General features: G+C 45.3%; 3 protein-coding genes across 3 annotated transcripts; all 3 read left to right on the top strand.

Annotated features, from left to right (window-relative positions):
* The first annotated feature begins 486 nt into the window (after positions 1-486).
* Positions 487-3,560, top strand: LOC115914921 (uncharacterized protein CXorf21-like). The gene is made up of 3 exons (XM_030967786.1): positions 487-680; positions 1,869-1,994; positions 2,184-3,560. Exon 3 carries the CDS (start codon positions 2,229-2,231, stop codon positions 3,150-3,152), a length of 924 nt encoding a protein of 307 aa, XP_030823646.1. The 5' UTR covers positions 487-680; positions 1,869-1,994; positions 2,184-2,228; the 3' UTR covers positions 3,153-3,560.
* Positions 3,561-10,767: 7,207 nt separating this feature from the next.
* Positions 10,768-35,509, top strand: LOC115914978 (sodium/hydrogen exchanger 2-like). Its single transcript, XM_030967885.1, has 12 exons — positions 10,768-11,008; positions 12,423-12,886; positions 13,620-13,870; positions 17,055-17,272; positions 20,822-21,018; positions 24,229-24,318; positions 26,453-26,523; positions 27,572-27,736; positions 28,156-28,270; positions 29,449-29,583; positions 34,409-34,475; positions 35,364-35,509. Exons 1-12 carry the CDS (start codon positions 10,768-10,770, stop codon positions 35,507-35,509), a joined length of 2,160 nt encoding a protein of 719 aa, XP_030823745.1.
* Positions 35,510-43,182: 7,673 nt separating this feature from the next.
* LOC115914973 (transmembrane protein 182-like) lies at positions 43,183-57,793 on the top strand. Its single transcript, XM_030967881.1, has 5 exons — positions 43,183-43,325; positions 45,851-45,978; positions 47,908-48,006; positions 50,663-50,800; positions 57,564-57,793. The coding sequence occupies exons 1-5, from the start codon at positions 43,183-43,185 to the stop codon at positions 57,791-57,793; spliced, it is 738 nt and encodes a 245-aa protein (XP_030823741.1).
* The last annotated feature ends 12,599 nt before the right edge of the window (positions 57,794-70,392 follow it).

Raw genomic sequence — 70,392 nt, 5'->3', positions numbered from 1 at the left:
GCTTGAAGGGGACACCTAAAACCACCATGGGAGCACCTGGGACGTGCCAGAGGTAATTTTTTAACCCCTAAAGAGTGGGTTTGGTCAAGGAGCAACACAATTGTGCAGAACTGTCCCTTGGCTGCTGCCTTCAGGTTGGCACATTGTCCTGTTTGCCAGTAACAGACACAGGGTATTTCATCAAAATCCGGGTGAAAGGAAGTTACCAACTTCCTCCCCATCAGTGGCACATCACCAGACTCTAAATTTAGCTGCTGTTTCCAAAGGGGAAGTGGTGCAAGTCCACAAGTCAGCTGAGCAGCACCGAGCTCCTGCCAGTGGAAGTGTTGGTGGAATTCAGTTCCGATTTCAGCCCTGACTCTCTGCTCCTTCCCCACGCCCCGTTCTGGCCCTCAGCAGCTCCTCAGCATCACAGCGTGGTCAGAAACATCTCAATTCATTTTCAAACATCCTCTTTTAGACGTAGCCCTCTCTTTGTGTTCAAAAACCACGCCCTCTCCCAGCGGGATCACTTCTGTTTTATGAGTTCAAAATGCTGGGGAGTTGCATCATGAGCACATCAGGCTTCTTCTGCACAGGCAGCAGTGAGGAAAGGCTGGGGAACCATCTGCCCCCTCCCAGCAGCTCTGGCAGGACAGCTCTGGGCTCGGGGAAATCTGCTTCGGACCTGGCTGGGCTTGGTGAGTTGGGCTTTTTGTGCCTTTTTCTTTTCCTTATGCTTTGTTCCACAGCAGAGGAACCACTTATTTCATTTGGAGGAGAGTGGTTTTTCTAAGATTACCAAGTTTTAGCTCTTCATGAGCACTTTGAAAGCAATAAATCAAAATTTATCAGCAGGTGAGGAGCCGGGTACCCTGAGGTCCTACAGACCGGGGTAGGGACCTGGTTACCCATGTCCTGCAAGGCACAGTGCATTCCAAATTCCATGGATCTTTAGCAAGATTTAGACTGCCAATTCTTCTTTCTTTGGAAATTGGTTTATCAAGTTCCCATAAGTGCTTAAGAAGGTGCTGCCCTGTTTTATGCATATGTAAATGACTCTGTAGATAACCAGGTCTGCTGCCTTTCTTGCGTCCTTTGGCCTGAAATTCCAGTGTTCCTTTCAGCTTCTGTGTCATAAAAATAAAGAACCCTACAAAAATAAAAAAACAAACAGTTGTGCTGTGCCAGTGTGTAAATTTTAGGGGAAAGTTGAAAATTTCCATGTCTCAAATAACTGAAGTTTTAGAATATCTCCTAGAAGGAGTACTGGGATTGAAAAGTGACCTAGCGTAGAGAGGAATTTCAAATATACCAGGACATAGGGGCATGGTGAAAAGTATTGAGCCACAAGCATCCTTTGGGTCTGTGGATACTTCAATTATGCAGGGATTTAAAGGATATTTGAAGAACTGAATGATTTTCTTATGTTCATGTTTCCCATTCTTCTAGAAGAGCAGTGGTTCAGGTCAGATTCTTAATGTGAAGATTCCCATTGATTTTAACAGTAGGCAAATTGGAAAGGGATGATAAGGAATCATTAAGTGTAGTAAATTATTTTGAGACACTTATCTTTTCACTATTATCACTATTGAGGAAGGCAGATCAACTACTTATATCTTTTAAGTTCAGCATTAAGAGGGACTAAACACATTTGATCCGCATTTTGAATACAGTGTTATTCTATTTGCAGAACTCTCTTTTGAAGCTCCTTGGCACCTCACAGAAGTGCTCAAGTCAGAAATGCCTCTAAATATGAACATAGTCTTTATTTCCTTTCTATGTCACCTCTTTAGCTCTTGGAAATGGTTGTCTTGTAATGGAAAACATTGATTAATTACTGATGGTATTGATACAGACAAGTAAAATGATTCTGCTGATTTTTACAGCTTACAAAGTACAATCTGTCTGAAGTAGCCACGATGAGGAAGAGACCTGGGAGCAGAAGGGATGTTACAGATGAAGCAGCTGATTAAAGCCCTTCCTGCACCTTCAGAATGACTTTTGTGGACATGGTAAAGAGGAAAAGCATGCAGTTTGATGTTTGCTAAAAATAAATGCTTGAGAGGGAAAGAAAAACCACTGTCTGTGTGAGAAGTGCACTGTTCATTAGTAAAAATAACAATAATAATAATATAATTATTCTATAATAGTTGTTGAATAATAGTTGTTGCTGTTGTACTGTGCCTGTCTTTCCATCCCAGGGCTCCATGGAACTCTGGTGATCCCTGCTGCTCACACTTGTCACCATGCTGGCAGAAGGCATCCTAACGAGGCTCATCTACAGAGAAAGCTGTCATCAAGATAAGCCTTGCAAATCTCCTGCATCCCAAAAGGCTAAAGAGGGAATCTGGAGACAGAAACTTGTAGACATCCCAAAAATTAAAGGCTTTGCTGATGGATGTGAGAAGCGGGAGGAGCTCTCTGCCAGAAGCAGCAAAGTGGAAGCCGGGAGCAGCCCCCGATGGGGATCCATAGAGAAGGAGCCTGCAAAGGATCAGGAAGTGCTGGTTAAAGGCACTGCAACCCCAGCTGTACATATCCCCAAGAGAGGAGGGAGCCTAGAGGAGGTGGATTTGTACAGATCCTGGCCATACAACAGCATTTACCAGAACTACCCTGACCTGCAGATCGGGGGGGACCGTGTGGGGGGCCCCACGTGTGACTCGGGCTGTGTCCTGGACCATGTGTGTGACGAGCTCACTGATGGGCCTGTCCTGCTCTCCATAGACATTCCCCTGGGTCAGTCCCCTCTGTGTGAGCATCCCAAAAAGCCCACTGGGATGTCTCTGCCTGGAGATGAAGCTGGAGAAAGGAGCCTCCTGCTCAGTGAGGAGCCCCTGTCCAACTCCACGCTCAATAAGTACATGGAAGCCAAAGTGGCAGAGCTCTACAAACAGTTTTTTGAAGAAAGCTTGGCCAGGTGTGGTTCCATAACAAACCTCCTGACCTGCAGCTGGATAAGGAACAGCCTGGACCAGATAAGTGTTCAGATCTCCCAGGAGCAGAACATAGAAACCTCCAAAGCCAGAGGAGCCCTCTTGCACTCGTTGGCTTTGTTCAGCTCCCGCAACGCCCCCAACAGGAACAGCTCCGAGTTCAGCACCCCAAACCTCCAAATCTCCAACACAGGGGCTGCAAAACGGAGCTGCAGGATGGAATTCACATCCTGACTGAGCTGCTCAGCTCAGGAGAGGGATGGGATTCAGATATGAATGATTCACTCCAAGGATTAGGTTGGGAAATGGAAACATTTGCACACTACACTTCTTCTAATTAATATTTTAAGTCTTAAACCCCTTTGGTAGGAGGACGAGTAAAGGTCATTGTTTTCTGGTTTTAATGGAGAATTTGAAATTAATTTCTCTCCAAAATACTGGTTAATCATGTTTTTATAATATATATATAGAATTATAGAACTGCTGAAGTTGAAAATGACCACTAAGAACATCAAGTCCAACCATCAACCCAGCACCACTAAATCATGTCCTCAAGTGCCACATCCACAGATAAAAGCATTAATTTTCTGCAAAATCAGCAAGCAAAGATGACTGCAGCATTCCTGAAAAATAGTGCAAGATTCCTGCATCTTCATTTGGAAATTTAAATGCAGATTTTCATATGGAAATACTTCTGTTTAGCACTGAAACACATTTTCTCCCTTTGCTCTGGCTTCTCAGCAAATATTTCAGCTGGAAATTATTCATTATGTCACCACTGTAAAATGATAGATGAATTGGACTATTACCTGCTCTGCAGAAGTTTTTGTTGGTGTTTTTGCTTGTGGTTGGGGTTTTTTTGTTTGCTTGTTTTAATCTTTATTTCTTGGGCATTTCTTAAAATCATCTGTGAACTCAAAGAAAATATCAGCAGGACTGAGAAAAAACTGCTCCTGAGGGAAAATTATCTGAGTGGGCAGTGAAAGAACTCTTTCTTTATTAAAATGACAGAGAAAGACAATTCCTGATAAGGAAACAAATTAATAAAATCAGACTCACACATCCAAGACGTGACTGGTCATTGCCTGATCCAAAATTCCCACTGACCTTGGTGCAAGGAGTATGAGCAGTACTGAATCTCATCCTTGCTTTCTAGGAGCATGAGAGGAAAAGGATGATTTGCTTCCCTATGCATTGCCCTAATTCCATGTGTGTCTCATTAATCTCCTTCTCAGCTTTCAAAATCAGGCCAGGAGTCCTTTGGAAGAGGCCAAATGACTTCATTAAATTTCAGAGGAGTGCAGGGTGGGCAGAGCTCTCCAGATTTCCTTGGTGGAGGTGCAGAGAACAATTTAACTGAGGCTGAGATGGGAAATATTCCAGAGGGCAGCAGCAGCAGCCAAAGGCTTTGCAATTACCCGCAGCAAGAAGTGCTCAGTGCCGTTTGTGCTGCCGTGCCCCAGCCCTTGCTTCCCCCTGGGATCTATTTATAGTTCAAGCCAAAGTCTGGAAAGGAGTTAATTGCACGAGGTTCTTCCTCAGGAAATGAGGAAGTCGGAGGTTAAACCTGAGCTCCAGGCTGGGGTGGTTTTCTGTCCTTCCCAGCGCTGAGGAATGCGTTGGAGGAGCCCTCTCTGCTCTGCTGCTCTCCCCAACCCAGGGATTAAAACCGATGGATCAGCAGCAGCTGCACTGGGACAATCCCTGATGGATCTGCTGCTCCATCCCTGGGACAGAAATGGAGTGACACGGGAGAAAACACATAAATAATGAGAGTTCAGCAAAACCTGAGGTTACTGGGAAGTTGTGTTCATCCCATCCCTTCTTAGGACTGGTTTCAGAGCTTGTTTTTAAATTAATTTTATTAAATATGTGGATAATTTCAGCTGGAATGAAAATAAAACCACATAACAGCAGTGTTTTGAGGAAAATAGGTAATTTAGACCACCCCAATGACCTGTGTTTTTACAGCACAAATTGAGGTGCAGGTAAATGCGCATGGTTAATGTAAAGCACATTGTATTTTGTTATTGATTTTATGTAGTTTTGTCCATGGAAAAATATTGTCCATGTGCTTTCCCCCCCAGCATTTGTTAAACTGGTTTAATCCACAGTGTAAGTAACTTCTCACAATTAATTTCTCTATGTAGGAAGAAAGATGTTGCTGCAGAATACATTTTAGGGGCAAAATCTGTTAATTTCTAAAAAGATGAGACAACTATTACTAACTTAAATACTATTTTAATTCAATTTTAATTGACATGTTGCAATCCATGACCTGCTTTGGATTTACTTGTATTTGGAAGACGCTAAGTCCCATTATGACTTTGAGTAAAACTCCATCAACTGCACTGGAGCTGTGCCCGTTTTCACTGGGAGGAAAAATGCCTCAGTGAACTCCAATTCCTTGGGGAAAATCCCTGGAAAGGTGCTTTTCCAGCCTGCTGAAGGGCAGCAGCTGGATTCCATTACAAAGGAAAGCAGTGCCATATTTTACAGGGCAGACATCCATGGCCAGATTCTGCCTGGAGCTGATTTTTATCCCCATGCCAGAAAATCTGATGTTGGAGGAGAAATACTGGCAGGGAATTTTTACCTTCCTATCCAGCTCTCATTCTGTGTTCTCACAGAGGAATGTTCACCAGGTCCTGGGACCCAGACCCTATAGAAAGCTGAACTCTTTCGTTAAATTTCCCCAATTAATCCTGCAATCAGGATGTTCCCAGCCTGCCTCAGCTGTGGGAATTAAGCCCCTCTAGAAGGTGACTTCATCAGCCTGGAGGATAATTTGGATTTTTACACATTACCAATTTTTCTGAGATTTATTAAATAGTCAAATGGTGATATCTAGTGGTGGTTTCCTTTAGTACCTTCCAGGTCAGGATTTCCAGAGCTTTACAACCATTTTGCAATGAAATCTCAAAGTCTGTCTCTCTTGAGGGAGGATTATTTCTCATAAAAAGAATGCCCAGGTATGCAGAACAACAACTTCCATCAATTAATGTTCTATTCCAGGAAGAATCAAGAAGGACTTAAAACCTGCAAGGCCAAACCCTTCACTTTGGGACTAAAAATGCTGACTGACAGTCAGAAAAATGTCAAGCACCAAATATTTGTATTTTTCATTAATTTCTCTTTTAATCAGGAAAAAGCTGTTAAACAAGTGAAGCTAAATCTGAGCGGCTTATTTTTTCACCTGAAATGTAAAATATTAAACTACTTTTAGTGGGCTGAAATCTGCTTTTTAGCAGAGTGTTCTTTCTTGCTCTCCACTAGTTTATACATGGCGTGGCAAAATTGATTTTTTCTCTCTGTTTTGTCCCTGTTTTAAATACAGATTTCAAAAATCCAGATATTTGATTATAATTACCCTAATTTTCTTTACCAGAATATCCTCACCACCTAATCCCTGCCTGCTTTTCCTTTGAGTTCATTTATTTGTGATAATCCCATAAATCTGTTGGGAATATAAATCACTTGTGAGGGTCAGTGGTGGTTTGGTAAATGAGTGCCCAGGTGCTAATGAACATTCCACTTCCACATCCACCATCCTGGGGGAAATAAAAGGGTTTAGTGTGGAGCTGTGAATCTCAGGAGACTGAAGACCTTCCCTTTTCCATCCTGTTCCATGTAGAGGTTGTGGATATTCCCTTTTGCTTGTGAGCTGTGCTCTTGGGAAGGCAAAAAATCTGGAGGAATATTTGATGTACTGGAGCAAAGTGGGAGGAGATTTGTGTGTGGAGCTGAGTTATTGAAACTTGTTGGGAATTCTGTGTGATCTGTGTCCATCAAGGCTTTGTTTTCCTCAGGATGTTTGTTTGGGGCTCTCTTTGGAGCAGAAAATCTGTTGCTATTTTTACAGCCTTTTAAACTACAATGCCTTGGGAACAATGTGGCATCTCACCACTTTTCCTGGGCCTTTCTTTGATGGTGCTTCTGAAAGAAAGGTGAGCAAGGAGCTGAGGAGCTTCCCCTGGAGAAGGGAAACTGCAGGACCCTGAGGAGCTGGGGCTAAAACCAGTTCCAGAGGAAGAGCTGGGACTTCCAGGGGTTTTCTGTGTCCCACCACTGCTGCTCCTCCTTGAGGGTAAGTGGGAACAGCATCTTTCCTAAATGTGGCTCCGGTTGGGTAAAGCTGAAATATGGGCTCTGGGCTCTGTGGAACTGGATGATTTTTGAGCTCCCTTCCAACCCAAACCAGTCTGCCCTCCCGTGATTTTTTTATCTTTCCTCCCTTTCTTCTCATGCTGGTGCAGGAAGGGTTTTCCTCCTTCTCACTCCTGTGTTGGGGCACAGAGGCTTTGCTTTCCTGGGCTCTGGTTTGCTATTTAGGGATCCTTGATCCTCCTCAAAAAAAGTTTCTAATTTTGTGCAATAATACAATTTCCTAATCTGCTGTGGTGCTGTTTCTTGTTCTCATTCCCCATCTGCAGTGATTGCACACTTCTGCTTTCCATTGCCAAATTTCGAAGACCCACAGACCATTTATTCCCTTTTGTTGTAGCTCAACTGTACAAAGTTGATATTTCAATAATTAATAACTAATCTGAGAGGTACAAAAAGTTAATGAAGATGAGTGAGAGAAGGCCCAGACCTGCTGTCACTTTTTTTTTTAATATATATTAAGCTGTGTTGGTTGTTTCAAATGAGTGAGATTTATGAATGTAACAGAATAGGGAACAGAACTGCAAACGAATTTCTTAAAAACCTTGCCTTGAAGTTTTATACTAGCAAATTTTGTTCCTCTTTCTTGGTAGTTGAATTATAAAAACCCCTTTCCTAGAATAGAAAGCAAAAACGTTCATGTTGCCCACGTTAAATTTATACAAATCAGAGTGTGACATGCTGTGTGTGGATATTGGTGCTGGTGTTTGCACAGCTCTGCTCCAGCTCAGCCATCAAACAGCAAGGACAGGTCACTGATCACAGGCAAATGGCTTGGGGACAGTTTTATTGAATATTTTTATATAACAAAAACATCATTGGAAAGAACCACCTGCTTATGTTTATTCCACTAAGAGAAACAAAAGGCTGCATCCAGCAGGTAAAAATTTCAGGGAACGTTTGGATTTCTCCTGACAATGTGTGGGACCAGGCTGTGGTGTCCTGGGGGCAGCCAATAAATGGGAACTGATCTCCACCCTGAGGTGAAATCCATGAATTTAATATCCCAGATCTCATTAGTAAGGAGGCAGAATGTGCTTACAGCTCTGCTGAGGCGTATTCTTTTAACTTGTTCCTTATCAATATTCCAGCTGCTCGATGTAACTCTGTTTGAATCCTCCTTAAACCCAGATTTTTGACTGGAATCACTGATGTTCTGTTGAACCTGAGCCTGCCTGGGCTCTGGGTGCCCACAAGGCTCCCCCCTATCTGCAGCCCCAGGTTATTTCTCAGTGTCCCCGTGGCTTGTGATGTGCTGACAGACCCCACGTGGTGGCTCGGGGTTTTCCAGGGTTTCCTCTTCTTGCTGCCCCCAATAGCTGTGGGTGGGATCCTTCCCAGAAGGGGAAGTGGGAGGAGTGGTTTGGGGGTTTATAGGGTAAGCGGAAAAAAAAAGTTTACTTCTAAAAAGGGCTAAAAAAACCAAACAAAAAAAGAGGTGGTAACACTAAAACATCTCCTGGGTGCTCCCCAATATCTGTCCCAGAGGAGCAGGAGTCTGAATTTTGGTCACTGATATCACATCCCACAATAACTCTGTTCTTCTCCCAGTCTTCCTCATTCCACCAGGAGCAAGGTGCCCATCAGCACAATTGTGGGGATTAAAATCCAACCTGGAGACTAAGAATGTAGGGAAGAGCATTGCATTAGGGAAAAAATGAAAGCCTGTCCATAAACATCAGATCAAATGCTGTTCACATGAAAAAGTGGATCAATAATATCAATAGCCATTACCAGAGGAACAGCATGAATTCTGTTATCACAGAACTTTGGAAAAACGTTTTGTCTTTGGCTTTTGGCTTGTTTGTAGGTAATATATAATGAACTTGGTGGTCTTATAGGTCTTTTCCAGCCTTAATTATTTTATAAGGCAGCTTTCTTTGAAAAATGGAGCATATTTTAAAATTATCCTCCCTGTTGACCTTCCTCAAATTCTGTCCCAGCTCTGCTGGTTTTTTTTATTCCATCATTAAATAAATATAGATTCTACACACAAAACCAGTTTCCAGGATGCTGTTGAACTGCAAGGCTATTTCCCCCTCCAAGATGCAAACATTTTTATTTTGGCTTAAGGAAAGTGTAGGTGAGCATTAATCTTTTTTTTTTTTTTTTTTTTTTGCAAGAATAGCAAAAGACAAAATGGATCATTTGGGGATGGAGGGGAATGGGAGCTTGGCAGAACTCCTTTCCCATGCTGCCAAATGGAACAAGTCCTCAAACCCTTAACTTTAACACCCAATATTTCAACAGAAAGAGGAAAATATGATGGCTTGGGACGTGAGCCCAGGCTCAGAGCTGCTTCCATTGCTCTTCCTCTGGCTAAATAATTCCTTAATTACTTCTTAATTGCTGTCAAGAGCACTGTTCCCCCTTCTTCAGAGTAATGAGTGATTTCTTGTTAGGTATTAGAAGAAATCCCTCCCTGTGAGGGTGGTGTGGCCCTGGCACAGGTTTTCCAGAGAAGCTGCCCTGGAAGTGTCCAAGGGATGGAGCTCAGAGTAACCTGGGATAGTGGGAGGTGTCCCAAGGATGGGGGATTGGAATGAGATGAGCTTTAGGGTCCCTGCCAACCCAAACCATTGTCTGATTCTATGAAATCCAAGTGAACCCTGGTAAAGCAGAAAGAAGTTGCTCCTTGAGGGTGTCACTGCATCCCTCCTGCCTTCCAGAATGTATCCTCCTCTTGCTTCACAAAGGGATGAGGAGCAGGGAGTGGTGCTGAGGCCCACGATGTGTGTTCTGGGCCCCACAGCTCAGAAGTGGGTCACCAGCCTGTCACTGGCACTCCCTTTTGGTGTCACTTAGGTGGCTGAAGGGAGCAAATAGGCCATCGATCCCTCTGGCAGCAGCCCCAGATTTTAATTACCAGTGTTCTTTGGGCTAAATTTGTGCCTCTTGAAACATCATCAGCCTAAATGAAGCTTCACAATGGAGGAATTTGACCCAATACGTTTTTTCTCCACTGTTTTGTTAAACACTGTTGCAACTACCTTTATTTTTCCATTTTTCCAATGATTCTGAGCAACTCAGTTTTTGATGCTGTTTTCAAGAGAGTTGAAAATAACTTTTCCTGTTAATCTCTTTTATAGGGAAGCTTTAAGCAATTGTAGAGCCGTATTTGTCCCACACTGGTGCCCTCTGTTCCTGCAGCTCTGTATTTAGCCCAACAAACTGAGTGGCTTGCTTCTTTCACCAAATGAAAACTGAATTCTGGTAATGTTTGTGTTGTGTTCTTTGTGTGGACATTGCAGAAATCCAGGGAAGCCCCGTGTGTGATGTTTTGGGATGGGGTTTTTTTATGGGACCTGTTCTGTCAAGTCCATCTGTTCTAACAGCAGTGAAGGTTATTTTTTTTCCCTCCAAGAAAGGTTTCTGAGGGCCTGGGAGCCAAAACACATCAAAAGCTGGGACTAAAACGTGAGTTGTGCCATTGGTCTGAGGGCACAAGAGGCATTTCCTCAATGAAGCATCCACAGGAGGAGACCCTATTTGGGTAAATGGCACCAAGAAGCACCACTCTCCAGTGGGATCTCCCAGCTGGAAGCTGATGGAGCAGGGAGGGAAACCAGCCTGAGGTGGAACATTTGCTCCTCCCTTTGCATCCTCCCCCACGAGCTCTGGTGCCTCCAGCAGCGCTTCCAACCACTCACCCACCACAACAGGAGTAGCTGCAGCTTCCAGGGCCATGGAGAGCCAGGGATGCAGAGCTGCAGCTGTCCTGGCTGGCTCCTGGCTCTCCTGCATGCTCCAAGCCCCCCGGGTGGGAGCCCTGGAGGACGCGGGGCTGGAGAACATCAGCTGGGCTGCCGAGGACGCGCCGGGCAACGACTCCTCGGAGCACGCCTTCTTCTCTCTGGATTATCAGCACGTCCAGGTGCCCTTTGAAATCACCCTCTGGATCATGCTGGCGTCCTTGGCCAAAATAGGTGAGGCCTCCTGAGAGGATGAGGAGGGATGGGGAGTCTCTGTGGAGGTGGTGTGGCCTTTGCCCCATCTCCGCTCTGGTTTGGAGCCTGAGGTAACATCCCAAATCCTCGGGATTCACACGCTGTGTGCCAGAGACACTGCACAGGTGGAAAATAAGTTGCGTTTTAGGGAAATGTGGTTTTCCATCTGGAAATGGTGAATTTCCATCTAGAAATTCACACCTGGGAGTGCTGTTGCTGTTAGGGGGAAAAATACCGGGTTTCCAGGAGGAGGAATTTGATTTAACTGCAGGACGCACCAAGGTGTGTGTTCAGCTTGATTTCCTTGCCAGCCACGCTCTGTGTAGGTGGTCCACTGATATCTTCATCTTAAAATGAAGATCCCCTATTCTTCTAAAAGTGCCCTGTGTCTGGCCAAGGAATAATTCCATCCATGTCCAGGCTGTTACATAGACTAAAGTAAAATCTCTGTGCATTGATTGTCTGTGCAAGGTCATCTAAGAAAGATTTAAGTTATGCAAAGTATCTGATCTTTTTATATTTTCCTCTGAAAAACTGGGCACGGGAAGGTGAAAATTATATAAAAATATTTTTCTCCAGAAATTGTCTTAAATTCTGTTAAATTACTGCTAGAAAAGTTATCTTACAGCATTTTTTTCCCTTGTATTTCTTTTCCTCAGAATGGAGAAGTTTCTAAGATTGGGTTTGATTAGAATTTTTCAGATGGAGTCTTTTTGTCTGACTAATTTCATGCTACATAATGAGACCCTAATTCTAGTCATATCCATGAAGGCATAATAGCTAGAATAATCAGAGATTTTTAAAAATTGTTATTTTTGTTCTAATTAGGTCTTTTCAATGACTTTTTCTTTTAATAACTCACCTTGTACTTGTGGTGGTTTTTCTAATGTTGGGCATTGCACAAGACAGGCTTGATTGGACATTTTTTAGCTTTAAATGCTAATGATTAGATGCTATTAAAAGTGGACCTGTTTGTAATTAATGAGAAGTTTTTTTGTGTTTTTTTAATGTATGGAATCTGTATTGCGTTTAAAATTAGAAATTGCTATTTCTGTTAGTGCTGAAGATGTGCTGCTGACTAGATTACATAATTAATAATTCCAAATACTGTTTTATTTATGCAGATTATTACTTCTTGTTTATTACCTCAATAGATATATCTCTAACCTTATGCTATGATGAAATGAGGTCTGAACAGGCAGTAATTTGAGAAAGTTTGGTATTTTCAGTAACTTTCAGATTTTCTAACCAATTTCTGAGCAAACTTCACCCTCACTGTATGAATTTATTTGTGCTACTCTGAGGTGTAACCTGCTGACAGTGGGAGTGTGGGGACCTTGGGAGGGTTTGGGCTGGTGAGGTAACACCAGTTTTATCCTTCTCTGCCCTGCAGGATTCCATCTCTACAACAAGCTGCCCTCCGTCGTTCCCGAGAGCTGTTTGTTGATATTTGTGGGGCTCATCATGGGGGGAATCATCTATGGATTAAACGATAGGTCACCACCAGTGATGGACAGCGACATCTTTTTCCTCTACCTCCTGCCCCCCATCGTGCTAGACGCCGGCTACTTCATGCCCAGCCGCCCCTTTTTCGAGAACATCGGCACCATCCTGCTCTACGCGGTGGTGGGGACCATCTGGAACGTGTTTGGGATTGGGTTTTCCCTGTATGGGATCTGCCAGGTGAAATCCTTCCAGCTGCAGGACGTGTCCCTGCTGCACAACCTCCTGTTTGGCAGCCTCATCGCTGCCGTGGACCCCGTGGCCGTGCTGGCTGTCTTCGAGGAGATCCATGTCAACGAGAAGCTGCACATCCTGGTTTTTGGGGAATCGCTCCTCAATGATGCCGTGACTGTGGTAAGGACCAGCCTGAGCTGGGGTGTTTAACCTGCAGAGGATGGTGTTGAGTGAGGGGATGGAAGATCTGCAGAAAAGGAGGCTCAGGGAAGACTATTTCCCTCTACAACTCCTTGAGATGAGGTCATAGCCAGGTGGGGGTTGATCTTTTCTCCCAGGGAACAAGTGGCAGGGTGAAAGGAAATGGTCTCAAGTGTCACCAGGAGAGGCTTAGATTGGCTATTGGGGAAAATTTCTTCATGGAGAAGGCAGTCAAACATTGGCACAGGCTGCTCAGGGAAGTGGTGGAGTCACCACACCTGCAAGTGTTAAAAAATCATGTGGATATGGCACTTGGGGACATGGTTTAGTGGTGAACATGGCAGTGCTGGGTTATTGGTTGGACTTGGTGATTTTGGAGGGCTTTTTCAACCTCAGTGATTCTGTGATTTGTTGAGGGAAAAGTTGTCAACAACCCCTTCTAGCAGAGGACTCCTGGTGCAATTCTCTGGCACTGAGGTCCTGGGCAGCATTCAGGTGAACTTAGAAGTTTTCAGGTTTCTCTTTGACTCCGTGTCTGGGGACAGAAATGTCTGTGAGGGGCGCAGCAATCCCCTGGTGGGAGCCAGACCTCCTGGGCAGGAGGTAACACTGCACTGGCAGAAATCCCAGCAGTGTATTTGGTGAGTTTGGTGTCATGACCACGTCTGGTGAACATCCAGTTAACAGCTGTTTCCCTCTTTCCTGCCCCCAGGTACTCTACAAGCTCTTCCGCTCTTTCTGTGAGATGCCGACCATCAAAAGCGTGGATGTTTTTGCTGGAATTGGAAAATTCTTCGTGGTTGGGCTGGGAGGAGTTTTAGTGGGGCTGAGTTTTGGGTTCACTGCTGCCTTCACCACACGTTTCACCAAGGACATCCGCGTCATCGAGCCCCTCTTTGTGTTCCTGTACAGCTACCTGTCCTACCTCACTGCAGAGATGTTCCACCTCTCCGGGATCGTGGCGTAAGTGAGGCCCTGCAGCTCCTCTCTCCAGGGAAACTTCCTGCCTATATTCACTGAAAAATACCCAAAAACATTTTAAAATTTAGAAATCTGTGTATGACGAGGAGCAGGGCCCTCTCCCAGTGTTACTGTTTCCCAGATTGCACAATGATGGCTGATGGTGGATTTATGTAGGTAATTGAGGAATGTTTGTTTGAGCTCCATGGTTTTTGTTTGGAAAGGCTGGATGTTCTAACAGTGAGATGTCTGGTAGGTTTGGCAGAGCCAGAAGAAGTTTCTTAGCTTATTTTGTTATTTTCCACATGGCCCAGTCAAAACCATCATGGGAAGAGTTACAAGGAGATTTTAGTCAGCTCCTTGGAAAGGCTTGATCTTGGTTTGCAGCACTTCTGTTCTCACATCCCCTTCCCCATCTGCATGTCCTGCCTGGCAGCCCTTGGTGTGACTGAGCAGTGAGTGATGGGACAGGAACTGAAGCCTGAAATATTCTTGCTTTTTGGGAGCTGAGGATTCTAATGGAAACCTCTGCTTTGGAGAGTCTGACTTGGCTCCAGAAGCTCAGACTGGCCCCATGTCTGGCCTCAGGTGTCAACCAACACCTCTGTCTCCAGTAACATTGGGAATCTGCTGGCCAATTTCAGCCAAAGCTGTCAGAGATCATTCAGCTAATTTAATTTTCTTTTACCTGGGTAGATATTTTAATAAATGAACAATTTTGGGCCAGATCATTCAGATTTAAGAGACTAATTAAGCTTTGTGCTTACCTCGTTGGACATCTCACTGTCAGAGCAGATGCTGAGACAAAAATAGCCAGAAAGACCCCAATGTTCACCAAAATCTCACCTTGGAAAGCAGAGAGAGAGGAAAACCAGAGGGATCCATCCCTGTATTCTGTTGTGTGGTTCTCTTACCCAAACTGAGTCGGCTGGTGCTGAGGATCACAACCATTTAATATTCCCCCAAAGACACCAAAATGCACCGACCCTGCATCAGTGGCTGCAGTGTAAACAACTGTGCAGCTGATGAGAAAGAAGATAAAAAGAAAATAAAAAATGAAGTGGGCTCCCAGCTCAGCACAGAAGTATCTGGAAGATCTGTTTTAAAACTAATGATGTTGCTTTGGATATAAACCATTCTTGTGTCTTGCAGATTTTGTTTCCTCAGCTGTTTAATAGGAGCAATATTTGAGTGTTACTGAAAACAATTCCAGCTCTGGGAATAGGTAGGAAAAGCCTATTTATAGGAGTGCAAGACATAACAGTGAAATAAATATGCTGCATAATCATCATGGAGCAGAAAATATTCAATCCTAATGGTGTCTCCTTCTATCAATCACAATCTGCTGTACCCATTATGGAACCCATTTGCTGTTCTTTTGAATAATGCATTTTTTTCTAAAGCAAAACAATGGCAAAGGCAGCTGATTCCTGCACTGTGCCCTTCTAATTGCCAAATTATAAATGCCTGTCTTATAGATCTGGAGTTCAAACAATTCATTCTGTTGTGGCCAGGGAATACTGTATTATAAGAAGCAGCTTTTGGCAGTTTGTTTCTTTGAAAAATAATTTGATTGCCAAAAAAATCAATTCTACATACTCCAGAAAAATATTTAAAAAATCTGAATACAGCTCAGTCTGTGAAATTGTTCTGCAAATGAGTTTTAGTTGGATTTTTTCCTTTTTTATTCTCTTTTCCCCTGCCCCTTGCCTTGATGGCAATGTCCATCTTTAGCCAGGACATGACAAGTTTATTCTCTTTCTGTGACTGTGCTGTGATCCCATGTCCATTCTCCAATAAGCATTCCCCCAAACCACAGCTCTGGAAGTCACTTGCCCATAAGTACTTGGATTTCTTAGTTTTTAACTGTAACTATATTTTATTCCCCACTATTTATTGAGGCAGACACAGAAATGGAAGAATTTTTTTTTCAGTCTGTGGTTCAGTCCTTGTTGCTCTTTCTGGCAAAGCAGGCCAGACCTAAAAAGGATAAATCAAACCAGATTTGCATTAGAATATTTTTATGTACTGGTACATTTTCTTAGGAGATGAAAGATGTGAACTCAAACATTTGGTGAAAAAGGGACTTGAATCTTGGTCTCCTGCTGCTGGAAAACAGAGGATCCCAATCCTCAACAAAAGCATAGTCACTTTCCCAATTCTGACCTTTCCTATCATCTGCTTTTGCCACAAATCCTCTCCCTAAAACCCAGTTTTAAATCCAAACAGACCCAAATTTTATGTCTTCAAAATAATGCAAAATGTTTGTGAAATTCTGGGGTTAAACAGGGTATTTTCAGTGCAAAGCAGTAATTGCCTGGCAGTTCTCTGAGCATCTTTTAGTTGGTGGCTCTGGGTGAGCCACCACCTCTCTCAACACCTTTGTTTGGGTCACTTACCTGTCCTGGTCACACCCAGAGCCAGGGACAAGCCAAGGATCTGCTTCTCTGTTGGCTTTTCTGTGATCCAACATTGTGATATTCCCTGTGGAAATGGTTTTCAGTGCAATAAAAATATAGATGGCCTTACCAAGCGGCACTGGAAGTAGATCTTGGAAATTTAAAGCCCTTTTTCTATTCCTGCTGCAGTATTTAGAACAAGAATGTTTTGGTCCAGATTAAAATATAAAAGACGGAGTTTCAGCACTTTGAGTGCTCAATTGTTTTGACCTCCTAGGATTGCTGGCTTGAAAATGTATTGATTTTTGACCTCCTAGGCTTGCTGGCCTGAAAATACATTGATTTGAAAAGCTGATGAATTAGGCTAATGCCATGTTCCCTGGAACTTGAAGAACCAATTATCCATGAAAAATTGCCAGGCAATTGCAAGGTCAGAGTTTGGCAAAGTTAAAGAGCTGGAAACTGCATGTGGGGATGGGATGAGTTGGGTCTTAGTTGGAGATGTTGCTTTGTGCTCTGATAAAATGCAACAGGTGATGAATTGTTCACCTGTTAAAATCCAGATTTGGACAGTTTGGGCAACCTATGAAGTATTTTATTGTCCTAGTGGTCCTGATACTCTTGGCCTGATGCATGAAGTGAATCAGCCCTCAATGAAATGTCTGCAAACATCCAAGGCTTGATGAAACCCCACCTTTTATAATTGATGTGTTGATTTTCTGTGTTAAAGTAGACATTTCATATTTCAAACATATTTCTTTTCTGTTGTTTATTTTTCACTTCCTCAGCATCATTTCCTGTGCCATGGGCATGAAGCGTTACGTGGAGGCCAACATCTCCCTCAAGTCCCACACCACAGTCAAGTACTTCATGAAGATGTGGAGCAGTGTGAGTGACACCCTCATCTTCATCTTCCTCGGAGTTTCCACCATTGGAGAAAACCATGAGTGGAACTGGCCCTACATTTGCTTCACGGTCATTTTCTGTCTCGTTTGGAGGGCACTCGGTAGGGGAAATTGTAGGTCTTGGTTTTTCATGTGTGTTATTGTTTATGGGAGTGAGGAATGAGATTCCATTGGATGAGAGGGTGCTCTATCCCTCCATCCTCCTTTCCTGCTCACTCTGCAGTGTGATTATTCCTGATGGGAATGCTCAGACTGGACTGGGACATCCCAGCCAGTGCTTCCTGCTCCTCCATCTCACTCAGTTCCAAATCTTGCATTCTGCTGCTGGTCCCTGCTCTGTGCACCCGCTGGTGCTGGATAGAAGCTCTCATGAGATCTATTTTATCAATGTCCCTTTTTTGATCTTCCTTTACCCTCCTTCATTGCCATGATCTCCTTTTCCATTTCAGTGTTTTTTAGTCCCTTGGTATTCTCCCAGCAGGAGGGAATTGGTAGGTACACACCTTGGGGTGAGAGATCCATGAAAATCCTCTGCATTTAAGGGATTTAATTCGTAACAAGCTGGTGTACAGCAGCATCCTTCACTGGGAAGCTGGAGGAACATTCCAGTAGCTGTCCTGGGTAGATGAGATTTGAGACCTAAACTGTGAGGATGCTCCTGCTCCTACTCAAGAATTTCAGGTCAGGGTTGAGATTGGCAGAATTGGGGAATTGCTGAGGTTGGCAGGGGCCTGTGGAGATCATCTGCTCCAACCCCTGCTCGAGCAGGGTCAGGTAGGCAAGAATGTTCCAGATGGCTTTCAGTTATCTCCATGGATGGAGAGTCTACAGCATCCCTGGAAAACCCATCAGGGAATGTGGCCAACTCACAGCAATAAAGAGACCAAGGCTTGGTGATAATGAGGGGCAAGGCAGGAAAATACTCTCCTGATAACTGATCTCTGCAATTTCTTTGGCCACAATTACAATGCAAACCCAAGTCCTGGTTCCAGGATTCCCTGGGATCCCATTTTCATGCATTGAAAATGATCAGAAAAAATAGATGTGCTGTGTTTCCATTCTTCTCAGTTGCATCTTGGGCTGATTTTGTGCTGGGAGAGGCTGGCCCTCCATTCCTCTTACAGTGTTGGGCACCTAATGAGTGCAGAGTGCCTCAGTTATGGGTATTTTTATATCTTAACAATATTTGTGAAAATAACAGCACACATTTTTGGCAAAGAATTCGAATGCTTAAAAGAATTCAACAGGATTTACGTTTACAAACCAGTAAGTCAAGCAGTGAACTCGAATTTGACAGACACTTCAAGAAATTGTTTAAATAGGTTAGGCCATGATTAGCAAGGCAGAGCAGAATGGGGTTTATTAGCTGTTAGGACATGCCAAAGTTTGTTTTAATAACTGTGCACTGTACTTGGAAATGTGCTCATTAGTCAGTTTTTTGTACATTCATGTGTTTTATTTCCATTAAGTGGTTTCTCTTAAATTATTTGCTCAGATAAAAGGAGTTCTCAGTGAGTTTGGTTTTTTTTTTGTTTTTAGTTCAAAAATTCTTCATTTCAAGATACAAGAACATAGCAATGCTACAAAAGTACCCCAAAAATCCTCCCTAAGCACAGCCCTTCTGAGAGCAGCTTAAATTATGCGGCACATTATTAGGGAAGGGCTCAGGCTGCAGCCACCCTTTTCCAATTAAAATCTCCCTGGAATTAAATAAGAACACACAAACCAGGGCTGGAGATGGTCTGGGTGGTCCTGAGCAGGAGGTTCCTGTCCTGCAGCACCTTCCTGGGAAGCTGGGAGGGTGAGAACTGGGAAGGGGCTGCACCAAGCCAGACTGGGAAACTCCTGCCTTGGAGTGGTTGAGATTAGACTTTGGCCTGCTCTGAGCCATCCAGGAGCTCTGGATTAATTAATTAATATTAATTAATTAATAATTGGATAGTTGGAAAGATTTCTTTGTGGAGGGGGTTGCCAAACATTGCAATGGGCTGCCCAAGGCAGTGATGGAGGCAACGGCCCTGGAAGTGTTCAAAAAACCTGTGGGTGTGGCACTTGGGGACATGGGTTAGTGGTGGCCTTGGCAGTGCTGGAGGAATGGATGATCTTGAAGAACCTTTCCAATCTTAATTCCAGGATTCTGGAGGTGCTTGAGCCACTGATCCAGAAAAGGGAGGTGCCCCCACATTTCCCTGCAGGAATTGGGGATTTTTGGGTGGGCAGTGCTGGGATTGTTGCATAAACTGTACCCCAGTCCTTCATAGAACACTCTCAGTGCTTGAAATGTTTGAGAAATGATTCTGCTGAAACCTGGGGAATTCCTTTGGTATGAGGAAGATCATCTAAAAAGGAAAGTAGAGCCTTGCATGGCAGCACTGGGCTCTGCTGATATCCAAGCCCTGGGGAGATTTCTTCCTGATCTTTCCCAAGGTGTCTGCAGGAGAAAATACATTCTGCTCAGAATGATTAATTGTATGTCATCTCTTGGAGCAAATTGGCCTTGAATTAGTTTAGGGAATGCTAATAATAATTTATGAAGAAGGATTAAATTAAGACAAAGGCCAGGATATCAACTCAAGTAAATTTCGTTCCTTTAAATCATCGGCGCTGCCTGAGCTGTAGAGTAGGGGTGGGTGTGATCTGTGGGAGGCTTTGTTTTATTTATTTTTTAAGTTGCAAAGAACCTTGACACCCAAGTGCTTCCTGTCTGCTGGTCTGGGCACCAGTTCTGCAGAGCTCCAGAGATGGGGAAGGTGCCACAGGGTTCAGTTAACTGAGTTCCCTATTCCCAAACATCCCCAGCTTTTTGTTTTCTTCACACTCCTCCAATGTACAGTAAAAGTTCAGCTATTTTTAGCTGGAGGTGTGTGGGAAGATGTTTGATATGTACATAATAAATGCACTGTTTTTATTTCTTTTACAAACACCCTCTAGAAAAGCAACGGTGCTGTGGCTCCAGCTAATTCCTAACCAAAGTCAGTGACAGGAGGTGCCATCAGTTCTCAAAATGGCTGTTAATCTTTGGGAAATGGGATGTTTATCACATCCATTGGGATTAAAATCACGGCCTACTGATTTAAGGCCTGACTTTTTGTACCTTTCTGCATCTGTTTGTGCATTTGCAAATGGCTGTAAATCACAGCAATTGCTGTGTCACCTCACCTGGCCTTCAATTTGTGTAGTATAAATCTGAGGGAAAGAAATAACATTAACACAGGTGGAATATAGCTACTTATCCAAACTACTGCTTGGAAACTTTGGCAAATAGGAGGGCAATTTGTGGATAAGTTGTTGCTGTTGATTTGCCTCAAAAGCATTTGTAACCTCAGCAGTTCAGTCGTTTGTTATCACCAATTAGAATAAATTAATTAATACTTCAGGACTGCAGCCAGTCAATATTTGTAATCCCTCAAATTAGAAATATGTTGGGGATTAAGTTTTATCTGCGCAAAGCAAATTTCAACCTGTTGGATCAGACTGGAAGAAAAGTTCTCCAGTGGCATATTGGGAATATACCCCCTTGTGCCCTGGCTTGTTCCTTGTAGTTGGTATTTACCAATTCTGTGATGTTTTACTGGAAAATGTAAGGTCATGAGTTTTCTCTAATTGTTCCATTTGACTGATGTGCCTCAATCTACCTTCCTGCTTTCCAGGGGTTCTCGTGCTGACTTTCTTTGTGAACAGATTTCACGTGAACACCATCACCAGTAAGGACCAGTTCATCATTGCCTATGGGGGGCTCCGAGGGGCCATTTGCTTCTCTTTGGTTTTCCTGCTGCCTGACTTCCACAGGAAAAAGCTCTTCATTGCAGCAACAACTGTTGTCATCCTCTTCACCGTGTTCGTGCAGGTAAAACCAGTGTTGGGCTCAGATTCGGGATGAGGTGCCCTCCAGGGTCTGGTGGAGAAGGTTCCTCTCCCTCTCACTGGGGCTGTGAGTTCTGGTGCTCCAACACTGAGTTTTAAGGAATTGTGGTGCTCCGGGGCTCGGAGGAGCAGCAGCTCTCAGCATTGCTGTGACATCTAGTGGTAAAACCATTCCTGCAGCTTTCTGTGGGATCTTGGATGTGTCCCTGCTCTTCTCTGGCCAGCAGCAAGTCTCTAAGAGCTTCTCCAAAGTACAGCTCTTAGTTCATCTGGCAAACACAGCCACCTTTGAAGGAGGCTGTGGTGGAAAAGTTGGGGTTGTCTGGTGCTGGAGTGAGCAAGGCCAATGTCCACCTGCTGTTTATCCCAAAAAGTAAAGAGTCGTTCTCCACAGGACTGAAGTGAGTTGGGATGTGGATGTTTGGGAAAGATCTCATGTAGAAAAACTCCCTGAGAGCTCCTGGTCAAGGAGATGAGGTCCATGAGGAGCTGCTGCCCAGGAGCAGAGGAGTTTCTGGTGCTTTGGGAGATGGTGGCTCGTAGTGGCAGCTGCAGAGCGGCCCCGGGGCTGAGCATCACCCTCAGAGCAAACTCCTTCTGCTTTTCCTGACTGAACCCCTCAGGTGCGTATTGAGCACTGGGACAATGTGGAGGGTTGGGGTTGATTTTGCATCCCCACATCCACCCAAATCCTCATCCTGAGCGGGAGAGGTGGTGGAGGATGGATCAGAGCGTGTTGTGCCAATGGGATCAGAGCTGGGAGCTGCAGGGCACAGCCTCAGCCTGAAAGCAGAGAGCAGGGGCCAGGCTGGCGGGGGGATGTGCTTAGGTGGAGCTTGACAAGTTTTAAGATGCAAATGTGGGTGAGGAATTGAAAAGCCCGGGTCCCCAGGCACGTCCGCTCACGCAGCGCTGCTCCCGAGCCTCACACAAAGGTTGTTCTAAAGCAGCAGCTCCAGGCTTTGGGAAAAAGGCTTTTGTGTAACCTCAAAGCTCAGCTGGTGATGTCATCCCCGTGCCAAAGGGTGAGAGTTAAACAGGGTCCCTGTGTCACTGGGGAGACCCCCTGACCCTCAGCCATTCAGGAGCTCTGTGTCTGCAGAGGGGCTGTGCTGGCCTGCAGGGACCTGCACTGCCAGGGCCACCACCACAGCAGGGGGAGGGAAAAACAGGAAAATTACTTAAAACCTAAGGCAGAATGATAGTGCTGGAGCTCAGCACGGGAAAAGGTGGGTAAATGTAACAGAACCTTCAAAAACCTGGGTTTGCAAATCAAGTTTGTGGTGCTGCTGCCAGACACATCAATGGATGTATTACTGGGGAAGAAATAATTTTACCATCCCAGTGTCTTTTGTGGTCGCTCTGTGTGGAAAGGGCAAGAGAAATATTGGCTGTGGAACAACTTCAGTGCATAGTGGATATTTCTGTTCTTGTTTTATGCAAATGCTTTCTCTATATTCACAATTATCTCAATATAGACTTGCTGGCGAATGGCTGTGTTAAATAGGGCAGAAACCAAGGCAGAGGTGATTTGGGCCCTTCTAGGCTGGTTTGGGCCAGCAAAGCATCTTGTCAGAGCTGAAACCCTCCACATTTAGATTCCCTTGGAAATCCTGCCCCTGCTGGCTGGAAACCTTCCTGCCACAGAGGAATGACCACCCTGTGAACAGCTGGGCTTGGCCACCCGTGGCTCTATCAGAACACTCCACAAGCCAGGAAACTCCTCTCTTTTGGCCCTCCTAACCCAGTTGCATAAGGCTCTTCCCACAACAAGCCTGGTTAATCATTCTGAGGAGGTTGACTGAGCCACTGTCAGTTCCTCAGTGCTTCCAAGCAGGCTGGCTGTGTTCCACGCAGACCAGGAAGTTCTCCAGGGAGCTCTCTGGGCTTGTCTGGAATGTCACAAACCCCCCCTCATTGTTCTGCCTCTTGCTGTGGTTTTAAAATCAAATATTGCTGGAAGTTCACTCTCTCAACTTGCTGGCCCCTGACCTCTGCCATGAAATTCTGAGCAAATGTCATAATTGTGAAGGGGGGAAGTTGTTTGATGCCTGCACTGTCCCACTGGATTTCTGGAGGTAGAAAACGTTGTGTGAGCTGGGATGGAGCTGTCAGGCACTCCCTGGGATGAGTTATCCCTGGTGGATGGAGGAGCAGCACAGGGGACCTGCAGGTGTGCTGGGAAATGTTGTGTGGCCTGGAATGACACATGGGATTCCCATAACAGTCCCAAATGCTGCTTTAAAATGGAAACGACTGCAGCTGATTATCCAGGGAAGGCAAGAGGCCAAATTGCACAGTCTCTGCTTAATTTTTGTAATATCTGTTATTTTGGAATTTGTGAGTTCTGTGTTATTGACTCTGAATAGCGATGCATTTTTTATTGCTATTAGCTATTAAAATGACACATTAATTGTTTCTCCAATTAAAAATGTGTTCAGCTCTTCTCCGTGCCAGCATTTGTGACATTCAGAAGTCATAAACATCAACTACTCCATCATTTTTGCTGTAAACATGTCCTAGAAAAGTCATTTCATACGGAAGCCGGACTAAGAAACACACCACAGCAGCATTTTAGTTCTCTCACGAGGCTGAAAGGATATTAAAACTTTGCCTTGACCCTTCCCACCAGGTGGATGCTTTGATTAGGAAACTCAGCCACTGGCTGGCCATCAGAGATCTCAGGAGTAATGGTGTGTGACACACAGTGCTTAAGGAGTGAGCAGACAATTGCTGGTGGAGGTGCCGTGCTGAGAAATCTCAGGGATTATCCCCATTTCAGGCATTTGAACTTGGATTGTTTCAAGCCCCTTTCCATCTGGGAGGCCACGAGCAACAGCAAACCACAGGCTTGACCTTGGAATTATTGGTTGGCTTTCTGTGGTCTCAGAGAGGCCAGAGGAGGCGAGTGGAAGTTTCTTCCTTCCATCCTGAAGCCCCTCGGTGAGTTCCCATTGACAGGTTCCTACCAGGAGCAAACAAAGTGTTTGGGGTACACCTGGGAGAACAATTTCTAGTCCTGTTGAAGCTTTGCAGGTTTTGTCCTGCCAGGAAAGCAGGGCAGGTGAGGGAGGCTGCTCAAACGCCAGAACAGGATTGCTGTGGCTCAGTCCCATGCTGGTGGCTTTTGTTGCAGTGCAGGAAAATCGGGTGTGAGGAAAGGCTGATTTCTGTGTCTGTGGTTACTCTGCAGGGAATGACCATCCGCCCCCTCGTTGACCTGTTGGCTGTCAAGAGGAAAAGGGAGAGTGCTCCCACTGTGGGAGAGCAGATCCACATCAGGGTAAGTGGAGCAGCCATCAACACGTGGCCAGAGCTTTCTGGTATCTCCTGCAACGTGTGTGTCTCCAGGGACCCTGCAGATCTGCAGTTTTACTCAAATCCTCTGCAGGTCAACCCCTTTGCGTGTTAGAAGTCCTGTTCAGCTTCCTAACCATGTTTGGTTTTGTTTTTGCCTTGGAAGAGCAGCAAACAATCAGGCTGATGTAACATCAGGTAGTGCACAAACATGAGAGAAAAAGATGATTTCTTGCCCAAAACTTTAAGCTCTGACCTAACTCCAATTTCTCTGGTCTCTGGAACAAGAGAAAGAAAGAAAATGAGGCTTGGTTGCTTTTAGGATTAGGAATTTACTGTCTCATCACTACCACTGGTTTGGCTATTTTTGCAAAAAATGAGGAAAGGGAAGATAAGTTTGGTGCTATATTGGAGGGAACCTCTGAAGTGCACCATCCCTAGAATTATTCAAGGCCAAGTTGGGTGGGGATTGGAGCTATCTGGGATACTGAAAGGTGTCCCTGCCCATGGCAGGGGCTGGAATGAGATGAGATGTAAGTTCCCATCCAACCCAAACCATTCTGTAATTCTACATCCATAACTCAAAGGTGGGATTTCATTCCCCTTGTTCTCACCACCCCAATGTTGGTATTTGTAGTCATAGAGGACTTCAGGGAGAGGCTCAGCTCCATGAGGTCAGCTGCTCTCCCACTCAGCTGAGCCTTTGCATTTGCATCTGCATCCAATGGAAAATTAATATATTTCTGAATCTAATTGTTCAATCCCAGCCACGTTTCTGTGGATATGGCTCCTTCAGGAATATTATTGTCATTGTTTCTTTAGCAATAAAGCCATTGGGGCTGAGGACATTTGTAAAACCTGTTTGGCATCCTCACAATGGGGTTGGACTGCAGGGCTTTGTCTGAGGTTAACACAGACTTTTCCAGCCATGAACAGAGAAGACTTTGTTCTTTTGTCAGGATATGAATGGTAAATCATCTCAGAAATGTGTTTATTAGGAGGTGTGAGCTGAAAATGGCCATGCACCAATTAAGTTGAGAAAGTAAAAATGCAGATAGTTAGAAATCAGGGATGCAGAAGCCAGAAGCAGTTTTCTTCCTCAAATTTATTTTGCCATCTGGATAGCTGGGATATTCTTGCTCGTAGGAGTGATGATCAGAGTGTGTGAGTGTAATTCCAAAGAATCAGATTAGTTTGGCTTGGTCCTTAAAACTCATCTCATTCCACCCCTTGCCATGGGCAGGGACACCTTCCCTTTTCCCAGGTTGCTCCAAGCCCTGTCCAACCTGGCCTGGGACATTCCCAGGGATGGGAGACTTCAGTGCTTCCCTCCAGTGTCGTGTTTGTGGAGCTCACAGCTGCCAACAGCCATGTGAGGGCACTAAACCCACACCAGGCTGCAGGGCTGAGCCAGCTGCTCTGAAACTTTTCTGTCTCTGAAGCCCCGAAAAGGTAGTTTTAAAAAAATTCAGAGCTGTAGACAGTTCCAGGGTCATCAGTACCTGAGTGTGGAGGGCAGCAGAGCAGAGCCCTCTCCCAATTTAGAGATGCCGTTAGGAGGGAAGGCAGTTTGGGAAATTAGACATTTAACTTTGAGGTGGAAAACCCAACCAGGCTGGGATTTTTAATGTAATTTTAAACAATAATAATGTATTCATATAAAGTATGATATGATGAGTTTATTTAGTGGGAAGTATCTGGGGGAAGGCAGTATTTATTATTCAAGATTAACATTTATGTGTTACCTACACTTTATCCTGAAGATACTGATTCCCTGAGACAAATTGTCCTCAAAACCCCAAAAATGAGCCTTTCCTGCTGGCCAAGGCCCAGGACATGGGAGCCATCAGCCCTCCTGTACCCATCACAGAGAGCAGATTCATGGCTCTCTGCACTTATCCTCTGCTTGCCCACACCTGAAAGCAAACCACTCATACTCCAGCACCGATGGATGAGGGATGGACAATGATCCCAGTGCCTTCTCTCCTTGTTTCCCAGCTCCATATCCCGAGCTGGAAGCATCCCATGCCCTGTTGTGTGTGTGGCTTTTGCTGTTTGCTGGCCGGGTTCATCACGTATGCAGCCGGCGTAGAGCGAAATCCTCTCTCTCTCCTCTTTAGTTCTTGGATCATTTGCTGGCTGGCATTGAAGATATATCTGGACACTGGGGACAGTATTACTGGAAAGACAAGTAAGGATTTGCCAAAATACAACTGTGTACATGTGTAGGAGAAAAAGGAGGTTGGTTTTTATTCCCAAAGTTTCCGCTGTGGGCAGCTGGGCCTTGCTTATCCTTGTGGCACGAGGGAGGGGACAGAGGGGCAGCTTTTCCTTGTCCTAGGGGACACCAGGTTTTCAGGGCACTTCCCTGCTTGCAGACACCTCTTTTGCATCACCCTGAAAAGATCCTTTCTCCTCTTCTGTTGTGTTTGTCCCTTCTTGCTCAAAGAAATCTGCTGGAAGCGCCATGGCGCACTGTGCCAGGCTGTGCACAGTTAACGTTAAAGAGCTGAATTTGCAGCACTGCTTGTTGTGGACTGAAATTACAGAAGGTCTCTACAGATTTCTGTAGCAAAGTGTTCAATTTTCATTAAATTCTGGGAGTTTGTTCATTTTAAAATTTAAAAAAATGCATCAGAATTTATGAAAAAAACCCCAAAAAACCAAATACCATAAAATATACTAAAAAGACTATCTACCAGGTTTAATTCCTTGGTGCTCCAGACACAGATACAGCTGGTAGAGATTTTTTAGGAATGCCCATGCTTGGAAGTGCCACTAGAGGGTATGGGAGACACTGCTGCTGAGGAGCATCCTGGCTCCTTGTGAGCAGATCTTAGAGAGATTGATGATCTCAGAGGTCTTTTCCAACCTAAATTATTCAACAGTTTGAGCAGAAAAGAAGAAAAAATGGCTCAAGAGGGAATCTGCAAGTGTTGACATCTATGGCTACTGCAAATGTAGCACTTCTAGAAGGGTTCATGATATCTCTGGCAATTTTGGGGAGTTTTTATTGTAATTAGTGAAGTTTTAATATTTTGACTCATGTACTGTAATGCAGAAATAATTAGCGAGTGACCTCTTGGACCATTGATTTCCGAGGAGTTGTTAATGGGATATAATGGAATTTAATGGAATATGGGGCACTCGTGGGCTGTGACCCTGCTGCCTTGCTCAGGTCTGTTGGTGCTGGGGAGTCAGGGGAGAGGCTAAACCCATCTCATTTTGTTCCCCAACAGGCTGGAATATTTCAACAGCAAATACCTGCAGAAGATCCTGCTCAGGGAGTACGACCAGCCCAAGTCCAGCATCGTGCTGCTCTACGAGAAGCTGGAGCGCAAGCACGCCATGGAGCTGGCCCAGGCTGGGCAGCTGGCCCACGGCCTGGCCCACCCCTCCTTCCTGTGAGCAAACACCGCCTCAAACTCAGCAGCTGGGGGCTAAAAATGATGGGATGGGTGAGCATCACGGCACGGATGGTGGCACATGGAGGGCCACCTGTATCCCCATGAGTTATAGGGAAATGGTGCTCTGAGGAAGAGGCTCCTGCCCAGTTTTGGATGGGTTTGCACTGTTCAGTGTTCTGAATGGCCACTTCAGACCTCACAGATGGTTCTGCTCTGCCACAGCTCCCCGTGGCTCTTTTATCCACCAGGGAGCATATGGACAGCCCAGCTCTGATGCAAATGCCAAATTCCTGCTTTGCCATGGGCTCCATCTGCAGGGATGAGCTGTTGGCCACGTTGGCTGTGGTGGGATCCCAAAGGGCCACTGAGATTTGGGGATACACTTCCAAAATAAGATGTTCTGCTTTCCTTTGCAGCAGCAGCAACAGGACTGTCATAACAGACCAAAAACTGGAGGACACTCCAAATCCTGATGTCCTGGACAACATGCAGGAAATATTGGCCAGGAACCTGTACCGGATCAGGAGGACGGTACAACTTCTCCCTCCATCCATATTTTAAGTGTCCAATGACACAAATTTCCTCGGTTATCCGAACAGCCTGAGCAGATGTTATGAATATTTCCATAATTACCCAGGATGTCTCTTTGTGAGGAGAGAATAGTTGGCTGTGTGGAGCCAGATCCAGTTTCCAAGTCAGTGGCACATTTCTGTTTGCTGCCTGACAGCTTTTGAAAGGTTCACCCAGTCAGCCTATAATTTCATGGAATATTTTCGGCATCGGTACCCGGCAGGGAAAAGGAGAAAGGAGGAGCACGTGGAACTTCAGGCACTGGGTTAGCACATCCAGCAGCAGCTCTAGGGCACAACAGGGATGGGGTGATCCTCATGGTACGTTTTTCCCCATGGATGAATGGGAATTAATCTGCAGAGCTTTCAAATCCACCCAGCAGTTTTGCCATGGAACTGGTACCAGTGGCTAAGGGGCAAAAACCCCACTTGCTGTTTACAGAGTCTGGGGTTTCACACAGCACCTGGAATTGCTGTTCCTAGGGACACTTAGCCTTAAAGTCCACCTAAGCCTTTGTTTTATGGATTACACACAAAATACAGAGTCCTCAGGGGTGGGGTTGGTGTGGGCAGCTCAGCACAGAGGGATCAGCCTCCCTCTCCTGTCCCTTTGCTGAGCTGAGGGAAACAGTGGGATAAGGCTGGGAAGAAACCTATGGACATGGTGGAGGGATGAAGATGAAGGCACAGCTTCAGTTTGAGCTTAGTCCTGCATTAATCCAGCCTAACCCCTTGTAGAGACAGCATTATCCCAGCTCCCACTGGTTTTAGTGGGAGATTTCAGCTTGGCCGGGTGGTGGCTTTTGAAGGAGGATTTATGATTCCCAATGATGTATATGGAAGGTGGGGTTAATACAAACATTGGAAGCTGAAGCTGTGAAGGCACCTTGAGCAGAGTCACTGTGGATACCTGGATACCAGGTGTAACTCAGTCTTGTCATTCAGGGATTTCTTGGGTGATTTAAAAAAAAAAAAAAAAAAAAGCAGAGTTTGGAGCCCCATCTCCCTTGTGTTTCTCTTTCCATCCCCACCTCTCCCAAACCAGTGTATGCATGGCGGGGTGGGATGGCTGCCGGGGGAGGCGGCTCCTGCAGGAGGGCAGCGATGTCCCGTGTCCAGCAGCTCCTGTGTCCCCTGCAGGGCCCGGCGTACAACAGGCACACCCTGCCCGGGGACAGCGAGCCCACGGAGCGCGCCAAGGAGATCCTGATCCTGCGGCACAAGAGCCTGCTGGTGGAGCTGGGCGGGAGCGACACCTGCAGCTCCAGGAAGGAGGTGAGAGGGAGCACAGGCTGCTTTCCCCACAGCCTGCTCAGTGCTGAGGCTGTTTCCTTCGAAAGACAAATCTTGTTATTTTAACTTTAAAAAAGGTCTAAATCCCAAGTCGCATTCCAGTGAGTAGGAAAAATACCAAGGGAAAAACTCGCCCCAGCCCAGCTCCTGGCAAAGCAAGGAGCCATCCCAAGCACAGCCCTGTTCAGGGCTTTGTGACTTCCATCCATGCTGGGAAAGCTCTTCACTGAGCAAATGTCACTGGCTGGGCTTCACTTTGTCGATCCTGAGGACTGGTTTTCCCGTGTTTTCTTTTCTGGGAGATTTCATCAAAGACAGGAATTTGTCTCTCCCATTGTCAGTGGTCCAGAGTGTAAATATTTGAAACTGCTCAGTGTTATCCCCCAACTCTTTTGAAAGGACAGAAGCATTTTTGTGATCTTTCTTATGCATTCTGAGGGTGAGTTGTTTTTAAACACATCTACAGATCTGGGCAGGCTTGAAAGAAGTAAAATAGAAGGAAGTTTTGCTTACTAGATTCCTGTGAGAAATGAATTTTTTTCCAATTTACTGCTTGCATAGCTCTGTGTTGGTTCATGTTCTGAATCGGAGGAGAAACAGGGTCAACACAATGTCTGTGCCTGGTGAAGACTTTTCCTCTTTGGAGATTGGTGAGAGAAGCTGGGCCAGCATTTAGCTATGGAAAAGAAAGGTTTCCAGGAATGATGCATGAGGAGCAGGCTTGGTTTTTTCAGTTCCTCCCATCCTCTGTAACTCTCTTGAGGAAAAGCATTTAACCCTTATCATCTTTTGTTCACAAATGCCCAGGTCAGCAGCAGTGCAGAACAACAGAACATCCAGAATTGGAAGGGATCCATGAGAATCATGGAGCCAACTCCTGGCCCTGCACAGGACAGCCCCAAGAAATCCTACCCTGTGCCTGAAAGTGTTGTCCAAACACTCTCTGAGCTCTGGCAGGGTTGGTGCTTGCAGTAATTGCTGAGCCATCCCTAAATTTCACTCACTTCTCCGAATTTTAGGTTTTGATGGCTTGAGCTGGAGCACTGTCCAAGTATGAGCTGTGATCTCTAATCTGAGCAGCCAAGCTCCATCACTGATGAGAACAAAATGACCTTTTAAAAAGAAACAAATTACCCTTCCCTATTTAGATAGTAATTTTCCATGACAGCACAAGAACTCAGGGGTGCTGTGGACTTTTTTCCACTCCAGCTTCCTTGTGGAAGTGCCAATCATGGAGGAACCCACTGAGAGCGGCAGCACCGCACCAAACGCTGCTGGTGCTCAGCCCTTCCTCCCCAGAAAGGTGTTCTGGCTCTTGCAAACAACTTAAAAGATTTAATTTGATCATTTACATGCTGATTGGTACTTACAATTCAGAATAGATAGGCAAGAACATGGCATGTTCCTGTAGAACATTTGGTATAATTAAACTTCAAAAGAGCAACATCAAACTCTGTCTGATTTTGAGCACGAGACGTTCCCTCCTTTAAGGATTGTTAACCCTTGTGCTCCTGCTTTCCCCTTCTCTGCTGCATTTGGTGGGAAATCCAGGAGCTTTGGGAAAGCTGTTTCTCCTGTTCCTTTGAGTGGCTGCAGCCAGGCTTTGGGGGAACAGAATAGTTTTTGGGGAATTGCAAAAGCAGTAGGATTCACTCTGTGTCTGTGCTGACTCGTGGATGATGGAAAATGCCCTCTGAGGGTGGGAAATGCCCTGTGGATTATGGAAAATGCCAATTTGATGTTGAATACTGACTGTTGTGTCACTGGAGCCACTTGTTGATGCTGCTCAGACCCTTTGCTGCAGACACCTTGGCTTTGTGCCAGGCCAAGGGAAGCAGATGCAAATCCCACAATAGTTTTCGTCAGGAGAAGCCTTAAAGATCATCCAGTTCCAACTCCCTTCCATGGGCAGAGACACCTTCCACTAGATCAGAATGTCCTGTCCAACCTGGGAGATGATAGTAAATTCTGGGAGCTGATCCCAGTGACACCTGTAAGGGTGGTTCTAACCCAAGAACCATCCCTCAGTGCCCAAAAGGACAAGCCAGGCCTGTTTTGTGTCACCAGCAGCTTTCCTCCTAATTTTTATGAACAGGTGCCTCATTTACTGTTAAAAGAAATAAAATGATGCCCCAAACTGATGGGATAATGCTCTGATAGAGCCCTGAAATATTAATACCATATTAATTTTATATATATGATATTATATAATATTAAGGAGGGTGGGTGAATGCTGTTACTTCGTGCTGTAGGAGGACAGATTGCAGAATTTGTCACCAGAAAGAAGGAACACTGTGCTAAAAAGTAGATTTTAGCCTATTATAAGCAGTTCAATACTTACCAGCTTTTGGGAAAAAAAGCAGCTACTCATATTTCTTCCATGTCAAATTGAAAAGAAAATGGTATTTTCCTGATTTAAAAAAGCTATTAATGAAAAATGTCTATAGTGTTAGAGATTTTTGATTGTCAGATATTCCATCTTTTGTAGTTCCCCAGGGAAGGGTTTGGCCTTCCAGGTTTTGAGTCAGCAGGAAAAACTTGGATGCTGTTGCTCCCCAGGTTTTTCTATTCTACATCTCGCCACGAGATGGAAGCATTACAACTGTGTTTGCAACCCCAGCTGGAAATCCAGGGACACGAAATAAACTTCCAGCAAAGGGCCACTGGAACCCCTGTGGTGCTGGTGAAACTCCTGCAATTCCACTGCCACTCTTGGAAAAAAGCTTTGGTGGTACCTTGAGCGTTAGGAGCTGAGGGAATAATTGAAAAACCCCTTTGCTTCAGTAGAAACCCTGTTTTTCTGTTTGTTGTCTGTTTTTCTTTTTTAGTGAAGCTGCTGAGGGCTTTGCTGTTAAATATGAAGCTCTTGTAGCTCAGTTAAATATTTATCACATTTTATTAGGGGCTGGTTGGTCTTTTCCCCCCTAACAAAATCAGGGATGTGTGGGAGAACATCCCTGCTTGGGTTGGTGGATTGAGCGGGCTGGGGAGGAGCCCAGTTCACCTTGGCTGCTGGACAATCCCTCTCCTTCCAGAGCAGAAGGCAGTGCCCTCCCTGCCCGGGATGGACACAGCTCTGTGCCCAGCATCAGCTCCAGCCAGGAGGGGTTGGGATGGACACGGATGATCTCTGAAGTCCCTTCCACCCCAGACTGTTCTATGGCTCTGAGTCACCTCTCCTGGGTGGCTTTGGGTGCCTTAGGGGTCTCCTGCATTTCAGGGGCTTTTATAGCAGGGAGAGGGGGCTCTGGAGCCTCCTCCAAGGAGAGTTTGGAGAGCAAACAGAGAGAAGCAGCAAGAACAGAACAATCTTCCTTCCTCCAGAGCAGGTTAAATGGTTTACACCAGGCAGAAGGACCTTGGCAGGAAGAACGCGGTGACTTCAGCTCTGAACCACAGCCCGGAGGATTAACTCCAAGACTATCTATTTCCAGCAGAAAGTTCGCCTTCCTCTGCCTAAGGACAAAATTCCTGCCGAAGGCTGCTGCTTCCTGGAGCTGTGCATCATTGCTGGCTTCCAGCACCGGCTGCTTTTGGGGCTGGCCTTATTTTAGGCTGGGATCCAGCCCAGCCTGAGCTGGCAGGGCAGATTCTGAGACCCAGGACAGCTTTTATTTACCACGGAGCACCCAGAAAATCCTTGCACCTGTAGCCAGGCAACTTGGTCCTCTTTTCTCCTGCCAAAACAGGAGTGCACTCCCCCAGAAGGAGCTTATTTGGAGCTGCCTGTGAGCCATGTGCGTAAATGACAGAGTGCCTTTGGTAATTATGTCAGAGCCCTTTCATGGAGCATGCTCTGAGAATCGCTCAATGCCCCTGGGAATGGCTTTCCAAGGAGCTGCCGGAGCCGGGAAGGCATTATTATTAAAATGGTCAATAAAAGGGAGAACAAGGGATGGAGGGCAGCGGTCCTCGTTAGGGGAGGGAGGAGAACGAACCGAAACAAAACAGAAAACCGGGCTGGGAGGTGTCCAGAGTTATTTTGGCAGTCTGGGTTTCTGGACCGAGGTGCCAAATCACAGCTGCGTGAGAGACTTATTCCCAGTTTGCAGAGGCGCCGAACAATCCAGGCGGCATTGTGCTACCTGATTTTTATTTTTTTCATTCCCATTTTTTTGTCCTGGAGGGTGGAGATTAGCACTGGAGTGAAAGGACAGGGAGCTCGTTAGTGCCAGCTCGTTACCTGCCTCCTTGGCCTGCAGCCAGCGTGGGGAACAGCCAAGGTGAGAAACATCCATATCCTGGGGACAGCTTTGCCTTCTGCACTCCCTGCCCCATTCTCCAGGGCTGCTCCTTCCCATCCTCAGCTGAGCCGTTCCTGGGGGGCTCAGACCTCTCCCAGAACTCAAAACATAATTGCTTTAACTGTTTAAGCCTCTGACACTGGCTCAGTTTCATTTCTAAATTCTTGACAGTCCATAAGGAGCTTGCAGTGTTGTTCAGAGAATCTGTGAATGCCCCATCCCTGGAAGGGTTTTAGGCCAGTTTGGATGGAGCAGCTTGGTCCTGTGAGAGGTGTCCCCACCCACAGCAGAGGGGTTGGAATGGGATGAAGGTCCCTTCTAATCCAGGCCATTCCATGATTCTGTGTTGTAGCAAATCACCATCTGCAAATACTTCCTGCCAACTCTTCAGCCTATTTTTAGCAATCCTTCTTTTTTTGTTGTTGTTGTTGTTTATTTTTACATGGCAAAAGTGAGATGAAAGGGAGTGGAACCCTCAGGGATTGCAGATGATTGGTTTATGAGGCAGGGGTGTTTGAACAGGTTTCCCAGGGCACTGAAGTCCTTCTCTCCCTCAGTCGCAGAAGGAGGACTCGTGCTCGGCGCAGGGCGAGCCCAGCCCGCAGCCCAAGCTCTGCCGCTCCCTCACCGGTAAGTTGGGGAGCTGGGGCTCATTCCCTGCCCTCCCTCATCCCTGTGGAATGGCCCAGCAGGTGACAGGGAGGTTGTGGGACAGAGTGGGGCTCCTTAAATGAGCCTCATGGGTGAGCAAGAAGAGCTGAAAGAGCCCTGGTGCCACCTCTCGGCCCACCTGGGGTTGGTGTGAATGGTTTGGGCTCTTTCCAAGCCATCTAATCCAACCCCTCTGCCACAAACAGGGACATCTCCAACCAGGTCAGGTTGCCTTATCCAACTTGGGATGTAGCTGTTTTAATCCACAGTTTACCAGGAATACTTCACTAATGTTCCTCCTGAAGAAAATTGTGACTGTAAGGAGAGAAAAGTGATAAAACCCATTATTTCTGGGTAAATTTTTTTTCCACCCCAAAGAAAAGATGAGCACTATGGCCACTGAAATACAGTGATGTCAGAACAGAAGGAGATTGTAACCCTTCTGTCATGGTTGCATGTTCATCCCTGTCAAACAATCCCATAATGTGACAACAGGACATTCCAGGTGCTCCAGCAGGACACCTGCATTTTCCAGAGGTTTAGGAAGTCACCAACGTGAATTTTTCCTCTACAAAGATGCAGATGTGGACTGACAAAAGAATGATGATATTGATCCAAATACTTTATGTATTTTGAAGTGTAAACCTGAGTTTAAATCACCTTTTTTTTGGCTTTTCCTTCCATGGAAACACTGATCTTTGTCTCCTGTTTTATAATTGGGAAGTGGAGTGGAACAGCTCATCCCCAAAGGGCACGTGGCCACCTCGGTGTTCCTTCATTCCTGCTGAACCACAAAGAAGGGTGTTTCTCAGGGTGTTTCTTGTGATGTTTCTCGTGGTGTTTCTCGTGCTGTTTCTCTTCCCACAGTGGGGAACACGGAGAAGGTCCGGGAGGTGAAGGAGAGCCGGTCCAAGTCCGTGTGTGCCATCCCACCGCCCCAGCCCGGCGGCACGGGGGTGAAGGAGCTGACTCTGGAGATGTACCAACACAGGGGATGCTCTGGTTCCCCATGAGGGCTCTGACTCCTTCAGGGAGGGCTGCTGGATGTGTAGATAATGTAAATAAGATGCACATTGGAAAGGACAGTGTAGACAGGGCAGAATATCCGGAGTGGTTTGCATGGAAAGTCACTCTTATTGCCCAGTGTTGGGTTCTCTGTGGGAGCTGAGGGAAAAGATGCCCAGCAATGCCAGGAAATAGCTGAGGGGACATTTCTAAGGAATTTCTAGGAAAAGTTAGCCCGTTCAGTCTGGGAAAATTGCTGAAACTGCCTACAACTGCAAGGAAGGATGTTTTAATAAGGTGAGATATGGGATCTTCTCATTAATTTTCAGGGATAGGCTAAACAGCAGGGAGCATTTGGATTATAGGTTGGGAAAAACTTGATAATCTCAAAGAAGGTTTTATTAGGGAATGGAAGAAAGAGCAGAAACAGCAACAGATTTCTTCTCCTCAGGAACTGATGGATCCTGAGTATAAACATTAATCTCAGGGAGCCCAAAGTTAAATGACATAGTTAAGTAAGGGGCTGTGTCTTACCTGAGGGATTGTCCCACACCCAGCCACAATTCTGCTAATGAAAAATTATTGCACCTGAGTTAAAAGGGAGAAATATGTTCTTACTGGTTTTTGAAAATTTATGTAAGGAATGATTCACCTCAAAGTTAAAATGAGGAGGCTCCAAACCCAGTGGTGATAGCAGGAGATGAAGGCAACAGCCCTTAAATAGATGGGAAAGATTTCTGACGTGGTTGGTTGGTTTCATTAATCCTGTAAAGATATTTTGGGACGATCTGTGCTGCCATAGCTGGGAGCTGTGGGTTTAGAGGGGTGCCAGGAGGGTGGCCCAAACCCTGGTGGCTTCTCCCAGGAAAGGTGTGAGCCCTTTGCACAGCAGATGCAGGAAAACTCTGGGGATAGGACCTGAGGAAGACAGGTAGCCCCAGCTTTGGGTAATTTTCTTTGAAACTCCAGGTAAGTTCAAGCCTTTGAATTCTTGTCCTTACTGAACCTGACAGGGCAAGTTTTAGTTTTGTGTTGACATTTTTCTTTCTCTTCTCCTTCCTCTGATCCAAGAGTGTTTAATCTGAACGAGTGGCTCTTTTTGAAACACCATTAAAAGAAACTGTAGGAATTCACAGACTTCCCGCCGTGATAGTTTTGGGCTCGCAGAACCAGACTCCTGTGTGCAGAAATACTCCCTTAGGAGACCCCTGCATGGTACATTGGGCCTTTCATTTTAAATTAAAGGCCCAAATTTGTGTGAATTTGCTTTGCAATGGTCCAAGGTCTCATTTTCTTCTGAAAAAAACCCTTTATGGTGTCCTGGCATAAGCTGAGGTGGTTCATGTTTACTTGAAGGTGAGTCCATCACTGGAAATTCACTTCATTGCAAAGGAAAATTTGAGCTTTTACCAATAAACGTGTGTTTTACATGTGTATATACATATATGTACATATGCATGGATTTTCATATAGGCTCATTGTCATCTTCCATTTATTACAATGTTGGTTTTTTTCCTAGCTTAATCCATGTGCAAGGAAGCCATGTGGGTTTGGCTGTACTTGGTTTAGAAAACAGGCCATCTTTGAGTATGTTGTAATATATGATACAATCTAAGACATTTATGAATATGTTGCAGTGTTCTACATTTCTGTTTCCATTAAACTCGCTGTGTTATGGGATCATCTCTGAGTTATTCTCTCCTCGCATCTTCAACTTGCTGCTGGTGACATCATCAGGAGCTGGGGACACTCAGGGGTGTCTCTGGGGGTCATTCCAGGTTAATCCTCTTGGAACAGGGAAGATCCAAGAGATCCTCTTGGACCAGCAGCTCCTTCAACCCTTGGCCAGTGATCCCAAGATCATGAGTGAGGAAAGCAATTGTAACAAGGAAATAAAATTGGTGTTGTTGTTCATTGGTGAAAGCCGTTGTATGCAAGGGAGAGAGAAAAAATACTGAACCTGAAGGTCCTCAGCTCTCTGGGGTTGGAATGTCCCTGTTCACCTGCAGTTTTATATCCTCAATGTTTTAAATTTCTCCTTAAATTCTGCACAGTAAATAGTCATAGGAAGATTTACTAAGGTGAGTCGTTTTTATTCTATAATGGGAGAGCGAAAAGGAAATTATATCAATTTGCTTGTCTAGGAGTTTTTAATCAAGGATAGAAACTGTGAGTGACTAATTCTTGCTTGGGTTTTGTTTGGGTTTTTTTGGCTCTTTTATTTTGGTTTTATGCTTTTGCATCTGACCTGTGTTATTTTTGAAATACCTGTGTGTCTGTACCATCTTTGTCTTGCATCCATCCTTGTCATCTTGTACAGCATCCATCATTTTTCTGGGCATCAGGCACTTAAATAAGGAACTTTCTCCAATTGAGACTCCCATCAGTTCACTGCAATATCATTGTGGGTTATCAAGGACCTTATTTAATGGTGCCTGTTTTGGCAGGGGTAGATTTCTTTGCAATACTGCTGTAGGGAACAGAAGTGGTTGGAAGAATGCCAGAAAATTGAATGGAAATTTTTTCTGATGTGGAAAAAAAGGTTAAAAAAAATTACTTGGACTTTTTTTGAAATTGTACATTCTCATCTCAATTCAGCATGAGGGACAGTTCCATGTCAGCATCTCCCAGCTCCTGACACTTCCAGAGGTTGCTGGCTCCAGGTGTGCAGTGGCTGCAGAGGCTGCTGCAGCCCAGCCCCACATTGCCATGCTCAGGCATGGGATCCTACATGGATCCCAGCCCATCGTTCCCTTCCAGCCCCACATTCCCATGCTCAGGCATGGGATCCTTCATGGATCCCAGCCCATCGTTCCCTTCCAGCCCCACATTCCCATGCTCAGGCATGGGATCCTTCATGGATCCCAGCCCATCATTCCCTTCCAGCCCCACATTCCCATGCTCAGGCATGGGATCCTTTGTGGATCCCAGCCCATCGTTCCCTTCCAGCCCCACTCGGAGTGCTGGGTCCTTCAATACCTCTCTGCTGCATGAACAATTTGCTTGATCTGCAGAGAAGACAATATTCCCAGCAGGACATTTTTTCCCAGTGAGTCACTCTGCCCTAAATTTAACCTTCTGGATACTGCAGATTTTTTCTTAAAATTTCTTTACAAAATACAATAGCCTGGCTAAAGCTTTCATGAAGTATTTTCCAGTCGCTTAGTGGCCAAGCCCTCTGACTAGTTTGTATTTCAGCCCAGAATACCTTTGATAATCTTTGCCAGTATCCAGTGTTGGTGGTCTTAAAATTCTACAACCGAGTGGAAAACTGTTAAGTGCTCAGGCTTCAGGGCATGCCTAATTAATTCTTTCCAGGGTTTTAGTCCTTTAAAAAGTGTTAAAAACACGGATTCAGTGTATCATTGAATATTGCATGGTTCTGTGGAAATAAATTGCATCAGTTTGATTCCTTTAGGAGTTCAGAGAGTTTTTGCTCTGTGCCTGCTCTGGAAGTTTACAGGAGTCTGTGGAAAGTTCAGGTTAAAATGGGCAAAAGTTGTTAATGAGGGGGAGTAGCTCGATGGCAAAGCAAGAGCCCAAAAACCACATCAGAAAACTCTTTGCAAAGACATCAGTCAGCTGCATTTGAAAATCAGGCAAAATCTCCCCTGTACTCACAACTCCAAAAGCATTTCCTCATGTGAACTTTAGTATTTTTATTTTGAGCAGAAAACCACACTTGTGTTTATTTTATTTCATGACTGCTTAAGGAGATTATAATGACTTAATCCTGGAAAGGGCTGTCAGCGCTTGAGAAGCAGGTGAGGCAAATTTGAGCTTTTTTCTCTACTGACATCAAGTCCTGGAGGGGATTCAGCCTCAGAAGCACCATTAAGGATCTTTCAACATCCAGGCTTATGTGCTTCTTCCAAGAGACGTGGAGACGGGAGAGATGAAAAAGGAGCATGTGATGGAGATGAACTGGAGATTATCATTTTAATGCAGAATTAAAGGGGCAAATGTCGGCATGGGTATCATTGCTCTCCCTTCCAGCACAGCTCAGCCTGGGGGAATGCTCTTTTTGTGCAACCATTGGGGATTTTGGTGGCTGTTCCAAGGTAAAATTGGCAGTGCTGGGGTGCTCTTGTTGTGGTCTGGTTGGCTTTGCTGTGATTGGTGTCTTTTTGTTCAGAGGTTTGGGGAGAAAAGAGTAGAAGAAGAGACTTGAGAGAGATTCACTGACCTACCTAACTAAGAAAACACCACATGGGACACCTTTTGGAGCAGGACAGATCATAGAACAATGGAATCATTTCGTTTGGAAAAGCCCTTTAAAACCATGGAGCCCGACCATTCCCCCTGGACCACCACTGACCTGTGTTCCCAAGTGCCACCTTCACAGAGCTTTTAAATCCCCCCAGGGATGGGGACCCCCCCCTGCCCTGAACAACCTATTCCAGGATTTCACCACCCAGGATCACCAGGCCAAGCTCCAATGACCTTTCCAATGAGGAAAGGTCTGCAGATCTCCAGAGGGACTCAGTGAAATCTCCAAAGGCAGCCCTGGAAACTCATCTCTTTATCAAATTCCAAGAAATCCTCTACTTTGTGCATGAGAGACTGAAAAGATGTTGATCTATCTACATAAAATGTAAATTTTTCTGTGAGCACGGATCAAACTACAGGAAATAACAATACAGACTGTGCTGATGGAGTCTTTGATCAATTCAAAGGTAAAACACCCAATTCTGTGAAAAATCTGAGATGACTTGCCCCAGCTCCTTGCTAGAATATCTATGTTTTAAAGAGTCACAATTTTGGTATAAAGCTTAAGGGAAAAAAAAACCAAAAAACTTTGGAGTCAATTAGGAATTAATAAATGCTCAGGATACAAGTTTCCTTTTCAACCACTGAAGTCCTGGAGCTGCCTATGGTGGCACCATCATTTCACCTCTGGATAAGAGGATGCTGAAGGCAGGTCCCTGCTGGCGCCAGGAGAGGCAAGGGAAGAAGGGAAGGGCTGTTTTCCTTGGGAGTTAAATGGTATTTGTGTCTGCCTTTGCATGGAATGTGGTGCTGGGTGGTTAATCCACCCCCCTGGCTTTGGTGTGGCATTCCCAAAATCCCAGCACAAACATCATCATTCCCACTTTCTGCAGGCTGTGGGAGAGACCATGCAGTCTCATTGCCCAGGAAATTTTTTGGATCCTAAAGGTGATGAGGACGTGCTTGGGGCTGTGACAAGGAATCATAGATTCATCCTGGAGTTACAGGATGGTTTGGGTTGGAAGGGACCTTAAAGATGGTCCAGTTCCAAACCCTGCCATGGGCAAGGACACCTTCCACTGCACCAGGTTGCTACAATCCCTGTCCAACCTGTCTTTGAAAAGAAACACCTGTCAGGAGTGGGATTTCAGTGCATGGAGAGACATTTCAACCTTGGGAACTCAATTCCTGTTCCGCAGCCTCAGAACCTGGGGGATGTTTGGCTGGGCACAAGGCATCCTGTGGAGAGCCAAGGCTGGGCACCAGCAATGTTCTGCCTCAGCCACGCAGGGTTTGGCTGCCAGTGGGACCCAGAATTCCAGAGGACACTTCCAAATGGCAAACAGCACTAACTTGGGATGTGCAGTAGCACAAAGCCAGCAGTGCCAAATACAGCTGGCTCAAAACACACCCAGAAATGTGGAAGTGTGCATTAATCCCTTTTTTTAAAACCAAAAATACACAAGTGCCCACTTTACATTTAATTTTATGTAATTGCAGTGTGAGCTACAGAAAAAATCTCACTCCTGGTGTGCAAATCCTTGTTTTCACCCAAAGCTCCTGTCAGTCGTGTCCAGCTTTGAGGAGGAGATCGCAAGAAGAGATGGCAACCAATTGTCATTGTCACTTCAGACAGGTGATTAAATGGCTGATTGGAATTGCACTAATTGATTATTTAGGCGATAGATAAGTTGTGTTTTGTATTTAATCAACCATTTTATGTTCACTACAAAGAGCAGCAGCGAAACACCAGTGACTGGGAGATGGGTGTTCAAAGCTACGGGAAAAGAGTGAATATGCTGGGATGAGGTGGGAAAGGGTAATTTGTGTAGGAATGGGATGAGTGGAGGTTTAGGGAGGGTTGATCACGGGAACCCACATGGAAATCCCTTGCAGAGCTGGGAGTGTTTCCAGTGGCATGGCAGGGCAATGGGATGGACAGGGTGTGTTTATTCCTGCAGAATCCCAGCTCTGTGGCTGAGTTTTGGTCCTGCATGATGGTAAATCTGCACCCTGTCCCTGCTCTCCTTTTCCCTTTGTCAGTGAAGGGATTGCTCTGGATCCTGTGGAATTCTTCACATGGTCAGGTTAAACCAGGGGCAATTCTTCCCCAGGACAGTGAGGGAGAGAGGTCTGATGTGTTATTTAATAGCTACCCCTGCAATATTTAAGAAAAACAATGCAGATGATAAAATAAATTATTATAATTCAAATTCTGTTCTGCTTATAGAAGCACAACAGAAGATTGAGAACATTCATCACTCTGTATGCCTCAATAAGAAGTGTAGTCAAAATTTTTCCCAACCCTCTCCAGGTTCCCCAACCAGTGTGCAGTTGCTTTGAGATACCCATATGTTCACAGGTAACTTTAAATATTAAATTGATTTGGAAATTAATTTGGTAGCACAAATTCCCATAGGATAGGGAAGTCAACATCATCACCCACCCATTTTTAGAGCAGATCCTGACTAAGGCTAAGGTTAGAAAATCAGAACTTGATTTTTAACTGTAATTTAAATATCTTCCCCCAACCTCCTGGCATGCCACAGGAATATAGTTATTGCCCTACAGAAATTATAATTTTCCTAGTCTGGCATCCCATTCCTGGCAGTGATCTACAGCAGATGCTCCAGCAGAAGCCAAAAACATTAGGAAGCAAATGGCAGTGAAATTCCATGCAGGAATGTCCTTGCTCCCAGGAGACACTTCTCCTAGAGCAGGCTGGGTGGGTGGGAGGGGTATGGATCCATGTAATTCACTTTTCCATGGTAGGAAGGAGAACATCATTTACAGCTGCAGGACATCCCCGGCGTGTCCATGTGTGCACCTGGTTGGATTCTCCTTGTCCAGCTCCATGTGGACCTGCCTGGTGCAAAGGTGGTGATTGCAACCCTCCCAGGAGCACTGGGATATTTAAGATCTCCCAGTGTTTTCATGTTTTTCTTGCATCTCTGGGGTTACTTTCTGTAAAAGCCACATCAGAGTTTTGCTCAGAGGAAGGAGGAGGCGCAAATTCCAGAGGTGCCATTTGTGGGGTGTCACCACAGTGGCTGAGAACACCACAGGCTCCAGGGTGTGGGGAAGACCTTTGAGTCCACCTCTGCTCGTGTGTGCAGGGAGGGATGGGAGTAACTCCCTGCTGTCCCAGGAATTCTGCACTCGTGACCCAGAGCTGTGTCCTGAGGGCTCCTGGCTCTGCTCCTCTGCCAGCAGCAGCAGCCATGTGTGTCCCCTTGCATGGCCCTGTAGCTGCTTGTCATGATCCTTAATGCCACAGCTGCTCGCTTACACCAGCTCATCTGCTTTTATTAGTTCTGCCCCACCACCCACTGAAACTCACACCAGCCAGGAGATCATTGCCCACACCCAAAAATAGCATTTCTCTGGCCCTGCTCTCCCAGAGACCCGGGAAACTCGGGGCTTTTCCTCCTTTTCTGAGTTCCCCCTGGGCTGGTTTCCCCCCTGCTGCCCCATGAAGGCTGGAGCAGCTGCCCTGGCAGCCGGGATCCTCGGGGGCACCGGGGTGCTGCTCTTCCTCATCGCCTTTGGGACGGATTATTGGCTCCTGGCCACCGACACCTGCGGGGTCCTCGAGCATGGGAACAGCACTCTGAGCACCAGGGGGTGAGCTCTGAAATCTTCTGCTTTGAAAGGACTTGCCTAAATAATTTCAGATCTTAAAATTTTGAAATCTCTGATTATGTTTATGCTCGATGAAAGTGACCTGTTAATGTAAAACCTCAGCCTGAGGTAAAACTTTAAATTCTTTAAAATCCAACATGGCATTTCCATAATATTGAGCATTTTGACTGGAGTAAATTGTGTCTAGGAAGCATTAAGAGATCTTTGTAATCTGGCAGATATGAACATTAGAGAATGAAAGGCAAAAATGTAAGAGCTTTAGCTGTTGACAGCATTTCCCTCTAAAGACAAAAGATATCTCCTGATATTTGCCATTGAAAGATTTCTCCCTCGGTAGTTTTTTCATTTAAAACTAGTTCACGTTTAAAAGTGTGGGCCTTGGCAGTCGCTTCCATCTGAAGTGGTACAGCTGCAGCACAGACACCAAACTAAAGTGATCAGACACAGAGCAGAGCAGACGGGTTCCTGCTTATCTGACCAGTGGCCTGGATATCCTCAAAGTAAGGTTTATATAGGATTTTAGTTAGAAGGAAATATAATTTTCAAGGGACAGCTTGGTATTTTAGTGCTAAGGGCTGGTGTCACTCGTTTATAGGTCCCTCAAGTTGGATTCTTGCTGCACTTGCTGTTGTCGAACTCTTCAATGAAATAACAACCAGATCAGTTCCTCGAGCCACCCACTCCCCCGAAATGTTTTTGTGCCAATCAATGTGTGGTTTCCATTACAGAATGACAGGAAGATCCTCGTTGTGTGCAGACTTTTTGTTACTTCAAAGTTCAATCCAATTAGGTTTGATTTTTTTCCTGGTGCAGTGAGTCACCCTGGGTAGGCATCATGATGCCAGCAAGAAATATTTTTTCTTTCATTTCAGAATCCCATAATCAAATGTAGGGCACTGTTTGCTTGAGTCATGGTTCCAAATGACTTTCCTAACTAAAAAAAAAAAAATTATGATGGAAAAAATGCCTGGAGAAGTGAAACAGAAAACAGGGTCTTTAGTTTCAAGCAGCTCAGTAAAGCCTGGGGATGGCAGAAACAGAGAAGTGCCACTTGTTTTTTGTGTACTTGGGAAGTGACAGTGTTAATTGTTTCACATTTTAGTTGTTTTTAAAAGTGGAGAGAACAGAGGTGATGCACTGCACGACACAAATAAGCATCTCAAACATTTCAGAGATGCTCTTGGCCAAGTGCTGGGGAGCCTGACGCTGAGGCAGTGACTTCAAAAGCACCAGGCACAAATAGGAACTACTCATACTCTTCCCTCTGAGCTATTTTATTTCTATTTCAGACACTGTTTCTATTATTTCTGTTACTGGTTGTGGATAACAGCCTCTGTTTTTACTTTCTCTGCCCTTTCTTAAACTGTCAAATCCTGTCCCTTACAGATAAGGATGGGCTGAGTATCTGGCAAGCTCAGTAAAATGTGGATGCACCAAGTCAGAGCCACCGGCTGAGGAGGTTTCAGGGCTGAATGTTCCCCTTGTCATAGTCAGGGTTTTATCCTGAAAGTAAAAGGAGAATCAGGTCAGAGCTCTGGAAGCTGCTATAAGGTGATACATAAAACATGTAGGAGAGGGAAGCAGAAGATCTCTGGGGAGAACTCAGAGCCCCTTCCAGGGCCTAAAGAGGCTCCAGGAGAGCTGGAAAGGGGCTGGGGACAAGGGATGGAGGGACAGGGCAAGGGGCAATGGCTTCCCACTGCCAGAGAGATGTTGGGGAGGAATTCTTCCCTGTGAGGCCCTGGCACAGAATGCCCAGAGCAGCTGTGGCTGCCCCTGGACCTTGGAAATGTCCAAGGCCAGGCTGGACAGGGCTTGGAGCAATGTGGGACAATGGAAGGCGTCCCTGCCCATGGCAGGGGTGGCACTGGATGGGTTTTAAGGTCCCTTCCCACCCAAACCTATTAACTTGTGACAGGATAAGTACCTCTAGCACCTCCCTGCTGAGTCCCATCTCCTTTCTGTGGCTATTCCTCTATGGACGTTCCCCATCCGTCATGAAACTTAATTTTGTCACAGTCCTGTCTCCTTTACCAAACTGTGTGTGGGGAAGATAAAGCTGATTTTGAGGATAATTTTAATAAGTTCTTTGGTAAATCTTCCATGACTGGACTTTGCAATATTGTCCCTTCAAGAAAGACCAAAATCTTGTGCTGGCAGGTCTGATCTGGGGGTTGGAGGAAGGTGTTTGAGGAGTAGAACACACCCAGAAGGCCCAGCTCCCGGAATTCCCATCCAGTCTGGCTGGCAGGGGGTTAACAACAGGAGAAAAGGAGGCAAATGGTTTGTGCAGGTCTGCAGGACAATTTGTTGTCAGAACATTTTGTAGCTCTGGCACGGCAGAAAGTCAAGGACAGCAGCTCCTCCGTGTTCCCCAATCCCTCCAAAACTGACTCAAAAAACAAATGAAAACCCATAAAAAATTAAATCAATGTCTGTCTAAGCAAAGCATCCACTCTTTGTACCATGATGTTCCGTGTTTCAGCCTGGACTTTCATTCCTCCCCAGGCTGAAGCTCCAACAGAGGTTGGGAATGAGATCCTCACTTTCCACCATGAGGGTTTCTTCTGGCGGTGCTGGTTCTTTGGTGAGGGCCACCCCGAGAGCATCTGGACCTTCTGGTACAGTGAGTACAATGCCACACTCCCTATCCACAGCATTCCATCACAGCTTAATGGGAAACAAACACAGGCAGTGCTCCCAGGGATGAGGAGACAGTTTTTATTTCATTTTTGTCATTCTCATCTTCTGTCAAAAGCAAAGCTGGCTCACTCTTTTCATGCCCTTTCTATGCTCATTTTTTGACTTGGATTTTGCTCTCAGAGGATTGTTCATTGAAATGTTGCAACCTCATGAGGCCATTTAATTGATCACCTACAAGGTTACGTGAAGTGGTGGCTTCCACCAGCAAGGAGATGCTGATCCTTCCTCCTCCTCCCTCCCAATACCTCTTGATGTTTGTGCTCAGCAAAGTTCTGTAAATGTGAGCCCATGCCCTTCCCAGCATCGCTGTTCTGTCCCTATTTTCTGCCTTCCAGGTGCTCAACATTCCCAACTCCCACTGGTTTCAGCACTGGGAAGGCTGGAACTGCACGTTCGTGGTATCCCTGGGTGCTCAGGACCAGTGGTGGAAAGCCATTTTATTTTAAGTCCTTACTTTTTTTACTTTTTAAGATCATTGAAATTACACTTGAAAATAAACAGAGAGAGATGCAAAATCCTTTATTTTTTTGAAAGCACATTCCCTCATCAAAAACAAATTGAAGGAAGGGACAAAACCAGTTCCGTGACCCTGGCTGGTGCCACCCTGGTGTCCCTCGTGCAGTGAAGGGTTGGCCCCATGAACCAGGTGTTCCCACCAGGCACAGGAAAGGAATGAGACCACACCAGGACACACCTGGCACCAGCCCTGCTGGGAGCCACAACTCTACAGTAGGATTTGGGATAAAATCCCCCCAGATTTTAAATAAATTCTGCAAAGGCTTCAAACACCACAGAAACCTTGGCCCTGTGCCCACTGAGGCCTCGATGGAAGATGTTCCTGAGGTTGTGGAGCAGCACAATCCCCTCAGAGGGCACTTCCCTGCAAATAGTGCAGGCTCCCACACTAAATTTACTCTGCAGTGATTAAAATTTCAAATGACTTCGCTGTCCCCCAGCCCCTGACCTGTTTCCTGTAAAATCTTGCAGGAATACTTCCCGCCACCACTCAACAATGGGAGGTTTTTCATGCAGGAAATTTGTGATAAAAAAGGACAGGCTTGAGACAGGGAGTTTGCTACTGAATTACATTATATGGAAATACATAATATAATTTTACCTGAAGTAAAATGAGTCACTCTGATAACTGGCAAATTTTTTGCTACTTCTTTAGGTATTTATTATAATAGGATTGATCATGGCAAATTAATTTGCTGGTCTTGTGGATGTAATAATTAATTCAATAGGTATTCCATAGTCAATTTAGCATGAACTAATGTCCACCTATTATAAAGTGCTCCTTTGAGCTGGGGAACATATTTAAATAAGTGGCCAACCATTAATTAATTCATTTAACATTCATTCTATTACTGTTAATCATGATAAGCCTCAGTGGTATTAATATTGATGGGGCACTTCCATTCTAATTGTGCTTTTCCTTCTCACCAGCTGGAGGTCTTGGAAGTGCCTTGTTCTCCTACCCAAACATTTTGACCCTTCCAGGTGGTCAGGCACATTCTCTGGAGGAAAACAGCAACAAGAATATTGACACTGACTTCACTGGTTCCATCTTTCATGATTTTTGTCCACCTCAGAGTCAGGTTATGAAGATGAGAGGATGTGTAAGAATCAGTCTCAGATCCTCTGATATCTCCCCTCTTTTGTAATTATTATTTCTATTTTTATTTTTCTCTCTAACCAAGATTTATTATCTTTTTTTTTCCCTCCCCAGCCTTCTGATTTCACTGAGGGTTTTGCAGGTTTTGCACAACAGCACATCACCATTTCAGTACTGAAACTGATTCTGCAGGACATAAAAGCAAACTGGGATTTAATTCTTCTTTATCTTTTCCAGCCAGCCAAGCCCACCCCAAGTTCTGCATGCATGGCTACCTCTTCCCCATGCCCATTGCTGTGGGACCTTTCCCCCATCCCTCCTATGACACAACTGCAGGTGGGTTTCTTTCCTTCTCCCCCAGCAGCTCCTTTTCCAAGGGATTAGGCAGAGATTTGGGATGTGTGTCAGTGCTGTGGTTTTCCTGTTGTAAATTCACACAGCCAAGACCTCTGGAAAGCTCCTTCACAAGCCAGTCCTGCTGGCTTGGCTGCCCAAGCCCACCTTGAGAGGTTCTCCCATGTTTTCTCCTCCAGCCTGGAGTGCTGGGATGGGCTGAGCTCCCTCCCAAGGGTCTCAGCTCCTCCCCGTGAGCAGGGCAGGAGGATAAATCCATTCTCTCCCATTTCCTCTCTCACTGGGAGGAGCTGGAGCCAGGCCACCCAAACCCAGCCTGAGTGCTGACTCCATCCCAGAATCTGGTTTTCTGGGGTAGCTCAGGTGTTGATTTGTTGCAAGACAAAATAAACAAGCACTGGAAAATTGGTTAAAAACCAAATTGTTAGAAAATCCACGTAAGTGGCTGGCTTATTTTTAAAGCAATGAACACTACACAGTTGGAGAGCTTCCTTTCAACCGGGTCCCTTTTTATTTATGTTTCTCTATATTTTCCAAGTTCTTTAATGAATCAGTTGCTGTTAGGAATTTTAATTTGCTAAATTGGTGGCAGCAGTTAGAATTAATTCAATGATCTTTTTTGAAATGAATTGATTTCTTTAAATAGTGTGCATCAGTCTGCCTTGCCTCCGGGGATGCAGGGCAGGCATTCTGCACAAACAAACATCTTGACCTTTTCCTTAGCCTTTAGTAGTACCTTTTTTTGGTTTTTATTTTATTTTTTCTTCTCTATGAGAAATTAATTAAAAAAAATATTGTCAGTAGGAGCATGCGAGGAAAGGCAGCTCATTTCTTTGGCTGTGCAGAATTCCTGCCCTGGGGTGTGGAATGGATCCGAGGAGCTGTGGAGGGAGGAGGAGGAGGAGCTGGTGCAGGACGTGCAGCAAACACGCGGGATGAGCAGTGGGATTGTTTCTGCTGGGGCGAGATGGACACAGCGTCCCGGTTCTGAGTGATCCTGCTGATAAACACACACACGCTGCTTTTTCCATCCTAAGAAAGGGCGCTGGAGGCGCCAGTCCTGCTGTCCCTGCCTGTCAGCCCCGGCTGTGGAACCCTCCCAGACGTGTCCCCTGGGGCAGTCCCGGGACCATCTCGGGATTCTCGGGGCTCTTTTCCCACCCCAGTGGTTCCGTGGCTGTGCCGGGATGTGGGGGCTGCGCTCGGGGCACTGCGGGCTCTGCCTGTCCCCATCACCTCGGGGGCGGCTCAGGGGGATGGAGCACCGGGATCCTCCCTGCCCCATCCTCTGCAATTCCCTGGGGGAGCAGGGATCACACCGGGATCCTCCCTGCCCCATCCTCTGCAATTCCCCAGGGATAACACCGGGATCCTCCCTGCCCCGATCCTCTGCAATTCCCCAGGGATAACACCGGGATCCTCCCTGCCCCGATCCTCTGCAATTCCCTGGGATAACACCCTGCCGCTGACACCTTTTCTTTCTAACCAGCCCTTCCTCATTTGCCAGGGCTGACAAAGCAGGAGGCTGTCCAAGGGAGAGGGGTCCTGCAGCTATTACCTGCTCCAGAGATAATTCTGCCTTATCTGCATCCTCTTAGGCTCCCTGAGAGAAACGGGTGACGGGAGGTTAAACATGAAAATGAATTCTGTGGTTTTGGAGAGTTCAAGATACTTATCTCTCCCTAAGTGGCTCTCCTGACAAAATGGTTTCAAATGAGGAAAACGCATCTTCTCTGTATCATTTCTCTTTCAAGTGTGAATCGTTTCAGCACTACCCACTTGCCCGTGCTTCGGCTTAAATCGAGCTGGAGCTTCTGGAAAACAAGTGGCAGGGTGAGGTGTGGTGGTCCAAGGGATCAGATAAATCAGGGGATGGGGAGCAGGCTATCAGAGGGTCTCTGCTGGAGGACCACTCCCTTTGGATAAGGTTTATGGCAATGTCTGCAAGATACTTGGCTACTGGGAGACTTGAATTAGTGGGCTGCATCCCATCCTGTTCCAGCTGGTGGGATGTGATGGACCAAGCTTGCTCACTCTGCCTGGGGTGGTTGGAGTCATAGCCAAACCCCCAAATTCCTTGGATGGACAGGCAGCTGCTCTCCTGCCCCTTCTCTTTCCCAGAGTCTAACAAGGCCATTAAAGGGGAATTAATGAGTTCCTGTTTTCCCTGCAGCCCTGCTAGCAAACACTGCTTTTGTTTTAAACCAGGAGCCTGGCACCTTCCCGAAGTGTTAATTAAAGTGGAACAATGCTGTGGTCTGAATCCACCTCTCCAAATTTTGCTGTTTTCTTTCCTTTCTTGCCAAGCTTTTCCAACCTTCCCCAGCCCAGCTAAGAGCGATGTCCTTTCCTCCCACCCTTTTTTTTTGTGTGTGCTTCCCTGGCAAACCTTCCCAACCCTTTGGCCTCATTCCAGTCCCATTCTGTGGGGCATGACATTTCCCCTGAACCCGTGGCTGTTCCAGGTGCCCTGGCAAAGCCAGAGCCTCAGCTCTGCCTGCCACAGCAGCGTCTCAGCTTGTTGTTTTTACTGTTGCTAAAGCAGGAGTTAAACATGGCATCATTAAGAAAAAAGATTTCTGAGGTTGAAATTTCCCTCTTTCCCACTCCTTTCTGACTGACTTTGCTCCTGTTGCAGTGTACAGAGGTTTTTGGACGGCGTTCATCCTGCTGGCCGTGGCTGCCGGGCTCGTGGGGGGGCTCCTGCTGGTCTGTGGGGTCCCCTTCTCCAGCCCCCACTCCTACAAAGTTGGGGGAGGATTCCTGCTGCTCTCAGGTGAGGGGACAGGGCAGGGGCAGGGTGGCTTTGGAATGGGGGCAGGTGGGGACGGAGTGCTGCCTGGGAGATGGGGCTCTGATGGGAGCAGCAAATGATTATTTCCCTCTTCCCCACTGGGATTAAACCCCTAGGAGCTCTGAGCCACCTGGTCCAGTGGAAGGTGTCCCTGTCTGTGGCCCTTATCGTCCTTATGACCTCCTTTATGGTCCCCTTCCAGCCCACACCATTCTGTGATTCCATGATTCTGTGCTCAGCCAGGCTTTAGCAAGATAGTCCTTAGTCCTAGCAGGGCTGAGGTTTTTGAAAATCACTTTGTTTTTACTACTGCAGTATGCAACCCTTTTATTTCAGTGAAGCTGCAGGTGTGTTAAGCCTGGGCAGCATCAGCCCCGCTCAGTTCCCCAAAGTCAGGCTTTGCATTTGGGCTGCTCCTCTGCTGTTAGCTTTGATAGAGCTGGAAACCCACAGAGGGATGAAAGGCAAACCCCATGATCCAAAATGGGAGGGCTGGCTTAAGGAGACCTGAAAAGATGAAACGATGGCACTGCAGGAAAACGAATTAAAAATAGGCATTTATTCATTTTTCCCACTGCTGTTACCAATGATTGTACTGAATTATCACTTGGGCTTTTTTTCCTTTTCTGTATTTGAGAGTTATAACTGGCTTCAGTATTAGAAATACTTGATTTATACCAGTGACTCAAACTCAGAAAAAAGCTCTTTTATGACTCAAGCAGCCACAGGCTGGAGCTCAGTTGAGCTGAGCCAAGTGAAGAACTTTGTCATGAAATCAGGTCTTTCTCTGAAAAACCACAGCTTAATTGCAGATCCTTCACCAGCTCCTGCTGCCCCATAATAAACATTAGTGAAAATATTTAACAAGGAAGGTTCTGACATTGATCCATGTCCCCAGCTGTCACATCTACACAAGTTTTAAATTCCTCTAAGGATGGTCATTCTATCCCTGCCCTGGGCAACCGGTGACAGAGGTGGGCAATGCTTTCCATGGAGAAATTCCTGCTGATCTCCAGCCTCATTCTCCCCTGCCCCAGCCTGAGGCCGTTCCCTCTCCTCCTGTCCCTGTTCCTGGGAGCAGAGCCCCATCCCCCCCGGCTGTCCCCTCCTGTCAGGAGCTGTGCAGAGCCACAAGGTGCCCCCTGAGCCTCCTTTGCTCCAGGCTGAGCCCCTTCCCAGCTCCCTCAGCCCCTCCTGGGGCTTCATTCCCTTCCCAGCTCCATTCCCTGCCCTGGACTCACTCCAGTCCCTCAATGTCCCTCTGCTCATGAGGGTCCCTGAGCTGTCCCCAGCACTGGAGGTGCCCCAGCAGTGCCAGCACAGGGGACAGCACTGCCCTGATCCCCTGGACACCATTCCTGACCCCAGCCAGGTGCCACTGGCCTCTTGCCCACTTGGGAACCCTGGGCTCAGGTCCAGCTGCTGGCACAAGCACCCCCTGGGCCTTTTCCACAAACAGATTCCCATGTTTTCCATGGGGTTGTTGTGATCCCATAGTGGATAATCCAAGGGCTGTACCAGGGCAGGAAGCTTTCTCTTCCCATCTGCAGTCCAGGCTCCCAGGAGGCTGCAGATGTCCCTGAGGAGTGTGTCCAGCACATTGGGCAGAAATATCACAGAAAAGGATGCCGAGTAATACTCAACTGTCTTCATTTTTTCTTTTTTTTTTTTTTTTTTTCTTTTTCTTCATCGCTTTTCCACTTTATTTGACTACTCCTTGATTAAAAGGCTGGGGCTTCGAATGTGACACTTTTTGGAAGAGCTGATTATGCATCACATAAACCTCTTGGCATTAGACAAAGATGCTGCTGTTAAAATTGAAGTTTGTATTAATGCAGCTTCAATCTGAACAGCAATCATTGTTATTAACAGTCATTCGGGGGAACGAGTTCAGCTGGAAGACACTTCCTGCTATATTTTCCACTCAGATGATAGCAGAAGGATTCAATGTGTTTTTCAGCAAAGTTTCCTTAGTGTTTCAACTGATCCTTTTATTCGGGGGGCTTATCCTGATCTCAGTCCTCTGGATCCTGCTTGGCCCTGGCTTCTGGATGGATTTGGGTTGCATCCCTCCATGGTTATTTTCTCGTTATCCCTTCTAAAAATATTTAGCATAATTGCACTAAGCAGTAGGAACAATGGATTTAACAGAGGCTCGGGTCCCCAGCCATCCCTTTCCTTTGGGAAGTGGGATGTGCAGGATGATGCAGGAGAAAGCTCCTCTTGTCTTCTAATCATGGCCTGTGGGTCAGTGTTAATTAACCTCCCTTGCAGAAAGGATCTCTCCTTGAGGAAGTGTGAAAAAGCTGGCAATCTGCAGAGTGGGAATGTGGTCTGGCAGCAGGAATGGGAGATGGAGCACCAGGACTGCGGGATGTCCCAGCCTTGCAGGGAACCTTCACCAGCAGCTTTGTTCTGCCCGCCGCCTCCCTACTTTTGGGAGAAGTCGTGGTTATTCATCGCAAAATGACGTCACTTTTCCCACCAAAAGGCTCTAAAGACACCCCTGGTGCAAATGCATTCCCAGACGTTTATGGATGACCGCCCTGAAGAGGGTTGTGTGTCCATCTGTCCCTGGGGGAATCCAGCGCCGAAGGGTGAGGATTGTTATGGCTCAACTGGATCCCTTTGCATTTCCTCCTGGGATGCCTTTTATTTAGTGTACATTCCAGAGGGCAAATCTGACTGTGCCAGCTCCAATAACCAATGGACTGCTCTGGGACGGGTTTCTGAGGGCCTTTCCAAAGCATTGGAGCCATTTCCCTGGAATTCCTCCCCTGTGTGACTCTGGAAAGAGCCAAAGCCGATCTGACATTTGCTGGTGCTGCCTTTGCAGCTGAGGCCGTTTTCTGAGCAGTTTTCCCTGCCAGCCTTCTCCCAAAAGCACCTGGAATACATGAGCCAAGAGCCAGTGTGCTGCTTTCCTCCCAGCATTTGCCATCTTGGAATGAGCTTCAGTGCTTCCAGGGGGTGGCAGATCCTGCCTGGTGCCTGATTGTCCCTTTGTTTCATTAGTCAGAGGTTTGTTAATTGTCACTACAACGTCACCAAGAGGGCTGGGTGAGCTCTGTACTGCAGCTTCTGGAAGCTCTTTGAGTTACTGAGACAATTTTCCTTCATTTTGGTCCTTCATTTTTTCCCTACCTTGTGCTCCTCCGTTTCCTTTGGGCATTTTAGAGACCAAACTTAGAAGTGCAGCACTGGCACAGGTTGCCCAAAGAGGCTGTGAAGGCCCCATCCCTGGAAGTGTTCCAGGCCAGGCTGGATGGGGCTTGGAGCAACCTGGGATGAGGGGACACATCCCTGCCCATGGTGGGACCAACCTGTTCTTCAGCATGACCCAACAGCGTGGAAGAAAAGGGCAGATTTCCCACTCCTGTGAGGTAAAGGGCTGGATTTTTTTGCTCAGATTCTGCTTCCCAAATGGAGCAGCTCCACTTTGGCAGTCTCAGGCTCCCCACGTGCAGGGAAGGCTGACAGTTATGGAAGGGCAGCTGAAGGTCACCCCTCCATTTCACTGTTATTAACATCCCTAAGAGGCAACGAGCGAGAGAGGAGAACGAGTCAAAGTTCATTATTCTCCTAATTAGCAGATTACACAAAAATTCAGTAGCTTCCCCAGAATAAGAGTTAAAGATTGAGTTCACTCACCTGTCCCCACAATTAGCAGCTATAAAGGTGTCACAAGGAAATAAAGTGAGAGAAGGGAAAAGCTCCACTTCAATTTGCCCACACGGAAGACGCAGCTCCGTTGGGAGAGGGGGAGGAGCTCCAGGCTCCCAGATCTGCATGCACAAAGGAGACAGATTTAATGGCCCACTGCAATTTTCTGGCAATTAGCCCCTCCCCAGAAGATGCCATTGACCTCATCAGTCTGGAGATGGAGTTTCGCAGATAATTTTTCCCAGTACCATCCTAATGAACAGAGGCAAAGAAGGAGAAGGAGGCAAGGAGAGGAATCACTCGGGTGATTTTCTGGTGGAGAAAGCACAGGGGTGCTGAGAGGAGCATGGGGATGAGGTTTGATGAGGTCTTCACTTACCCAAACCCAATACGCACCCTGTGTCTTGGGTGTGGGTGCCAATGCCTGTGCCATGTTTTGGACAGAAAATTACATTTTTTCAGTTTTGCATTTTGCTGCCCAAAGCAGGAAGGAATCTGTCTCTACATCCAAAGCTGTCAGGAAACAAATATAATTTCTGCTGTGTCCAAAAGCCCCAGAAAGGAGGGAGTAAAGTGAAAACTGTCCAACAGATGAAAAATCTCAAATACAACCGGATTTTAAAACAAAAATGCCAAACACTTTGGTAACATAGGAGTGAAACATTCTGATTTTCTCATGATGAAGAGGCTGCTGATTGGTGTAAGTGTGATAAATTTTAGGCAGGTTCCGGTACACTTGTGATTGCTCTAAACAAGCATTTCTGGCTGAGCAGATTTTGGTGAGCTGCCCTTCATGAGCTCCCACCATCCTTTGGCTGCACCTGCCCTTCTGATTTTCTCTTCCCACCGAGGACATGTAAATCCCAGGGATTCTTCATCACTCAGCTGTAATTATTCCAGGGAAGAAGACTGCTTGCTTTACATATTCTTGTCATTTGCCCAGAGTGTGAAAACATTCTTAATTTAGATGCCATGGCCATGCCATCACCTCCAGTACCTGTTTAATAATAAATCCTTCCATGCCAAGACCTGGAGATTCTCCTGAGGCCAGAGGAGGGACCAATTCCCATTCCTTATCTCCAGAAGAGGTTGGGGATGGTGCCACCCACACATGGGACTTCCCACACCCTCCTCAGTAAGAACTGGAAGGTTTTGATCTGATTACTGCAAAAAATGAGACTTAGGCCATATAAATTGTCCTGGGAGAAATCAACACAGAATTCCTGGTTATTTAAAGCAGAATTCCAAAGTACATTTCCATACCCACGTTCTCCGTCCCACCGGGGCTGCGCTTTCATTTGCGTCTCTTATGGTAGGTATTATAAGTTAATGAAATAGAAATTGATCTTTAAAGGAGCACTTTTCAAGGTTCAGTTGCTATCTAATTAATTTAATTTTAAATTACATCAGTAATAAAGACTTAATTGCCTTCTTATCAATACATTGTATTTTGTAAAGGACATGCGACTATTTGAACACACCATCGCTTTCTTATAGTAGAATAATTGGTATTTTAAGCATACAACTATCATGGTAAGTGTAAAATATTTATTTGTGCACTTAATTTCAAGTGGTATCAAAACCTCAATGAACATGCAAATGTTCCAGCAGCTGCTGTTTAACTCCTTGCCTGCCTCTCCAGGAAAAACAAGGACTCCTCCACGTCAGGGAGATTGGCTGGAATTTCAGTGTGGGGTGATGTAAAGAATATTTCTATGGCTACACCAATTTTTGGTTGGTAAGATTGCATCTTTTTAGGGTATGGGAGGCAGTTTAGTAAATGTGACAGATTAGGGTGGGGAACTGCAACAACAAAGTGCTAGTGAGGACTTTGAAGCCTCTTACCTTCATGTGAGTCTTATTTTTGTCTCTGAGATGTTTTTATAACCATTATAAACAGAATCACAGTAAAACACGGACGTGTTTTCTCTGACTGAAGATTCAGTAACCTCTCTAAGCAGATAAATCAGCATCAATCTTTACCCCTTTCCTTTCCTTAGCACAAGAGCTGGATTTTGGAGTGCGTAAGCTGCCAGAAAGAATAATTAAATACACCACAACTACCTTTGATTTAAAAATGGCAAGAGGAGAAATTAAATCTTGCAGAAGCCACAACACATCCACAGAACTGTGTGGTAACTTGTCAACTAAATTAATTTCGAGCAGTTCACTTCAACCATAAAAATAATATAAGCTGTGATATATTTCTTTCATATGTGCGTGTGTGTATATCTATATGTTATACAGCACCATTTAAAAATAGCAGCTTCTACCTGTGAAGTAGCAAGATCAGATATTTCTGAACTGCTTTCAGACCTGTCAACACACCATCACTATTTAGATTTAATAGATGTTGAGTTTAAAATGCACCATAGAAATATATATTTTTTTAAAGATACACAGTAAATGAGATTTGGGCCACTCTAATTTTTGTCATCTGCTTCCAGCTTTGTGGCATAAGCTGCCGTAATAATTCTTGTTATTATTCTGGTATTTAGTAGCCCATCTAAGATTAATACCCCATGGCTGTGTGCCTTTCCCACCCCATAATGTGCTGGCTCTGCTGGGTCTGGACGTAGCAGTGCCAGGATTTTTCCACCAGCACCAGGATTTATCATGGCATCTTTGTGTTCCTGGTGGGGATTGGCTATGACACTGCTTGCAAGGGTAGATAAAAAAAGAAAGAAGTAACTTTTGGTGTCTCCTCATTAATCTCTGAGAAATTTAGAGTGAACAAGATGAAACATCCCACCTTGGACAGAGGAAGGCAGGTCCCTGCTGGGAACATCAGCCCTGCTCCAGTGGTTTCTCCATGGCCTTATCCTGCCAAAGCAGAGCCTTCAGAAACGCTGGTGGTCAAAGCAGGAGGTGTCAGAGGCAGGAACTGCTCACTGTGGTGTGGGGCTCTCCATGGCCAGTGGCCTCAGCTTCCACAGGAACCTGCAGAGCAACGTCAGGAGCAGCAACTCTGCCACACAAAGCTTTGATGCCGAGCACGGATGAGAAGCTGCAGCGATCTTTTCTCACTTTTATTCTTGTATTCCCTGCACAGACCATAACTCAGTTTTGTGTCTCTTCCCAGGAGGTTTGTTTCTCCTGCTCGTGTTTCTCTTTGTGATGTGGAAGGAGTTTGCAGCTGACTTCCAGAGGTACATCCTCCTGGAGAGGAGTGAGAGGTGCCTGGATGATGTCCCCGTGCACGTCTACTACGGGTGGTCCTTCATGTTCGCCGCCGCCGGGGTGCCCCTGGTGCTCCTCTCTGGACTCCTCTTCTTCCTGGTGGGCAGAGACATTATGGATTCCCTGCAGTAACACAAATGTGGAAAAGGCTTTGAGAAAATTGGTGATGCTCCTTGTAAAGAAACACACCCAAGTTTTGAGGGTTTGATCATTTTTGTAGCTCTAATTGTGGGGATAGGTTACACTCACTCTCATGGGGAGGCAGGGATGGAGCACTGAGCATCCACAGAATCCCAGGAAAGTTTGGGTTGGAAGGGACCTTAAAACCCATCCTGTTCCACCCCCTGCCATGGACAGGGAGACCTTCCTCTATCCCACATTGCTCCAAGCCCCACCAACCTGGCCTTGGACACTTCCAGGGATAGGAAGCCAAGCTTCTCTGAGTACCCTCTGCCAGGGTCTCACCACCCTCACAGCCAGGAATTCCTTCCCAATGTCCCATCCATCCCTGCTCTCTGGCAGTGGGAAGCCATTCCCTGTGTCCTGTCCCTTCATCCCTTGTCCCAAGTCACTCTCCAGCTCTCCTGGATCCCCTTTAGGCACTGGAAAGTTTCCCTGGAGCTTTCTCTTCTCCAGGTGAGCACCCCCAGCTCTCCCAGCCTGGCTCTGACCTCTGCCCATCCCAAACCAGCCCCAGCTGAACATCCAGCTCCAGGCTTTTTCCACTTTGGAGATATTTCAGCACATTGATGGGGTTTGCACCAGTTTTTTCCGCAGCCCAAGGGAAAGCAGCTCTCTGTCAGCAGAGCTCCACATCCATATTCAGCAGAGCTGGAGTTTTACAGCATTCCCAGCATCCTGGTTTCTTGTAAAAGGAAATCGAATCTGGCTGTGATGGTGCAAGCAATAATGTCTATTTCTAAAAAGCAATTAAGGATGATTTTTTTTTCCCTTGGCCAGCTCTAATTGACGTCAAAGGACAACCATTTTAATGGGATGTCGGGAAACATGAGAAACTTTTTCTTCCTTAAAAGCCCCGATTCTGAATATACAAATGTACCTGGATTTAACCTAACTTTCAATAAGGGAATAAACCAATTTCTGTGGCTTGAAACATAACACGAATTAATTACTATTTCTTTACAGCAATGCTTTACACTGCATTTAATATTTTCCCCAGATGCAATTTTGTGTGGATTCCCAAACCAAAAACTGAAAGCTGATCCCAACTGAAGGAAAAGGAGGGGGGACAATAGCATGATAACGTGATATCACCTTGGGCTGTGCCTGTGCCCCATCAGTTCTTTACATGCCAATTTCTCACTATAAATTTGTTTTGAATAATTTTTGTCATTACTCTGAAGTGAATATTTTCCCTGGACACAGCTTGGGGAAGTTTCTCAACCCAAAAATGGAATGATGGTGGGAGCTGGAGGAACAGGAGTGGGGACAATAGCACTGGTATTATTTTGGCTTTGTTTTGGTCAGCCCTATCAGGCAGCTCAGCTGGGACCTTGTTGTAGTTTATGGACACCTACAAGAGTCAGATCTAAAATGACAAATTATATAACATTTAAATACATTTAAATTCTTGCAGTCATCCAGGCTGATGTGGCAGTGACCCTGAGAAGAGCAATCACCTCATAATTCTCCACCAAACTATCCAGGTACTGGGGGTGAAATAATTTGTCCTGAATAGGCAGAGGTTTGTAAAGACACTTGAGAAATGACAAAGATTTGATCTTGTCATGTTTTTTAGGGCTGCAGCGTGGTGCTTTGAAGTAGTTTGTTGGGTCCTTGTTTGCTGAGCTCATTTGCATAAATTTTAAATCAAACTTCTCAAACGGCGCCGTTCTCGTGGATGTCAGAGTTTGTGCTCAGCTCACATCTCCTGAGCTTTATGTCACACTATTGACTCAGTGCAGTTAATTAATAATGGAATGTAAATCTCTGCTAGAAAGCGCTGAAGATTGTTGGCAGTGTAAAAATGTTTGTTAATGCTCTTCCTAAAATATTATTCAAGTCTGGTGTTTCTTTCCTTTCGGAGCAAGTTCTAATTATTCTTTTACAAGATTCATGGCATACACAGAGTGAGGAATTGTAATTCCCCCATGTAAAGATTAGTTCTTTCATATGGATAACAGGCTTGGGCTACAGTTCTTTAGCAATATCCACACTGTTTTCCCTTAATAGAAATTTTGTTTGAATAGAATTTGGATGTGCAGGTAAAAAAAATCATGGGGTTTTATCCCAGTGAATGGATGTTTCATGACATTCCCAAATACACAGAGATTTTAGTGTTTTATTTGGCCATTCTAAACTTTTTTTTCCCCTGATTCTCCTTGGGTTATGCCTGGTCCCCATCGGTTCTTCAAGGTATAATTTCTCACTATAAATTCCCTTTGAATAATTTTTGTCATTTAATTATCTATTCAATGTGAAGATGAACACTTATGGTCACAAAGAATAAAAGTATACAATCCAGGAGCAGAAGAGGTCAAGATTTACAGTCACTTGCCTTTCACTGATCCCATAAAACAATCCAAGCATGCAGAAATGATGATCCCATAAGAGACACCAGGGCAGAAGAATGAGAATGCAGCAAGAAATCCATCAGACTTATTGATATCTGTGAAGCTGAGGATCCCTGAAGTTGTGAATATAGAAGTGAGTTTTATATTATAGAATGAAATATTTATTAACTTTCTCCATCTGTTCTTTAAAAAATTTAGTTTAATGTCATCAAGGCATTTATGGAATACATTTAGCTTAATCATGCATTCGTGCCTTAGGGAGTAAAGCATCCCTGGAGACCTGCTCTTTCTGGATCAGCTCTAGAACAAGCAATAGTTTAAAATTCCATCATTCTTTGGAAATAAACCACACGGCTTTGAATCATTCTTGAACAGAGGGTGTTTTGTTTTAAATATCTGGTATTGAGCACATCCAATTGTTGTCTGGTATTGAGCTTTTGGATAACCTCATCAAATCCCTGGATTTCCCACAGGTTTGGAAAATCTCTCAATATTAGGTGTATATCTAATAGGCACAGCACTAAGAAAGAATGAGATTGTAGAGTTGCATAATTAAAGCAATTAACTCTTTCATTAAAATTCCATGTTTATTGCCAGCACAAGGCCAAATACATCATTTTGGTGGATTAAAGACTCCAGTTCCTTTGCTCTCAAGTTTCTCATGGCTAGTATAACTCAAGCAGACAAAATTTGCTGTGGGAGTCATCACTTCTGTAGGAGAAATTTTAAAAAAAGGAACTCATGGGCTCGGTGGTAGAGTTGGAAATTGCAGAAACCACGTTCGCTTTCATCTGTTGAATGTGAAGTTTGATGAAAGGATATTATAGAGTAGTGACAAGGACCTAATTCTGATCCAAGTTTTGTCATTATAAATCATGAGCAATTCCGAAGGCTGCAGCAGACCCTTATCACTGCTAAACATCTGTAAGTCAGATCAGAACCGGGACTAATAAATACATTCAAAATGCATAATTAAAACAGTGATTTCACATCACTCTGATGAATTTTAGTCAAGGATTTCTTCAAGGATGCTTTTCTCACATTAGCATTTGATGTTAGTAAGCAATGAATAATTCCATTTTTTCTTTCCAACATCTGGGACACTTCCTGCTTTATTTGCTACTTACTGAGCACTCTGCAGGAAATATTAATGAATCCTGGGTGTTGAAACACGGGCCCTGTGGATCGTGCTCAGGAGGCAGCCTGACGTAGGAGAGGTGTCTTGAGATTAAGAGCTTGATTTTGGTGAAAGATATTGGGAGATTTGCCAAACCTGAGGGAGATACAGGGATTTGGGGAGGTCACCCAAAAGTCCCTGTGGCAACTTCTTTAATGCCATGGAGCTCTTCCCTTGTACCTAAGAGACAACAATTAATATTAAAGGTCTTTCTCCTTGGTCAGATCAGCTGTTTTTGCAGTGGTTCTGGAAGCCAGCACCCAAGGGTATCCCGAGGCTGGGAAGGTCTTTCCCCTTGGTCAGATCAGCTGTTTTTGCCATGATTCTGGAAGCCAGCACCCAAAGATGCTCCGAGGCTGGGAGGTGCTGGTGCTGGTTCCACCTCACCCAAGGAGAGATGGAACAGGAGACCAGCACACCCTGAGAGCATCCCTGCCCTGCCCAGCTGCTTCCTCACACCTCCAGAGGCCTGGAGGTCTTTATCTTCCTTGGGAAATGATGAATTTCTGTGTTTGGAGAGATCTGCTGGCCCTTCAGAGCAACCTGTGGAGGAAACCTGAGCTGAGCACCAGGAGAGCTTCCAAAGGAGGAATTAAATGTCCTCCTGTGTTAGTGTGAAGTGACTTTGACAGTTCAGCATCTGACCAAGGGGGTGAAAACACCTTCTGCCATGGAAAACAGGTAAATTGGAACTTGCCCAGCCTTATTCCAGCTGGGTGTGCAACAGCCTGTCTGGGATTGATTACAAACCTTCCCACTTTTTATTTTTTTGTCCAGAAGAACTCATCTTATCTGTGCAGGTCATGTTTTTACCTTGGTCAGGCACATTCCTTGGTGGCTCCCATAACAAAATGTGAGTGTGCAGAACCTGGATCCCCACTGGAGCTGCTCCCCTGAGGACCCTTTGTGCCCACAGTGCCCCCAAAACCCTCTGGAGAAGGGAAGTGCTGGGTGTCCCATCCCTGCAGAAGATGCCCACAGCTCCTTTCCTGCAGCAGCCCCATCCTGCTGGCCCAGCACCTCCTGAAGTGCCCCTTGTCCCTCAGGCAGTGCTGGGGGAGAGGCACAGATGTGGAGCAGCAAATGAAGGCAGAGACCAAATTAAAACAAATGGGGAGAGGGGATTGTGCTCCACGCTCTGCACTGGGGCAGGACTCAGCCAGATCAGGCAGAGCCCCCTTTACAAGGGAGCACAGCACCTCAATCCCAGAATCAATAAGCTGTACATGCTGCAGCACAAAGAGCTCTTATCTGCAGTACCACTTTGAATTTAGTGAATTTATTTAATCCCTGATGCCTGCAGAGCATCAGTCCTGTCTTCTGGGTTAATTTATTTATTCCGGTGATGTATTTTTAGTCTTTCAAGTCCTTGACATTTGAGAAGCAGATTCCCCCCGTTTCCTAAAAAAACATCTGAATTGGGAAAAAAATATTTACAGAAAAGTGTTTTTTTTTTTTCCTAATTCATTTCCCACTTTTCCTTTTGGGAGCCAAGAGAAATACAATATCAATACTAATAACCATAAATGGAATGGATTGGCAAAGGCTCCTTTTCCTCCTGCCTGGCAGAGCCTGTTTCTAAATCAATGCTGGACATTCACTGATCTTTTCTCTTCCTTCTCATCTTGTTTGTTTTTTTTTTCCTACAAGTATTCTCTCCTCCTCTTTAAATTAAAAAAATAAAAATCACCTATTTTCTAGATGTAGCCAAGATTCTGTGCTGCATTTAGTTTGAAAATTGTCAGGAGGGCAGGTGATACTCTTATCTTCTGGAACTTGATGTTTCCAGGTGGATCAGATGAACCCTTGGTTCAACCCAAAGGAACCTGTGGGTTAAAGAGTGGGACTACTAGTAAAAAGGAATGCCAAAGGAAAACAATAGGTAGGTACTAAACATTTGGTTATGGAAAAGTAGATTGGAGCTTTATAAACTTCAGGATCTGCAAAGAAGGAAAAAGTCTCACCTGGCCTTGGCTGAGGCAAGGACAGCTGCAGCAAAGCTGGAAAAATTAAAACTAAAGGAGCATGAAGGGCAATTGTTTGAAAAACAGAGGGTTTATTCTATATTCCTTGTCTATTATCTCCCTATCCATTACCCAATATTTTCTTGTGTTTACATTAAGAGAAGCAACAAACACCAAGAAGAAAGAGCCTCTCCTAGAACAGGGACTCTGCAAAAATATATTACATGTCCTCAAAAATAACTCTGCAAAGTCACAGAACATAATTGTTTTTCCATTTCAGATATAAGAATTTTTTTTTTGGTATTTTCTTCTATTTAAATACCAGTCTATGAGAGAAGATATTCAACAAACCATCAGTGCTCAAATAACATTGGCTGAGCTGGCTGATTTAAAATTTTAATATTAATTAAACCTCATTGGTTGCAAGCTGGAATAATTGAAGTGAACAGTGAATAAATGTGACTTGTTCTGAAACAGAGGCACCAACCTTTGGGCCTCCCTGCCCCTCAAAAAAGAAGGGAAATGTAACAATTTAAACAAATCAGCCTCAAAATTGTCCTGCTGGATGTTGAGGTAGACACTTTGCATCAGCCCCCCTGAAATGCAGGCAGAGGTTTTACCTCTCATATCACAAGCAAGGTCATTACATGAGTTAAATAATCAGCTCAAAAATCCAGCCATGAATGAAATTTATTGCAAGACTTTTGCATCATATCCCCAGAATAGGCTCAGGGGTGGTTCCAGCTGCCCTGTGGGGATGGGCACCCCCAGCCCCTTGCTCCTGGTGTCCCCAGGCTTTTTTGGTGGCATCCTTTCCTCTAAAGGAAATCCTGGTCCTGGGAGAGCGAGTGAATTCTAAAGGCACTAAAAAAAATATTTTGGTCCCTCTGAAGGTCAGGTAATTTCATCTGCATCTTCAGGATGGTGCTGGTGAAGGCTGGAAGCAGCTTGAGAGATGCTCTCAAGGTGGTTTTTCCTCCAGTTTTGCTCTGCAAGTCAAGATCCCGTCCCTGTTTTCCCACCTGCCTTGTGAAACCCCCCGTTATCCGAACCCAAACCCAGGCACACACACTTCACACATTAAATATCTGTAAAATAGCTGGTGTTCTCTGAGGAGAGCCTCTTCCTGTGCCACAAACACTTCAAAGGCTTCAAAGCAGAGGTGCCTGCAGCGAGGGCTGAAGCTGAGAGCACAAGTGCCCGTTTCAGCTGACACCAGAGGTTTCAGCCTCTTAGGGCATAAAGCATTTTTCACTCTGTTTAAATTAATTTAATTGGAATAAAAAAATTGAAGGAGAAATAACTCGAGACATTTTTGAAGGTGAGGCTTTTTTGTGTGCGTGTGTTTTTTTTTTTTTAAGTGGAAAATGCCGTTTTGAGATTAAACCTGCCTTTAAGTAGATATTTTAAATGAAAATATCTTCAGAGTTTAAGGAGGGACTGCAGAGACCTTCTGTTTGCAGCCACCTTAGAGGGGTGGTTTTGCTTTCTCTTGCTTTGCTGTTGCTCAAAGGATGTTCCAGCTCCAGGCTTTCCTTCTGCTGCCCCTTCTCAGAGTTAATGCATTGGTTCTGCAGGTAAAAAAAGAGACATTTTCAGTATTTCAGAAGCCAAAAGGCTGCCTGCTGGATGGGGGGATTTGCTGTACATCCCAGGCAGGAGATGAAAATCCGGTTTTATACGGGGAATGCATCACCCTGTGCCCAGCACCTCCTACACTCCTGCCCAGGGAAGCAAAGGTGACAGAGAGAGGACATTCTGCTTTTAATTTTTTACAATTTTTATTTTTTAAAATGAAAATGCCAAAAGAGTGGAAATACCTTGGTTTTGATAGTCATGGCATGGGAATCTTAAATTTTTTGAACTTATTTAGCTGCTCACCCAGAGGTAGCTCCTACACTCTCAATGCTTCAGCAAAGAACACGCCAGGTTTGGGAGCATTCTCTGGTGCTTGCTGGTGTTTCCAGGTTGTTGCAAGAATGTCAGTGGGGTTTGGATGCTTTGTAGTGGGAAAAGATCTTCTTAGGATACATGGCTGCTCGAGGAGCTCAGGCAGGGTGAGGATTCCCTGGACTAGCCAAAAATAGATCTTAAAAATGGAGATGGTCTATGCCATCTCATTAATTTAAAATAAAAATGCATATTCACACACACACACACACACACACACACACATATATATAAATAAAAATATAAATTTATAAAAATATTTTATATATATTATATAAAATATATAAACGCATATATTTAAAAACTTTAAAAATATTGATTTAAATAAAAATATGGTCATTAATACAATAAGGAGAATAATTAAAATGTTGTGGGAATGATTGTATGAGTGCAAATACCTCCCTGAGCCAGTCCAGGGCTGCATTCCATGATACCCAGCACAGGGAAACAGGGATTTCAGCCCAGCTTTCCTGCACCACATTCCCTGTGATTCCCTGTGCCCTCCTTTAGACCCAGCCCTTGGTTAGGGAGAATCACTGGAGTGTCACGGCCGCATTGATTTAATTGATTGAGGCTCTGCCCAGAACCTCAGCTCCACTCCCAGGCACTGCTAATCAGAGCCAAAGATAACAGCAGAAGGAATGAAAAGATTTCTTCCCTAGGACTCCAAAGTGCCTTTGGAAAAGAGGAAATTATTACCACGAAGTGTTTTCTCTCTGCTGCCCTGGGTTTGCCAGCGGGTGCCCAGTGCAGCCTCCGAGGTCCCTCTGGATCAGCTCGGCTGCAAGGAGACTGCTGGAGCTCCATAGGTCTGGGATTTTATCCACCAAATTTTATTATTTTTATCCAACTCTGCTGTGGAAAATCACAGCTGGGTCTCCAGCCAAGGCAGTGACTGAAATTAGCAGGAAAGACATAAAACCTCATGGTTTAGGGGACTTTGTTCTTTACTTCAACAAAACTCGAGTGTTTTCCCAGTGTGTGATGATGACATTAGCCATTACAAATGGATATCCAGGATAAATGGACCCATAAAATTAGGGGAAAGCAGGGCTGCTGCAGCAAGCCTTGAAAACACCCCGAATAATTCACCCTCTTGCAGCAGCTCCTCAGCCCAGAGCCACCAACCTCCCCACAGGGTCGCTGTTTCCACCCCATTAATGAGCGAGGCACAGATGGGTTTGGTCTTCTAAAATCAAATCAGAATAAAGGAATCTCTTTTTGCTCCCTCCTTGCTGAGGTGTCCCGAGGTGTATTTTGAGTTCGGGCCAAAAAGAAGTCATTATCTTGGAGCTGCCTCATGCTGCTTCACTTTGGCTTGAGCCAGGAGGGCACGGCCTCAGCCCGACCTTCTGCAGTCCCTGTTGTGGGGTGAGGAAATACACAAGGAATTTTCAGAGAATACAGAATTCCATCCAGTCATGGAATCATTTAGGTTGGGAAAACCCTCTAAGATCCTTCTGACCAACCATCCCCCAGCACTGCCAAGGCCACCACTACCCCATGTCCCCAAAAGCCACATCCACGTGGATTTTGAACCCCTCCAGAGATGGGGACTCCAGCACTTCCCCAGGCAGTTCCAAAGCTTCTCCCTACATTTTTTTGGACAAAACCAAAGCAGAGCTGAGAATGGTCAAGGGCAATTTGGCCATGGCTTCTCCATGGGCATGGGAGGGGTGGGGAGCTGCCCTTAGGATGGGTAATTTGGGAGCAGACTGAGTGCAAACAGATCCTGTGCCTTTCTTTACCTGGATGTGCTTCTGCCCTAAATGAAATGCAGGAGTAAACTCAGGGCAAAAGCTGAATCACTCTCACTTAATTTAGCAGTGAAATCACAGGCAAGGCACTACAGTACCTGCTGAAGGGTGCAGTGATTTCTAATTATGGATTATGCAGCTAATCAGTACCAATCAACATTTTATGATCTTGACTTAATATTTAATATAATGTTAATTATAATTGCTTTTGCCACAAACTGTGTCAAATCCTAGGTGTGATTTCCCCTCCCGGTGCTCCTCGAGGCGCTGGGTGGGCTCTGGGATGAGGGCTGAGCATCCCTTCCCAAAATCCCACCCAGCAGCACAGACCCACCTCCCTGCTCCCTCTGCCTTGAGTTGTGATGCTAATTAAGTGCTGGTGAGTCTCAGCGTTATTAGAATGGAGTTTTTATCTCACACAAGTACCTTCCAGCTACAAACAGGGGAAGTTCATTTAATTAAAAATAATTTTAGTGTAAGTTAATGTGAACACAGTTCAATTACTCTGAAATATGTTTAATTTTTTTCCCCTTTTCTTCTTTCAGAGTCTACCAAGAGGCTGTAGAAAAAAACTCCAAAAACTCAAACTAACATCAGATAACCCAGATGATGCATCCAGGCCATTTCTGTGTTTTTAGACAGTGGCCAAATTGTCACTACAAACAGGAGCAGAAATGTGCAACAATGGCAAAGTCACATTCATGGCACAGGCACCGTTCCTGTGATTGTTTATTGAGCATCCTCAGGGTTTCTGTCCTTAAGTGCCTTTGTGCCTTTTCAAAGTGCTTTTGCCAGCTCTCACCTGATGTCTGTGCATGACAACTCCAAAGTCCTCAGCTCTGCTGTGCACAAACCACCCAGGACCATCTTCACAGGCCTGATGGTTTTTGATCTAATTTAAACTTTATTTTAAAAAAGAAACCTAAAAAAGGTAAAACCAAAGGAAATCCAGAAAGTTTAAGGATGTAATTACCACTCAGGCAATTTTTAATATCCTAAATGCTCTGTGTGAACATCAGCAGGATGCTGCTGGCCCACACACCTCATTTAATTCACCTACATATTCCCAAAATCCATTTCCAGCTGGGCTTGGGGTCTGGTTCCCCACCTCATCTTGTCCTGGGGTCTCCCCTGAGCATGAGCTGGGGTTTCCTTTGCAATTAATAATTTACTGACTTCTACTTAAACCCAGGCACGTTTGATGCCTTTTTTTTGCTTTCACAGCATTCAGTGGAGCTACAGCCCAGTGTCAGCAGCTGGAGCACTACCAGGGGCTGCACAGGGAAAGGAAGGAGTCCTGGTAATCAACAGGAATGGGGACAAAAGGGGACATGAGCACATGAGCTATTTTGGGGCTGCAGCCCCCAAAAATCAGCTGCTGGGATGTTTCACCCAAACCCCCAGAGCTGGCACATTCTGGCGGGGTTCAGCACTGACCAAGAAACTCTTGGAAGTTTTTGTTGAGTCTTTATGGCATAAAAGCCCCTGGAAGAAAATCTGTCTTGAAAAAATCAAATAAAATAAGGAAAACAAGCAAGGCCAGGCTGGTTCTTGCAGGGACAGACCTTGGGCACCAGCTGCAGCCCAAAGGCTCTGGTGGGTGAAATCCTTCCTCCCCATCCCTCCCAAAGCCTTTCACTGAGTTTGACCTCCCTGATTTGGGAAAACAAAGCACCAGATAGGAGAAAAGGTCCTTAGAGTTAATAGCAAAGCCCATTGACTTTCAAATGCAATCTTGTTGGTTTTTTTTTAAATACAAATTTGTTGTGTTGCATCTTGTTCCTTTCTCTCAGCACCCATTAACTTCAGGGACTATTACCATAAAGGAAATTAATTCCACCCCCACAAACACATGGAAACTCCTCCCATCAGGGTACTTTAACATCACTTAGGTGCTGGTGGGAGGTGATTATCCCACCATAACACCTCTGGTGCCACTGCAGCAGGTGAAGTCCTTCCTTCCATTAAAGATCCTATAAACATGTGAAGTTACATGGGAAGTCCTATTCCCAGGAAAGGTTAATTAAAACCTGTAATTCTGGTATGAGCTGGATGAAGGGGAGGTCAGGCAGGAATTTCTCCCAGCACAGCCCCTTTCTACTTAAATATGAATGAAGTTCCCAAAAAGGGCTCAGAAGCCCAGCCCAACTTCTCCTTTGGCAAAGGGATATTTATCAAAACTCAGTGCTTCTGTCTGTACAACAGAGATTTAAAATACCCTTGTAAAACCCTGTTCAAGAGTTGGAGCCCAGCCTGGTGACCTGCTGGGGTAGGTCAAGGGGATGGCATGTTTGTGATGCCATGGGAAATAATTCCTGAGGCTGAGAGGACAATTCAGGGAGAGAGGAGGAGCATAACCTAAGGGTACCCAAATCAGCCCTCCCTGCTCATTGAGGGGGTTGCACTGGATGACCTTCAAAAGGTCCCCTCCAGCTCAAACTATTCCACAATTCTACATTCCCAGAATGAACTTCCAAAGGCAAATAGAGTGATGGTCCCACCACCCACCTTTCCAACCCCATCAAGAGAAGCCCTGCACAGAGAGAGCTGGAGGAAGGGGCTTTGTCTGAGCAGCTCTGAGGGGTTCATCTGTCTGCTGCAATTAGACAATTAGCAGAGAGAGCTAATGAACCTCAGAGACAAACAGCTGAGTGTCCCTTCTAACACCTCCTGCCTCAAACAGCTGCTGTGAGGAAGGTGGGCTCTGAGACCACCACCATGTGGGAGCTGCTTCACTGGGAAGGATCACATCCGTAATTTATTTCTGCAGCGTGAGGAATGAAGGGGAAGGTTATAACCACCTTAGAAATATCTCCACACACAGTCCCTTGTGCACGTATTTAATAGGAAATAGAGGCATTGGAGTAGACCACCAAGCTCAGTTTTTGCCACCTTCCCTGTGTGCTGGTGGTGAGGGAATGTGCAGCGCCTGTGATAAAGGCGGCAGTGGGGTAGAACCATCAGTGCTACCTAAAAGCAAATGAAACTGGCATAAATAATTGTGCTGTAGAAAGCCTTTCTGTTGCACCTTGCCTATCACTGACAATTTACATATCTTAGGAAAACCTTTGTCAGCTTCTGTCATTTCTGCACTATTATGTGCCTTTCTGGATAATTACCAGTTAATGTGAAAAAGCAGATGGAAAAAACCTTGAAATTTCTGATAGAGAATCCTCAAACCTCTCCCCTTATCTGTGCACAGCAGCTTCCTGATTTCAAAAGAAGTTTGAAAACCTTTGTTAAAAATGTCCCTGATTCCCAGTTTGAATGAACCAAATGACATTCAGCTAAAATTATTCAGCTTTTTCCACAATTAAATTCCATTATCGTGAACTGCCAAAGTAAAATG

Source organism: Camarhynchus parvulus, chromosome 4A (assembly GCF_901933205.1).
Source record: "Camarhynchus parvulus chromosome 4A, STF_HiC, whole genome shotgun sequence".
Lineage (NCBI taxonomy): Eukaryota > Metazoa > Chordata > Aves > Passeriformes > Thraupidae > Camarhynchus > Camarhynchus parvulus.
This window is presented reverse-complemented; position numbering and strand designations above follow the sequence as displayed.

Excerpts from the sequence above, each read along its gene's own strand:
- LOC115914921 (XM_030967786.1), top strand. The coding sequence starts at position 2,229 with ATGCTGGCAGAAGGCATCCTAACGAGGCTCATCTACAGAGAAAGCTGT.
- LOC115914973 (XM_030967881.1), top strand. The coding sequence starts at position 43,183 with ATGAAGGCTGGAGCAGCTGCCCTGGCAGCCGGGATCCTCGGGGGCACC. Across the intron at positions 43,326-45,850 it reads CATGGGAACAGCACTCTGAG|TCCTCCCCAGGCTGAAGCTC; the intron begins CACCAGGGGGTG and ends CTGGACTTTCAT. Across the intron at positions 50,801-57,563 it reads AGGATTCCTGCTGCTCTCAG|GAGGTTTGTTTCTCCTGCTC; the intron begins GTGAGGGGACAG and ends GTCTCTTCCCAG.
- LOC115914978 (XM_030967885.1), top strand. The coding sequence starts at position 10,768 with ATGGAGAGCCAGGGATGCAGAGCTGCAGCTGTCCTGGCTGGCTCCTGG. Across the intron at positions 26,524-27,571 it reads CAGTATTACTGGAAAGACAA|GCTGGAATATTTCAACAGCA; the intron begins GTAAGGATTTGC and ends GTTCCCCAACAG. Across the intron at positions 34,476-35,363 it reads GCTCTGCCGCTCCCTCACCG|TGGGGAACACGGAGAAGGTC; the intron begins GTAAGTTGGGGA and ends CTCTTCCCACAG.